Consider the following 70,492-nt stretch of genomic DNA (forward strand, 5'->3'; position numbering starts at 1 on the left):
AATATATATGTTTCATACATTTTGATTCTACAAACACAATTTACATATTTACTTATAATGTATTGTTCACAAATTTTAAAATTTTTTGTAGGGAGAATTTGTAAAGATCATAAAGGACCCGCAAACAAACCATTCCCTGGGTTATGGCTTCATGACCTTTAAATCACGTGATGATGCAGAGAAAATCTTGAACACTTACAACGGGATAAAGGTTATGCCTGGCACCAAAGACCAATTTTTTTGCTTGAAATGGGCATTTGAAAGATCAAAGGGAGAAAAGCCACAATATGAATATAGCAAAATAAGAACCATGAACGTCTTAAACGATCAAAGCCAGAGTCAAGTTGAAAACAACGTTAACCACATGCAAGTACATGAATCTTCCAATTATTTAAGATCATCGAGTAGATTACTCTACATTCCTCTTGATTTGATCTACGATATTTTCTTACGGTTACCTGCAGAGTCGATCATGAGACTTCGAAGCACGTGTAAGGCGTGGGCTTCCATGACGAGCACATCCCACTTTACCTATCAGCACTTGAAGAACCGAATGAGTCATAATGACCCGATTGTTGCATTGAAGGATTCAAACATGTTCATTTTCTCCACAAATTATATAACAAAATCACCTTGCCCTTTTAGTATATTGCACTTTAGGTTCCCTTATGGGTTTGTCACATGTTCTTATCCGACATTATCAAACTCCTGCAATGGTTTGGTGTGTGTCTCTGATAGATATTTTATAAATGTTGTTAACCCAACAATACGAGAAACTGCACAACTATGCAAAAGTTTCGCCATTTGTATGGGTCGACAAGTTAGTGATGCCTTCTCTGTGGGGATTGGATATGATGATTCCTCAGACACATACAAAATAGTGCGAATGTATGGAGGTATGTTTTTTGGTACAAGGTATGAGGTTTTTACTCTCGGCGGTAGTTCAGATGCTTCATGCAATTGGAGGCAGCTTGAAAAAATTCCTAACTACATGGCAAAAATGGGGTCTCCAGTATTCTTGAATGGTGCTATTCATTGGCTTCTCCTTGGAAACTATTATCATGAAAAAAAAAAAAAATCGAAGGTAATTCTCTCCCTCGATGTAAGGACCGACGCTACACGCATGTTACCAATTCCAGATGGACTAGAAAATTGCACATTAATAGAGCTTGGAGGATGCTTATGTATTATAGATAATGATCTGGAATCAATGAAAGCCAATTTGTATATCTTGGAGGACTATGCCAGTTGTAACTGGATAAATAAGCACACTATCGAGAGCTTCCCTAAATGTTGGCGACCTGTTACAACTCGTGACGGAAAACTCTTATTTCCCACACATTATTATGACATGAAGATTAATGGAACCTCTGAAAAGACTGTCCCTCCATCCAACTACTCATCATCTTCACAAATGTTACCTAGCTACGACTCCATTTATGGATGTGCAGAAAGTCTCGTCTCTCCTATTTCGTACCTTCAGAGAAGCAATAATCCTTGCGCAGCTTTTCCAATTTTCGGTCAAAGATGGGCTGCTCAATTATTCCCCAATGATATCGATCCTGATCATTGGTGCGTACGTACTGGAGACACTGTGCTCTATTGATTAAATTGGTAGTGATTACATGATGAGATTGATCGGCAAACTAGCCGTTGTCTAATTAATTTTCTAAATTTACATATTACAAATGTCTCAATTAATTACAACCAATTACATATTCTGACAGAGACATGGTGCTGAATTGTTCCGTAGCATAAAATAATGAAATTGATTGCATCAAAATTCTCAAATTTACAAGCACTCGCATACATGCTGTTGCATAAATACATTATTATCTAGATTTCTGATGAATAAATATAATATAATTTATGTAAACAGATGGTAAAATTAGATATTTTTGAAGTATAAATGTTCAGAAATTAATGTCATGTTACATATTGTAATTGACATTTTGATAGTTTAAATTACTATTTTATAAGATCTCTTAAAATATACTGTTAAGCATAATAAATATAGAGTTTTCGACGTGAATACAATATAATTCATAAATAAAAAATTTAATTAGAGCCGCTGCCGAAAAATAATAAGAGAAATTAATGAGAGAATAATGCATACTTTTATTAATATATATCGGAGCGTGCGGTTTTCAATTTTTCAATATTGTGGTTTCATTGCTACAACCATTTATTTATTTATTTATTTATATGGCGGCATCATAACATGATTGTGAGACCGAATCTCCTGCATCTTGGGGGACAGGAAATTTATGCTCCTAGAGTCACTGCTGGTGGATTCAAAGTGGGCCCAGATCAAATATTTAAATGTTAAAAATGACTCCGACCCCACCCGACAGTGGCCCTAGGGCAGGTGATCTCATTCCGACTTTGTGACCCATTACATGTATTAAATGCTGTGAAGTGCATAGGAGAGAGAAGTTTGATCTTTATACTTTGCAGTTTGCACATAACGTTCCTTTTTGTTGTGTGGCCTTACCTATTAATATTGGATTTTTGACCAACACCGAATTAAGCAGCAACAAGGATTACTATAATATTATTTATCTTTGACCGCGGTTGAAAATATTAATCTACTATGCTAAACGCTTGACTAGAATTTACCAAATGACAATTGTTTAGGTGTCAATAATTAGATAGGAAGCTTAACAAACTAATATTTTATGACAAACACTTCTTATTCTAACAAATGTGAAGACTGGTCAATTGATGCAAACTAAAAAATAACAGGCCCAACTGAAACAAAATCCTATTTAAAAGTTCAGGAGCTAATTGTAAGGCTTTTCTCTTTGAAATGAATTGGGATTTGTCTTAGACAGTGTTTTAAATAGCGCGCTATAGCGCCGCTATAGCGTTTTCCGACCAAAAAAGCTATGGCGCTATGCCCAAATAGCGCCGCTATAGCGCGCTATTCCGTGCTATAGCGCCGCTATTTGAGCATAGCGCGATTTTTTTAACCCGTACGCTATTTCGCGATAAACGCTATTTAAACCATTGGTCTTAGATGAACATGTCAACATTTTAATTTTACATATAACCATTTTCCAATATCTAATTTATCAAGTACAACATATGTACTCCAATACGAAACAGTCTCCAAGAGTTATATATGATCGTTGCTCAACTTTCTTTTACCCACCATTTTCAACTCAGTACAACACTTTTGAGGAGTGGTTTAATGCGCCATTTGCATGTGACCGACGTTACTCTCACTACTGCAGAAGAGCTTATTATAAACCGCCTCCAACAAGTACATATATGTACTTTTTTTTAATTTATATTAAGAAAAAATATTTACAAAGTTACACAATTGCCCAGCCATAAGCCTATATACTTATTGTCATGTCAATCTATGCTTTCCATTTTATTGGATTTTTAACATTGGTACTTAATTGTAGCAGCTTGAAAAGGATCTTTTATTATTGTAAGTTTCCAAAATTAATTTTATCATCATGAATAAAGTTGTTTTCTTTTGTGGAATAAGCCACCAATCTATAGTTCCATTTCAGCTTCTCTTACATAAATTATATATTTTTTAATCCTCTCAGGTCTTGAAACTTTATTGTATTAATTTGCAAGTTTTTTGAACTACTGCATGCATGCTGAGGTCAATTTGACGTGAGCACTATCAACAGCTTAGGAATATAGTAAAGAGGAGGATTCCAAACAAATTGAACAGCTGCATAATTTTGATTTCACCCTAACAGGCCATTCCAAGCATGACTTATTTCAAACACAATTGACAAACAACAAAACAGAAGCTATCGGGAATAACCAAAAAGGAAGAAAAAAAAATATATATAATATGTATGCATGCATGCTAGTTAACTATATTTCGTGATCAACAGACATTACACCAGTTGTACCAGTTTTCTGTACCGCGTGTAACCTTATGATATGGAGGGGTGGGGGGGTGGTCTTACTCACAAATTGGCATCCCATCGCCACCGGGATCATCTTTTCTATGCAGAAAATCATCATCATCAATGTCCGACATCTCCAATTCCTCTTCCCCCACCTCCTCTTCTTCATTATCTTGTTCAGCCTCTTCTTCTTCTACCTGGTTCTCCTTCAATTGACCCTCAAGTTTGCACCTGTTACACTCGCATTTAAACCCGTAATCCTCCGTTAGTCTCCTCTGCCTCTTTCGATATCCTCTAGTAACACCAACATAACTTGTGCATATCTCGATCCCCTCTTTTATCTCATGCAAGGCCCTGAATATAAAATCAGTGTTATTTTCTCGGTGCAGGTCGTCAACGTAGTCAAACCGACATACATTAGGCAAACAATCGTGGTTGAGCATAGAAGACCAGAGGTACAGGCCATATGCACGGGCCCCAGCAACCCCGCAAACTTCAAATTTTGGATCCATGGGGATTACAAGTGCAAAAGAATTGTTCTTTTCCTTGGATATAAGAGAGGATGTGGTTTCAGTAGAGAAATGCAAGGGAACAACGTTAGAAGGCAAAAGAGAAGATAGTTCAGAATGAAGAATTTCTATAGATTCATAAGAAAAGCGTGAATTGGAATGAAGGGAGAGCAACTGGAGGAGCGAACTGGAGGGGAGGGAATAGGCGGAGAGGAGGAACAGGAGATCGTCAGGCCAAGTGACGTTGCCAGAGATAAGGGAAGGCAGAGCGTGGCAGAGGAGGGCGGGATGGGAGAGGGAGAGGCATCGGGCGGAGCAGAAGCGCGCCACGTGGCAGGATGGGCAACGGAACGGCTGGGATGGAAGGATGCGAAAGCAACGCGAGCAGAAGACGGGAAGGGAGGCGAGTGAGGAGGGGTAGACCACAAGAGGGGAGTCGACCAAGACGATCTGGCCCGGTTTGATCGGACCGGTGGTGATCAAGGCACGGCCTCGGTCCGGTTTCTCAACCAGACGAAGCAGTGGGGGTGCTGGTCCGATTGGGTTCGGGTTTGGTTGGTTCGACGACATTTGGTTTGGGCTGGCGGTCGTCGGAGGAGGAAGGAGTGCACAGGTAAGAAGCCAAGAATAAAGAAGTGGTGGATCAGACGGCGCAGGATCTGCGCTGGAGAGAGACACGGACCTGATCTCTTGATTGATTCTATTATTGGATGATGGGATGGCGGGATTCGGCACTTCTTCGCCATTGTACGAAATATTATTGGATGGCTCCACGCAAGCGGCAAGGCGGATCCGTCCATCAATTCGATTTCGATCAGACGGTTCAAAGGCTAGTAATCAGCATAACTTATTCCTAAGCTAAAATGTGAAACCACCTAAACTCATTCCAATTTCTATATTTAAGCTACTTAAATTGAGTTTCAGAAATATAACCTTCCAGTAAAAAGTTTTTAATAGGAACGCTACAAATTTCCAATATCATTCAAATCTGAACGCTAGTAATCCAGTGCGTCCTCATTTTTAAACGCGCATAGCGTCCGTTGCCTTTCTGCGTAGAATTAGAGGGCGGTCCGATATGAGATTAAAACTGTTTAATTTGTATCAAGATTACAATTTTAAAATAATTTATGTATATCAAGTAAGTGTGAATCTTAATGTGAATCAGATAGTTCCAATCAAATGTTAAACCGAATTTTGTATCAAAGCGATCATTACATGCCATTCCGTGGCTAGATGCCCTAAGAAAAAGATATTCGTCCGAGTTCCTTATTTCATTTGTTTATTGTGACAATGTTTGATTTTATAAGGATAGGTTTTAGAATTCGATCTAATATAATTTATAAGATTTTTTTTATTAGCTTAACAAATAAGGTACAGGTGAAAAAAAAAATCATTAACTTATCGGATAAGAATATGAATAAGAATTATTTTGTATCTTATTATCCTATTAAAAAATTGATAAATATAAAATTATATATTATAACTTTTTGTCACTACAATTAACTACATTAATATAATGCCATTGTATATAAATCAATTTCATCATCACAAAAATAATATTCTTTTAATTAGCAAATTATGAAGAGATTGATGTGTGTGTGTGTACTACATAAAGTATTTCAAATATATTTTTAAAGTAACATATTTATTTATTTGCTATATTAATTTTAGATCACATAACTATCAGTTTATTGAATAATTATTCTTATTTATACATTACCCGTTAAATTTAGCGAGCAGAATTATATTATAAATAAACTAATACTTAACAAATAAAAATGTAATATATATATAATTAAATTTAAAAGGATAAGAATACAAAAATAGAATTAAATCAATCTTAATTGTTCCATTTAGACCTAAATATGCAATGGAAACTTGATTGTTCCCTCCTCACATAGTGGTGGTTCGGCAACAAAAGTAGAATTAAATCAATCTTAATCCACACTAAGAAATTCATGTTTGATTACCTTAATCTATATATAGACGCTACGAAGACTTAATCCAAGAGTAAAGATTCCCAAAATTTTATCTAGATGCTAGCATACTGCTTCAATTTCAAAAATTCAATCTATTTCGCTTAAATGTAAAAATTAAGAACTTCTGACTTCTGAGCTTAGATTAAAAAAATTCAAAATTCGGGATCACAAATGTCACCAACCACCGTCTTCATGCGTCTTGTGATTCAATACATTCTTGTTGACTTGATTATGACTTTAACTGATGTTAAGATTTTGACTATCAGCTTTCTAAGAAATGAAAATAGAATTGTAATCACATAATTGTGCTTTACACTACTTGATTAACATTTCAATTTGATTTAATTAATGATCATATAGGAACAATAAACAGCTAGTGACAAAACAAATGTAATCTGAACTAACAAAATGAATGAAAGAGAAACAAAAATAAACAAATGGGGAAGTTCTTTGCCGCAATGCAAATGATGCCTCCTGAAATGTATGTGAGCAGTGCTTGAACTCCTAAGAAATCTGATATGAAAATCCAATCACCTCATTCTTATTGCCTGAAAAGAACAAATAAAACAATAAAATAAATAACAATCCAAGAGTTAAAAAAAAGGGCTATGCTACAATGGAGGGGCACAATATGCGCAATGAGACACTCAATTTTCTTTAGAGAATCCCATAGGAATACAATGTGGTATACAAAATATGAAATTGGGTACCGTACAATAATAGGTACTGGTACAAGCACCGATAATCCTTATCGGACAACACAAGCAAAGTATCAGCAAGTACAGCAACTCAAAACATCAGATTTTGATACCAGAAGTCAAGTAGTATGCTGGTACATTACTGGTACACCTAGTACCACTGCCAACTATCTAAGATATCAGTAATATACAAACATGGAAATACGCATGTGTGAGAGAGATTCTTACTCACAATTAAACACATCCAGTATTGCCAAACTCATCTTTTCTTACTGTACCACACAGATTGCACTCCACCATATCAGATGACACACCTCCATGCAAAGGCGGCAAAGGTGCAAGGGTCCCACCACACTCACAAACATACCTCAAAAAGAAGTACTGGTGAGGGAAATCCTCATCATCCTCTTCTCCATTCCCCTCCTCCATCATCTCCATTTCCCCTTCCCCATCCTCTTCTCCTTCTATCTCCTCCATTTCCTCCCCTCCATTCTCGTCTCCAGCAACTTCTTCATCTCCCTGGTTTTCCTTCCATCGACTCTCAATATGGCACCTATCACACTCACATTTAAACCCGTAATCCTCCATTAGCATTTTTTGCCTCTCTCTGTACCCCCTGGTAACACTAACGTAGCTTATGCATACCTCGCTACCCTCTGCTATATCATGCAAAGCCCTGAATGTAAAATCGGTGTTGTTTTCCCGATTTGGGTCATCAATATAGTCAAATCGGCATGCATTGGGCAAGCAATCATGGTTGAAAAGTGAAGCTGAGAGATAGATCCCATATGCACGGACCCCAGTGACCTCACCATCTCCATTTTTGGAGCTAATAGGGTTCATCAGACAAAAAGAATTAACCTTTTCCTTCGATACAAGAGCAGCTGTGGTTTCAGGGGAGAAATTCACGGGAATGAGGTTTGGAGGGATGAGAGAACAGAGCTGGGAATGGAGGATTTGGGTTGATTCGTTGGGGAAAGGTGAATTGGAATGGAGAGAGAGCAACTGGAGGATAGAACTGGAGGGGAGAGAATAGGCAGAGAGGAGGAACAGGAGATCAGGTGAGGAGGAAGGCACGGAGAATAGAGGAGGCAAAGCGTGGCACAAGAGGGGAGGGTGGGAAAGAGAGAGGCATCGGGCAGAGCAGAAGAGCGCCACGTGACAGGAAGAGCAAGGGAGCGGCTGAGATGGAAGCACGCGAAAGCAGCGGGAGCAGAAGGAAGGGAGGGAGGAGAGAGAGGAGGGGTAGAGGAGGAGAGGCGAGTCGCATAAGACGATCTGGCCCGGTTTGATCGGACCGGAAGCTACTAAAGACCGGCCCCGGCCTGGTATCTCAACGGGACGGACAAGTGGAGGTAGAGGTCCGGTTGGGTTTGGTTGAGACGAAGACATTTGTGATTCGGCTTGTGTCTGGCGGTAGGCCGTCGGTGGTCGGAAAGAAGGAAGGAGGAAAGGGTTTTCGGGATTGTGGGTTTTGCGAGGATGGTGGGGAGGGGACTAGGGTTTTAGGAGTTATACGCCGTAGTCCCTGAAAGTTCTCTAATTACCATATTTTAGATCGTGTTACTAAACCAAGGTAATTAACGGCATATTTTGTAAAATTCATCACAATTTTTTAGAAAATTTGAAGAAAAAGCCAATAGAATTTTAACTCCAAAAAGTTAATAATTTTATAAAGAGTGAGATCATGTACTTTGCAAAGCGCCGATTAAGTTGTGCTATTAAACTGTGTTTTTATTTTCTAAGTTTATATATTTGATTTAAACTGCTTAATATGATTTTGTGTAAAATTATTTATAGAAACAAAAATTTATATTTTTTAGAAAATGTATTACTATTTCTATTAAAAAGCTAAAGATAGATATAAAATCACAATTTTTAAATAGCTCAAAATCTTTAACTTGAGTGATTTTTTATCTATCTAAAAAAATCTATAACATCTAAAAAAGAATCTCCGTGTACATCTTTATATGGATATTATTTTGAATAGTTTAATTGGTTATTTAATATTTTTCAAACAAATATATTAATTTATAGCATAGACCGTTCCGTACTATTAGGGCTGTAAATGAGCTGGCTCGGGCCGAGCTGGGTCTTGGCTCAGCTTGTTAATTCGGGCTCGAGTCTGGACCGAGCGAGCTGGACCTAGGGGTCCCGAGCCAAAAGTCTTGGTTCAGCTTGTGACAAGCCAGCCTGAGCTAGCTCGCTGGGCTTTATTGGACTGCTATTATACAAATTCAAAAATAAAAAAAAATAAGAAAACCCATTCAAAAAATTTAAGAAATCGTTCAACAGGCACATCTTCAAGCAACTAAAGCCCATATCCTTTCTTCTCAAACCGAAAATACATCAATTTTGCATAATTGCGCCATTGAAAATAGGACTGGACTTAAAATTATACGGGACTAAACCCTAAATCCACTGTAGCTTAACGAGCCGAGCTGGCCCGGTCCGAGCTAACCCCTGGCTCAACTTGTTTATTTTGGCCCGAGCCTGAGCCGAGCTGGCTCGTTAACAGCTCGGTCCACTATCGAACGAGCTGTTAGCAAGCGAGCTAGAGACGAGCCACGAGCGAGCCATGAGCCGCGAGCTTTTTTGACAGCCCTACGTACTATACAAAGTATCATAGTCTCACTCATTTTATAAAGAATAAATATCAAAATGAACCATAAAATTATCATTATTAATATTAAATTATTTTTAACAAGATTATTATTCGATATTAAACAGCTTAGCTTACCTCCAATATAGTTTCACCTGCTACAAATTAGGGGTGTAAACGAATTGGATATTATCCGATTTCGTCCGAATTCGAATCCGAAAAATTATCTAAATTATTCGATTCGTATCCGTATTCGAGATTATCTGTATATGTATTCATATATGAAAAATTTTAATGGATAAAGATACGGTAAAACTTTTAACTATCCGTATCTGACTGTTTATGCTCTTAAACCACAACAAATTTACTATATGTTAATAAATTACATATTATACCAATGATTTAGTAAATTGCATATAGATATATATTTTGATTAATAATATAACACTATGACATAATTAGTGACTAATATTTTAATAATATAATAGATGTTTTGTAACCAACAAACTAATTATGAAAAATATATGTATCCGTCCAATATCTGATCCGGATCCGTAACGTTTAATATCCGATCCGTATTGGTATCCAAAAATTATAACGGATAAAAATACGGTAAGACCACTATCCGATCTGTATTCGACCGTTTACAGTTTACACCCCTACTACAAATACATAATTTCCCTATTTAAGAGGTGTAATCCTGCAAAACCCACAAAATAGAGAGAACGGAGATACACCGCGTCCACCTACCGATTTCTTCTTGCTAGGGTTTTCCGACAAAGCGTACCTTCATCGACTATAAATCATCAGCAACCCAGGCTCTAAACTTTTATATGCGCCGCCGCTTACCCTGCCAAAGAAAATAAGAGAATCAAAGCCTCCGTAATATTGGCAATTACAACTATCTTATTCGTTGATTATTTGTTTGTTCTTTCTTTGGATTTCCGGATCTTTGATTGATATGAGCTTTGTTGTAATTTATTGCTAATGGGTATGTTCTATGATGATTCAAAATTTATAACTTTCGTTCTTCCGAGGGTGTTGAATTTAATTCCACCTATGCGGATTATAAATGGAGACCTGAACTGAGTTTCATCCCCTTCAATTTTTTTTTTGTCTGTAATACTTGTCCGATTCATAATATAATAGAATTTTTTTTTAATTTGTTGCCGGTCTTTGAATGGAGGTACCACGTTTTCAATTTAAATTTTATATCGTTTGTCAGTGATGATCAAAAATGAAAACTTTCGTTCTACTGAAGCGTTATTGCGGTGTGGAATTTTCTTGGAGACCTGAACTGAGACGAACATATAAATTCCTCATTTTTTTTAATATTTTTTTAATTTTTGTTGCTGTTCCCTGGGAAGATTGATATTAAAGTAGTGGCCTGATATCTAATTTTGATGAAATAAATTTCAATGCTGAGGGATGCTATTCAGAGCTTCATTTGGCTAATTTTATTTTTTTTGCCAGTATTCTGATTCGTTTCAGTTTCTCTTTTGATAAAATGCTAATCCCTGTGATTGATTCAACATTTTTGTTTCAGCCTTGTCTTAGAATATTGGTGCTGAAATCATGTATTATTTTCTGAGGGATTTGACATTAACTGATTGCTATTTTTCATTGTTTTTCTGATTTAAATTTTTGTCATGGAATAGATGCAATTTTGTTTTCGATCGACAATAGTTCAAATTTATCTGGATTTTGCGGCAGCCCAATGTAGTTTTGGATAATAATAACAACAAAACAAAACAAAAGCTACAAGTTATTTACAACTAAAATAGGAAAAAGGTATTTCCTCATTGTCTGAAATAACAAGTAAAAATGAGAAATGAAATTTAATATCTCCATGTTCTTTCACATAAGAAACGTCAAGCAGCTGCTGCACGCACAAATTTAAATGAACTGGCAGCATCAGTGATTCAATGACCCTTCATCAGTTTAGACCAGTATGCATTGATACAATCCAGTATATTAATTCAAATGTTGAGAAAAGACAATATTGTACTGCAGTATTGATTAAATTGGATCTCATGTTTTTACAATCTGATTAAATGAACTGGCAGCATTAGTGATTTTATGCAGTACCAGTTTGTACCAAGACCGGTATGTACTGGTACAATACAATATATTATGCGGAAGCCACTTTTAAAGGAGAAAATACGTCATCACTTCGGTCTCACACCACGTGTTATGATTAAGTTAATTTTTTATGTACCGTGCTGTGACTAAAATGTTAATAGTCGGCGTGCCTAAACGTGTTGTGACTAAATGTGACTCACATTATTATTTTATCATCATTTATGTTAGTTTATTCAAGATTCACTATTTGATGAAAATCTAACGATTCTAATTACACGTGACTCGCATGACCACGTGTCGTTACCAAACGTGGCTTGCATGACTCATATGATAATAATTTATGTTAATTTATTCAAGATTCATCATTTGATGAATATCTAATGACCATAATTAAACATTACTCATATGACCACGTGTTGTGCTGTGATTATATCTTTTGTGTGCTGTGACATACCGTGTCAAATTTTTAAAAAATAATCACGGCATATAACCATTACACGTACCGTTCCTTTCTATGACGGAGCCGGCAAAGCCATATTATTTTTCCCACTCTAACCACTTCTTTGTTCTTTTATATAGGAATATATCTGCTCTTAATTTAAAGTAATAACAGTTTCATGTTATTCCAATTCCAATGTTAAAAAAAATTCATGCGCGGATTTCAATGAAGAATTTTTTTTTTCATACATAAATTTTAATAAACATCAACAGTTGAAATCAGAATAACAAATTAGATTACGGCAGATTTATTTCTCTTTTATATAGCCTCTTATGCTCTCTAGCTTTTTTTTATCATAATTCTTAGTTTCACATCCGTGACTTTTACATTTAATGCTCCGTTATCATTCTCCACTTATCCCTTTATTTCATATTTCATATATATTTATACCAACAAAACTTGTACATATTTCGCTCTCCTATTCTGTTTCATACAAGGGGAATAAATCTGCTACGATCCGAATTAGAAAAACAGTACTATGAAATCTCTGCTTTTTCAAATCTGACCGTTCAACTTTTTTTGTGCATGCATCTCGAAATAACTAGTTTGTCTGTACACGTATCTCAAAACAAATCAACAGTTAGATTTGAAAAAGCAGAGATTTCATGATAATATTTATCTAGGGCTAGGCTACTATGACATTGGTGTTATTTGAAATTAAATAACACCAACTTTTAAACTCTTAGATCTGCCTTGAGATTCGTACAAAATAAAGTGCTTGAACAGTAAAAGCAGATATTACGAATCTCAAGGCAGATCTAAGGATTTAAAAGTTGGTGTTATTTAATTTCAAATAACACCAATGTCATAGTAGCCTAACTCATTTATCTATTTCGGATCGCAGCAGATTTATTCCCTTCATACAAGGCTCAACATATTAGTTTATATTTCGCTCTGCTATTCTGTTTCATACAAGGCCCAACATATTAGTTTAAGACTTATTTTCTCGGCTCGGATCGCCAATGTATGTACACGCATTACGCAAGCAATTCTAGTTTAACAAAGAAGCCTGCAATTATATATAGGCTATATGAGCGGGCTAGCAACTCCACCGAAAAAAACAGTTACAATGTACTTGTGAATTTAATTGAAAACTAATCCTTATGAAAGAATATATCATCCTATTTTTTTTCTCAGGATGTTAACAATTCGTAATTCGTATGTGTAACCCTTTATAATCACGTAAAATGTATGTTTTTTCATGTTAATAGTGTGATTAATTAAAATGTTTGCATGAGTGCTCCATATAAATACTGAAAGCAACAATAGTTCGAGTAATCAGCACAACCACCAGGACTAGAAGAAATTGTGGAACTGTATATGGAAGGAGGGTGAAATCCCACCGAGAATACGCCTTTTTCTGTTGGAAACTGGCTCAAGGGGCACTGCCACAAGGAAGCACGTACCATGCACAGGAGGCTGGGAAGGGGAGACCCGATCGATGCGTTCGGCTGCCCTTTCTCTAGATCTTGCTGAATTGCAGGTTAATTGGCACTAAGATCAGATGGTTTCAACGCTCCAATAAAGGAATGCCTGTTAAATCTCACAAAAATGATTCCAACGGAGCTATGGGACAAGCTCATGATCTCTCTATGGTCCCTATGGCGATGTAAGAATGATCTGGATTTATCTTTATAAGAGGGGGCTCAATGCATATGTACAGAGTGGCAAGGATACAGGTGTGTAGTGCAGCCCAATGAGAAGCTACTGCATTACTCTCTGCAATGAAGTATGCTGAACAGGAGGGACTCACATCCTGCCACTTCTTTACCGATCGATTGCAAATCTTTGGCTGAGGCTGTCTCTGGTTTTGCTCCCCCTATGGAAGTGGACATGGACTGCACACAAGGAGATGTTCCAAATCTGGCAGAAAATTAAAGTTAATAGAGGATACCTTCATTGCAAGGCAACATATATAACACCGTACGTAGCAGATGAACTGGCTTTACTTTTCCATGTTTTGAAAAATCTCTGTAACTATAGATGGGTAGAGGGCTCATTTAGTTTTCAGTTATGATGTATCAGGGATAGGAATGGAAATGTAGCCTACGGGCATGACTCAAGCAAAAAAAAAAAAAAAAAAAAAAGCAACAATAGTTGACAGCACCAAATCATCTAGTAAAATAAAATTCTTATATTTCTCAAACATTTTTCTCAGTCACGTATTAATTAAGATATATGAGAAAATCAATAAAACTTAACAGAACATGAATCATCTTTAATAAACGGCACAGTTAGTATATCCAACAGATAATATCATTAGCATTTCTAGTATCGAAATGATGATCTTATGATCATTTTTTATTACATAATTAGTATTACAATTCATGAAATTAAATTCAAGTTATCCGATAAAAAAGGCGCCAAATGTCCATTATAATCACACTTGTACCTATTCAAGAAGTAATCATATAATATACGGATAATAATCTATCTCTCTTTTTTTTATTAAAGATAATAATATCTTTTGAAATAATGAAGTTAGCATTCGCCATGTATGTATCTATTCAAGAAGTCGACATAAATCACAATTATACATGTATTTGTCACAATTGAACAATATATATTTATTTTCTTACTCGTTTATTTTTTAACATGTTTTTTTGTTATTTTGTCTCATCCAGCATCCAAGGTTTTTAACGCTTGTTTAAATTTCATTTTTCTTTAATTTAAAACTATGACATCGAGTCATTATACTATTTTAAAATGGAGAAGGGATCCACTTACATTCTTTTTTGGTGACACCGGATTATATCTTATATTTTCAAAGTCTAAATAGTCGATTCAAAACGTTCAACATGGTAGATATGTTAAAATGTGCTTGCAGATCAAATTTTACATTTCTTTTGAATTTTTTTACTATTTATTAAGATGAGTACAATAATTCAATGGTCTGAATATAGCGATTTTGTTAAATACTTAATAAATAGCAAGGTTCTAAATAATAGCGTTTATCGCGTCATAGCGGGAAGCCGGAAAAAAAACTATAGCGAATAGCGTCGCTATAGCGAAAGCTATGCCACATAGCGTTTTTTTATTTTTATAAAAATTATATCATATATTTGTACTAAATATCAACATTATCTAAGTCTCATATAACAATAAATAACATCAAATTGATTAAAAAATTATAATATTCATATTGAACCAATACAAAGTCCAAATTGCAACTCAAAATATCCATAGTAATACTAATATCATAAACTATCGATCTTTTTCTATTCAAAATATATTCAGCATTATGACATAATCTATCTTTTTTTTCAATTTAAATTTCAAAATAACCTAGTCATCATGACATAATTAATTATCTTAATCTATTCAAAATATTCAAACTACCATATCGTAAGTATCATTTTGTTATTTCAAGAAATATCTTAATATATTCAATCTGAGCCTTTATTTAAAGCTCATATAAATTGAAAAAAAAAAAACAGCTCATGCTGCATAGCACGTTGTAGCTTCCTTATTTGATTTCGTTTGATGGATCTCTCATTTAATAATTAATAGTTTACTATAAAACTTAGTACGTCAATTGCAAAAAAAAAAATCACGGTTAAAATCCAATATGAGCCTTTATTTAAAACCCATATAAATTGAAAAGAAAGAAAAAAAAAATAGCTCATGTTGCATAGCGCGCGCTATTTGCGCTACACGCTATGCGCTATAGCGGACCGCTATTACCGCTATAGCGCCCGTAGCTCAAATAGCGCATTTTGATACCATAACGTAGCGTTTAGGGTCCAAAAACGCTATAGCGCACTATTTAGAACACTGATAAATAGTAAAAAAAAATGTAAAATTTAATTAATCTGCAAGTACATTTTAATATATTCATTATGTTGAATGGTTTGGATCGAATATTTGAACTTTGAAAACTTAAAAAATAAAGAGTGTAATTCGGTGTCACCAAAAGAGGTGTAATTAGATCTCATAATTGTAATTTTTCATTTTTAATATGATCATTTTCGATTGTACTAATATCGACATACATTTGGTATATATATAATATTTAGTTCCATTTTTTTTTATTCCATCCCTTCTTGATATAACAACAATGGATCTCTTGCAACGAACTGTTACATATATATATAAGTCGAATTGATTGCTTACCATGCACCTATGCCATTTTGTACATTGTATATAGCAATCCTATATTGTTGAGAAATGTTTACAATCGTCACACGCTGAAAACATATATAGTTCTTCTATTATTTCTTCTATTATTTTTACATATTTAAAAGTTAAATTGATAATAATACTTTTTATTTTAAATAAAAATTTTCTCATTTTTTTCATCAAGAAAACAAAGCTTAACCGTAAGTATTTAACAAATTGAAAACAAATTCAATTAATTACTGAAAGCCGAGTAAAATAGAGGAAAGAATTTTGTATTAGTGCTCCATATAAATTCCTAGAACCAAGAACTTTCAACAGTGCCAAATCATTCTGTTAAGGACAGGAAATCTTATATTTCAAATTATTATATGTTTAAACATTTTACTCATTAACGCATTAAGATATCGGAGAAAATCAATAAAACTCAACACAATATATAACAGTCTATGCGGTATTCATTATAATTTGTGTATTTTCAATTATTTTTGTGCTTCAAAAGATTATATTTTTTAACATTTTACTCATTGATGTATTTTTTTTTCTCGATTCAGGTCATGTGTATTGTTGAATAAACACACATTGAATATGTCATGTTGATTTAACTAGGCACGGACTCCATCAACACTAAAGTTCTCAAAATGTTTTATCCTTGTGATTTAAGAGTGGAAAATAATTGGTTGCTATAAAAACTCAATGGTGATTTTATGAGAAAAATAGTTGAGAATGCGATTAAGAGATGGAAGATAAAAGATCTGGTTTTCAAGATTTGCGAGGTTACAAGGGAAGATTGAATAAGTTAGCAAAGAAGCATGTTGATTTGATTATAACTTTGACTATTGTTTCATTATTTGGTTATGACGTTGTTTATTCATCTTTCTAACTAAGAAATGAATGTAGAAGCGCATTTTTGCATAATGATGTCTTAAACTACTTAATTGACAATTAAAACTTGATTTAATTCAATCACCATGTTTCAACTCAAACGACCAATAACAAACCGATATAATCTTAACTCAAAATAAACAAAAGATAAAATAGAAAGTAAAATAATTTTAAAGCAAGGGACCCATATAGATATTTCCCACAACACAGAGAATGTCTTAAAGTCTGTGAATAGTAATTGAACTCCTAACTATAAATATGATATGCAAATGACAATTAAAATAAATTCTAAATAACTGTCAAACACATTTTAGAAATTAAAGATTCTTAATTTCTAAACCTTCACATCTTTAAAATTAATTTTAGAGTTTTTAAATACCACGTGAGTGATAAATTAAAAATGGATTCAATTGGACGAATCGTTCCGCCAGTATGACAATTAGAAATGATTTCTTAATAAGATATTTTGCTGAATAATTTATAAATAAAAATTTGGCGTACACTTTAAAATTAAAATAGAAATAAAAATCACCACGATTAAAAATCTCAATAATATATGAAATGGAGATGCTATTAGCCAAATTATATCTCTTTAGTTTGTAACGAATAGTTCTTAATGAAATATTAAATAATGCTTGAGTTACATATACTTTCATACTGACCCAAATTATATCCCTTTAGATGCACATTCACATACATGTGTTTTTTTAAGCCTACGGGCGTTTACACTGGCAAAAAAAAATAAAAAAAATAAAAATGTTTTACCAGCATCATGCGAAATTCGAATTTTCTAATATAACTAAAATTTTGAGTTTGAATACGGACCGTTCTTTTAAAATATGTACGAATATTATACGTTTTCAACAATTTTAACTTGGTTGAATTGACATGCACGGGCTGAATTCATACTCAAAAGTCAAAACTTTTGAAGTTGAAATCCGAATTGTTTCCCATGGGAGAAAAGAGATGGCGTCGTAGCAGTTTGACTGCGACTGTCCACGTGACAGGTCAGCAGTGACTCTTTGGTACCAGCTATTTCGTAGTCACGTTTATAACCATATAAGTTTCGGGAAGTTTATATCTCACGTGAATCATCACTTCTCGCGTGAGTCATATTAAATAGTTCCTTGGGGAAGTATATAACCTCTGCTTCACGGAATTGTTTCTGTTTATCCAAAGTTTATGAAAAGAAACCAACCATATCATTTTTAAAAGAAATAATATAAGTTTGAAATTTAATGCCCTCGTTTTATGCCAAAGAAAAAAAAAATCTTAAAATATACGTTCTTAGTAGATGCGATCAAAATGAAAAAAAATGACATAGTGGAGTTGGTTTCGTCACGAAATGACATAGTTACGGTACGGAATGACACATCACGTGTGTTGGTTACATGTTATGATTCACGTTTTCCGTGATGTGTCTTTTTCATATGCCGTAATCATGTTTTGATAACTTGACACGATACAATACATTACGTAGAAGATTTATTCACAGTATGACACAACACGTAATTATGCGAGTTACTTGACCATTAAATTTTGATATATAGTAAATTTTAAATAAATTAACATAAATTATAATTAAATAGTCACGTTTAGTTGTCACGTAATAATTCGCGTACTGTAATCATCTCTTGATATTTTTTATCACAATACTTCACGATATCTTCTTTTCACTCTATTTGCAGCCCTAGATCAAATCATATTTTTCTATATAGTTTTCAGAAATTAAAGTACCATTGCCATTTTTTTTAAGAATCTGAGTTTCATTAAGAAAAAATTCTACTCCCACTCGTAATAATAAATCCTATAAACCCCTTCTGGCTTCTAGAAGTAGTGACGACTGACGACGGGATATATATTGGCTCAAAGTTACACCCCAGAAATATCACTAGTCTAAAATCTAAATTACATAATTTTTCGTGTTTCTCTTTTGAGTCTTGATTGACAGTCGGCGCACTTGCTCTTGTACTCTCCAATGGAAGCAGAAGCAAAGCAAGCACCAATGGTACCAGCGGGGCTGCTATTCTCATGTCCGCCTTTCTCTCTCTTCCGCCTGAGGAGACCAATACTGAGGTCAATCGCTCAGGTACAAGCCAAGTACGAAGAGGTCGAGAAGGGCACCAAATCGTGGCTGGCGGAGCAGCCCTTCGCCGTCGAGGCCACCGTATGTGGCGCCAGCGCCGCTTTTCAGAGCGCCGTCGCGGCTCTTTCCGTGTCGTACCTCGCCGGCGACCAACTTCGTCTCCCTGATTTCTCCTCTCTCCCCCTTCTCAAACCTCTCAACATTCAATCACAGGTCAACTGCTCTCTCTCTCTCTCTCCCACTCTGTGCTTGTATTCTTGTGCGTGGAGTCCCATACGCACCTTGTGGTGGGAGGTTGACATGTGGGACCCCGCACGCAAATTCGCAAGCAGGGGTCTTCTTTACGTCACTCCATAACCAAGTTCAAGCTCGTTTTCGTCAGTAGCCTCATCTTCTGATTAAATTAGGGATTTACATGTTGCTGCCTATGATACCATAGATTTTGGTACTGGTAGAGTGGTTATGAGACATAGGATTTCATATAATTTCTTATTTTCTGTTGTTAGTGAATCCACCTCGTGGATTTGACTAAAGACAACGGATAGTAACTAAATTAATGAACTGATCAAAACTTGTGAGTTTTGCAATTGGTGCAGTATTATATATACCAGTATATTAAGGACCTGACCATGCTGGTATGGTGCTGAAATGTAAAGATTAAGGAAAGCTTTCAACCACTTAATTTGACTTCACTGAAAATTGCCTTTGGTTCTAAGAAGAAATAATATATTCTTCGAAGTTAAATTTTTTTGTTTCTTATTCTACTGGAGCTCCTACGTTTAAGTTCAACTGCACCTTATAATTATTTGTTTCACAGTTTGCAAAAAGCATGTCTGATGTGATGTTTACTGGTATAGGTATCGTCAAGTTCCCCCTTTGTAGATGCTCGTAATTTTGCAGTAATGGAGGGTGCAAATGAAATTATATGTTGTTCCATGAGGAGGATCAGAGGCAAAGAGGATCTTCAAGGACGGTAATCCCTGCTCTTTTTCTAAATTATGGACTTGAGTGGAGCCGTTACACTCATTTTTCAAATATTGCAATTTTGACCCAATTTTAAGAACTGGTACGGACAATAGGGTCCATGTTTCAACAATTGTTCAGGGAAATTCTAAATTAAACTGATTAAGCAATATACTGTTTATAATTGATCCTGCACAATTAAGACAGATATCCTCTATTACCTCTTCCTATGCAGTTACGCCTCAAAGTAATTATTACCTTACCTGCAATTTTGCAACATGAATTGAACAATAAATTAAATAAGGTAAGACATACTGAAAGAAGTACTTGATTTTTCTTTGTGTTGCCCTTTTGCCTTTTCTTTTTTAGCAAAGTTTATTCAATATTTATGTATATAACTTTGTTCCTTACTGTAGTATGGTAGCGGGTTTTGGTTCTGGTGCAGTATTTTCCATTGTAAGTGGCATGGGTGGTGGATCTATTTCCCGCCAAGCTGCCTTTGCTGTCTCTTCTGGTGTTTTCTTTGCAGCTCTTCGAGGTGGCCTTTTTCAGGTACTATTAAAATTTTAATTTCTCGAATTGCCTACCAACCTCTGTTAAAGTGTAGGTTGACAGGAAATATGGTTTGGATACTTGAGGACAATATTTTTTTTTTTGTTAGTGTTAAAGTTTATTATCTTGTCCTTACATTTTGTCACTTGAAACTTTTTTTAGCCTTGAAAGGAAATTTTTAAGATACGCACTACCTTTTTATGGTTGGCTTCTAGAGACAATGGGGTAAAAATCCTAAACTAGAAAGACAATAAAGAAATAAATTAATCCTTTGGCTCTCTTAACTAACTGCAACTGTGGTGGAGCTACCAACCTATGTATGATATTATATAAAATCTTCATATTTAATGATATTAAATTGTTACAAGTATTATTGTTACATTTTTTTTATTTTTTATTTTGTCAGATTGGTCAAGCAATCTCAGTTTGGTCTTCTAAGAGACCTGGTATTGAAGCTAAAGTTGTAACTGACAGTGTACCGTCTCGCCAATCTCAAGGTGTAGTTGATATTGCACCTAGTTGCCAGAATATAAGTGCACTTGATAAATTCACAGCCTTTCAAAGAGACCTCCTTTCAGATGGTACCTTGGCCATGGAAAATTCTTTACGGCCGTTAAGAGAGGCCTCTCTACAGATGGCACTTTGCATGCCTCTTCTCACTGACACGTAAGTAATCATCGTGATTATTTATGATAATTATCATGGTCATCATCATCACAATAAGCATGATTAGGATGATTTTGCAACTGTACCGTATCCAGTCTTTCTGCATTAAGTGTTATTTGATATGGCTAAGTTTTGCTGGCTGTATAAATAAAATCTGTTTTATTTATATTTCTTGATACTTCTCAATATAGGAAGTTGTTCAATCTGTATATATTGATTAATTAAAATATTAAAGACCAAATAGGATCTTTCCATGTGTTTTGGCATTCTTTGCAACCACTGCATACAGTGTCGTCAAGTTTTCTTTGTCATTACTAATAGTACCATAGATATCGTTGTCAGGTCTCCCCTATCTTTGCTAATAGTTGTAGTAGTACAACTATTACACCAAACCACTATTACAACTATTACACAATAGGAACTTCTAGTTGTTACGTACTGCTTGATGGGACAACATCATTCTTTTTTTTTTTTTTTTGAGTAAAAAATGCTACTAGGCCCGTTTCCATTTCTAGAAACATAGTCAAATTACAAATTAACTGTTTCTATCTCTTTCATTCTGTTTTCTTATGTTAGTCTTGAACATTTTTGTTTTGTTGATCAATTCTTACTTTTGGTTTGCTTTTTTGAGTGATGAAGAAGTCTGTCAAGCCAAGTCCCACATCAAAATTGTTACTCGGGCTCTAAATATCTTGCCACTTTTCAGTCCTAGTTGGGTTCTAGTTTATGTTTGCTTGATTTGCTTAGGTTGGGTTTATGATATTGTTGTTATCCTATTATTGGTATTGGTTGTATTTTCATTTTCTTGTCGGCCTTCTTATAATTTCTATTGTTCTAGCATGATAAATATTTTCTGGTATTTGAAAATCTAAGTTTTGGTGTCTGTGTGCAGAAGCTCGGAACTGAAGAAGCTGCACTCGGATTTATTGAGTGAAAATCTCTAACATTTGTTTGGTATCATTTGAGAGATTTTGACCATATTTTATTAATGTTTTAGATTTGTTATTAACTTCTTTCTATCTGTAATATCAATCCTATTGATATATTTTTTTTTTATGTGAATATCTCATAAAGCATTTTTGTGTACAGCCGTGCTAATTTTTTAGAGTAGATTTATTTTGTAGTTATTGTTTGTTAGTAATGTATGCAATAAGTTCTTGATGTGGAAGCTTGAGCATTGTCAGGACAATCAGTGTCTTGTTCATTTGTTTTTGTTTTTTTTGTTTTTTGTTTTTTGTTTTTGTTTTTAATGATTTACACTTAAAAGGGAACAGGCCACTAGATAATTATATTTGTTTTTTGTTATTACTGGCGATTTGTCTCTTAAAGACATGATAATTGTTAGCGAAATAATTGTAAGTTCGCTATACTTCTCAAAGTGCAGTGTTGCTAATCTTATGTCCATACACAAACCTACTGCTGCAATGGAATGACAAGTTTTGGGTTATTTATAGGGGTGCAAACGGATCGGATAATGATTAAATCATATTTGTATCTGAATTTTTTTTTTTCGGATACGGATATGGATCAGATATTTGACGGATACAAATATAGATTGGATATTTGTAGATATGTACATATTTTTTTTTCATAATATATATTAAATTATGTGGTATATATCTACTATTTGAATATGAATAATTAAAAATTAAAACTGTATCCGTATTTTTACGGATGTTCGGATATTAGATATCTATATCTAATTTTCGAATACAAATACGGATATGATCGGATAATATCTGATACTTTTGCACCCTTATATATTGTGTACTCTTATCTTCTATTAGAAGTGGTTAACGAATCTGATGTAACATTTCAATTGACTGAAATTTGGGGTGCGTAATTTGCTTAGAATTTTGCTCCGTGCTTCGTTGGAAAACCAATACTCTCTCGCTGGGAGGACAATTATATAATATAAAAGGGAAAATTTCCAATGTACCCATGAAATTTTTTAAAATAGCCAATTTTCTCATAAAAACATCTTAATATCCAATATACCCAAAAAAAATTTGATGTTCTTTCTTTTATCTCCTTCTCTTTATTAATTTTTTTTTAGACAAATATACCCTCTCGTTTTCAAATGAAGATATCCCTTTTAATTAGCAAGATTGAATTAGAGTTGGTTTTGAATGGAAACCTCCGGTTTTCTCTGGTTTGCAAAATAAAATAATGACAATTTGAGTTTTGGAGGTACGATGCATATGATAATCTGAGTATATTTGAACTAAGGTAATAATGAAAATATAGAAGAGGTACGATGGATATGATAATGAAACCATTTGAGTTACGGAGAGAAAAACAATGGTCTAATCGAATGGAAACCCCAATTACTACAGTTTCTATGTTTTGGAATGAGAATTAGAGTTTTGGAGAGAGAAATTGTGACCGAGAGGTCTACAATTCGAGAGGTGAATATATCAGAAATTCAAGAGGTATACAACTCTTTACATGTAGATTGGTACCGCTCTCTTCTGCTCGTAAAGCTCTTGTCTTCCTCTGTCATGGGTATGGGATGGAATGTAGCGACTTATGACAGTGTGCGGGTTAAAACTCTCGAATGCATGGTATAGTGTGTAACTGTGTATGGCATAGATTATGAGGGTCATGGTCGATCCATGGGAGCGCGGTGCTACATCAGGAAGTTCGATCATATCGTGTCTGATTGTGACCGATTTTTCAATTCAGGAGAATAGAAGAAAGAGTTGGTTTTTGTACAGAGAGTCGATGCGATAGGGGAGAGTAGGGTTGCAAATAAATCGAACTTGTCATAGTTTGAGTTTGGTTTGAATTGAATTTGAATTGAATTTTTTACGAACTCAATTTCGAATCTTTTATGAACTTTTTTACAATAAGAAAAAAGTGATCGTAGTCGCCGAAAGCGAGAGATGAAAGTCTTTTAAGGTTTTAGAATTGAGAGCAAAGGTTACGACTTACGAGTTATGACTTATAGCTGGGCGGTTTTATGTTTTAACTTTTAAGTCGCAAGCAAATATAAGTTATTAGCGGAAATCAACGGTTCACGTTACTTTAAGATTCGAACTAGAATAGTTTGCGAACCTATTTCGAACGAACCAGGTTCTTGTTTGAATTTGATTTGAATTAATTTCAAACTATTTCAAATCAATTTTTTTACGAACCTTTTCGAGTCAAACTCGAATCGAATCACGAGCTACGAATTTTCTGTGCAGCCCTAGGGGAGAGCGATGGCACTGCTGATCCACAGAAAGGACCCCACTTTCTGGGATGGTGCTGTTCTTGTGGCTGTGTAAAATATAAGAGAAAGTGAAGCCACATCCGGTACTGGTTTCATTGTTGACACAAGTAGAAGAAATTATTCCAGTGGAAGATTGTTCCCACTTCCCACAAAGGATGTGGTTGAATCAGCCTTTAAAGTTTTAAAGGCCAAATTAAGCGCCAAAAAAAATAAGAGCCAACAAATTGATATACCAAGACAAGCCAAGAATAAAGACAGCTCTTGAATTGCGGTTTCTTTGCGGGTTAAAGGATCGGACACAACATCACTTGGCCATGTGGGTGGGTCCGATGTGTCATGTACTATAGCAATGGCATGGACATTTTTTCAAACACCTTCCATGAAGAATAATAATAGGTGTATAGAAATACAAGCATAATGTAATGAGCCCAGATTAGAAGAGGTTCATTAATCGTGATAAATTCTCAACTGTTAGTGGTAATTTGCAGAGAACATTTTTTTTTTTTAAGAAATTTGGTACATGATGGCAACTAAATCGAATTTACTGGATATCAGAACAGACGCTTTGAGTTAGTAGTAGATTGAATTCAATCAATTTGCTAATTTAAAATGACAATTCCATTTGAAGAAAAAGATATTTTTGTCTAAAAAACATTAAATTTCTATGAGGATATTAGATATTAAGATGTTTTGATGGAAAAATTAGCTATTTTAAAAATTTTCATGGGTACACTAGAAATTTTTCCAATATAAAATGCGAAGCATATCTGTAGTATGATCAAAATTTACTTATTTTGATAAAAACAGTGGATGTTTGGATAGGTACGTATATGTAACATGTTGCATGTAGATCTTTCCTATACTCATTTTGTATGTTTGGATGTACTGAGAATAGTGAGAATAATGATAATAGCGTTGTTCCAATCCATTCAAATATACTCAATTGCTATTCGAAACAGGGAAAATAGTGCTGTTCCGCTATTCCTACAAAAAAGTCAGAATAACAATTAGTGCTCTCTCAAATGTTCAATCCCTCCATCGCTATTCTAAATGTTCAATCCAAACAACATTTTCGCTATTCCGAATAGCACCACATCAACACTATTCTCATCTACTATTCTCAAATAGTAGCTATTCTAGTTATTCTAGAGTGCATCCAAACGTATCGATATATATATATATAGAGAGGTTGGCTAAGATCAAAGTGGTAGTTCCTGAGCTTTGGTGCTACCAATTCGTTTTTTTAATTTTTAAAGTTCAAAACGTCGATCCGAACCGTTCAAGTTGTTCTCCATATTAAATTGTGCTTGGAGACCAAATTTTATATTTTTCTGAATTGTTTTACTATTTATTAAGCCACTTTGAAAACAGCTGATCCAACGGTGGCTTCTGATATTACTGTTTTGTTAAGCCACCGTTGGATCAGCGATTTTCAAAGTGGCTTAATAAATAGTGAAAAAATTTAGAAAAATGTACAATTTGGTCTCCAAGCACAATTTAATATGGAGAACAACTTGAACGGTTCGGATCGACGTTTTGAACTTTGAAAATTGAAAAACAAATTGGTAGCACTAAAGCTCAGGAACTACCATTTTGATCTTAGCCAACCCCCCCCCTCTCTCTCTCTCTCTCTATATATATATATATATTTAATTTGATCGACATCTTAATGTTTCTATCAAGCGTGTTCATGTGTGTTGATGCTTATCCATTGTTAGATAGTTGATAACCACATTACAAATGCTGACAATTTGGTAAAATAAAAATAATGAAGAGTAAAAAGAAAAATTAAAGACATTCTCCTCCTAGAGAGGTAAGTTATGTTGGATTTAGAGACGTCTAATTACAATAATTAAGTTGGACATACGTGCATTATGATTATGATATCAAATACTGTCACAAGATTACATTTATGTAATTATTAAAATATGCCAAACAATGTGATTAATTAAGTCATGACATTATATGTATTTAAATAAGGTTTTGGATACGAATACATATAGAATAATGTTAATCAATTATAATTGTTAATGGACCGATTATAGTTGATTAAAATAATAGCAGTGATAAATTTAGACAAACTTGTCTCACAAGTTTTAGCTAGGCAAACTTGTCTCACAAGTTTTAGCTAGGCAAACTTGTCTCACAAGTTTTGCACTGCTATAAAAGGGCTGGGTCTCCATAACCTTGAACTCATCATGATCATTCTCCATTGTCTTGCTCCATAAAAGACTAGATATTATGCCTTCAATTCGTGAGACAGAAACAAGTAAGAGAGAGTTCAAGAGTTGTGGAAGGACTCGCTAGCCAAGTAATTTTGTAGGTTGAGCGTGCGAGCAAGTCAATCAAGCCATCTACATCGATTCCTTTGATATTGCTTGAGAGGCAATAGACGGAAGGCCATAAAGATGGAAAGTAAGTAATTTCCGCTGTGCTTATTTAATTCTTACATAGATCTAGGTTAAGGTTTCAAGTAAATTAGAAAAACCTGACCTTGGGCCAACAAGTTATGTTAAGAAAAGACTGTTTTTGTTTAAATAGGATTAGTGCATCATTTGTTGTTGGAATTCCACCAAGGAACTTATATAAACATTTTGGAGAAGAAAAAAAGAAGCAAATTATCTCAAAATTCTAGAGGGAGAGCGACTGGTAGTCGTTTTCTGAAGTTTCCTGTAAACATCAAGTGATTTAACCATCAATTTGTGCTTTTATTTAGCAAAATCAAATGATTTCGGATCCGTTATGCGCATTTATGTTCCTTTTTTTTTTTTCTTTTTTTTCGTGCAATTGGTAGTGATTTGTAAAATCCAATGGTCTTTATGACAGTTTGTAAAATCTGTTCATGTAGGGTTTTTTTTTTTTTTAAAGAAATTAAGATGGAAGTTTAGCTTTCTAAATTCAATTATTCCTAAATAATATTCTTTATCAGGAGATGTTACTGTTACCCTTGATACTAGATTCTCATGTAATGTTATAACAACATTTTTTTATTCGAGAAGAAAAATGAGAATCAAGTTCTTAAATTTCATTAAAAATATTGGCATGATCACAGTGATGTGATCGTTACAACAATGTAAAAGCGTTTTAAAGAAAAGGAGAAATACGAGATCAAAATAAAGAAAGAAAGGCAGTAAAAATCACGTGTGTCAAACTATCAATGTCTAGACCGGTGATGCTACAAAAATATAAAATTTTAATAGCAATAAATAAGTAACAGTGGCACAAATTTTAATATAAGTCATAACAGAGACACAGCGAAGAAAGAGAGATTTTTTTGGATGACCTGACTAATATAAAAATCGAATAACAAATGGTTAAAAAAAATCATAAAATTGTTTATGAAAATTTAAGTATTTAAACTCCAAGTATTTTTCCTCTTATGAATGTTTAATTGATTTTCTTATAGTTACCAATATACTATCTTACTGTATTAGTCAAATAAATTTTCATAATTTTTTTTTAATAACCAGGGAAATAATCATCATATATGTAGCTTTTTGAGACGATCCTTTTTAACTCAACTTTTTGAAGCAAAATCTGAATTTTGAAATTTTGATAGCTATGCTAAAATGCATTCAAAATGGTCATGCATTGCATGCTGTCTATAGTCTTAGATTGCAGTGCAAATTTCATGACCTACCGTAATATACAAGGTTCATGAAAAACTTGCTGGAGTGTTTCATTTTCATAAAAAATGATAGAAAGATTCTGTGATATTCTAATTTAAAGGAAACCCACTAATTAGAGTAGTTTTAAAGGGGCGTACTGTCAAATTACCAGATGTATTTTCCAATCACAAAAAGGTCAATAGAACAATAAATAAAAGTGGTGCATAGTAGGTGTATTAACCAAAATGAGTATACACCAAATATAACAAATCAATATTCGGAAAAAGTCCGGACTCTCGAACTACTTCAAGAAAAGGCATGTATGAAGCAGTGTTGTAAATAACGGTATGCGGTCGTCGGACGGATAGGGTACCGTCAAGTGATTAATTGTGAATAATTAGAAATAATTGATTAATTAGTCAAAAAATTTCATAATGGTTTGATCACTGCTAATAACTAATTGGCTAATTAATCAGCCTAAACGGATGAAGCAATTTAAATATAATTTATATATTTATGTACAATACATAATAAGGTTCCCAATACCCCCACCCGGATCCAAATTTATTCTCAGCTAAATCAAATTCAATCCGGTGCTTATTTAAACGGTAAGGTCTCCAATAATCATGCATGTCAGATTAAAAGAACATCTGAATCATCTCATTCTAAATAATAGTGCCTCTGTAGTAATATCTACACAGAGGATACAAATTTCCCAACCTCCGAGAAAAATAATAAATTCCAATTTTGTTCTTTTGTTCGGGACAGAAAGCACTGTTTTTTTATCTTATAAATCTTAAAACTGATACGCAAAGATATGCTAATATGTTGACTTCTTTTGAATACGGAGTGGACTGTTAGTAGTTGCGTGTTGGCTTACAGATGTGGAAAACACGATCTGATCTCTTTTCATCAAGAAAAGAAAACATGATATCTTTTGCTGAAGGTCGACCCCAGTATTTGACGAATCCATATCCTCGACTGAGGTAACAAAATATTTCTGTTTGGATCACGGCCGTCCGATCATAATCGAATATGCATCCTCGGAATATGAGATATCTTTAAAGGATACGCACTCATCGGAATCTGGATCAACCCAACACAAAGTGGAACGCAAGAGATCACTTTAATAGTCGTGCGAATTCTGATTGCACGGTCCAGATTCAAACAGAAATATTCTGTTACCTTAATACGAATTCAGTATTTGACTAAATGTACTAGTCTAACACCATCTGTGGGTCCCATTTGTCATATCCCATCATACTTTTTAGTGCTCAGTAGTCGCTATCCGCCACAAAGGATCTAAATATAAAACCAGGCGGCGAATGAATTGCTGATGACGTTACTATTTTTCATGTTTGACTATTTGTCAAAGTTTCCGACCCGATCCGTTGGACTTCTAAGCGTAGATTGGTTGTGCTACGATCTTTTCAGTAAATTTGTAGCGGGAAACTAAACGCCCTCATGAGATGACCCGTTGTATTATATATAATACACGAGTGAACAGGAATCGAGACTCTCCGACCATGGGGTTGTTCGAACGAGAAAATGAAAGAAAGAAAAAGAGGGAGGCGTACATTAACGAAAGAAAATTTAAAGTATGAAATGTGAAGAAATGAAATAAACAGTAACTAGGTCCTTTCTGCAGTCTTTAATAATGGATATATCCATTACCTTCCTTATACTGTGGCCTCATTATGCTATTTATGAAATTGAGTATCAAATTAATTTATAAGTGAAATTGTTAGTATAATTGATACCTTTCATACAATCAATTATCTGTTTGTGCAATTAGAATTTAGAAATGCTGCACAAACTGCTTTTAACAATCACTGGATATGTCCGTGTTAAAGAAAATGGAGAGGAATGTAGCAAAGAAACATACGAGGAACAGACCATAGAATCGAAATCTCTCCATCAAAACAAGAAATAAAAGCGCTTTCTTTCCTCTGCGCTCCTTCTCTCTCTCTCTCTCTATAATTGTCCATCCACTCGCCGCTTCTTCATATATGCAGCTTGTATAATCTCCCATTAGCGGCTCAGTTGTCCATCGCCGATTCCTCTGCGAATTCGGTTCCACCAGGTAGCGTGTGCGACGAACTCAAGCAATTCGAATCAGATCGAATTGAATTGGTGGGAGGATTGAGGTGTGAATTTGGTGATGATGGATCTGCACGCTAATGGAGATTCTTTGGCTCAGACAAGTTGTTCGATCTGTCTCGAGCTGGTGGGAGATCAACGCACCAGATCCGTCGCCAGGCTCCACTGTGGCCACGACTTTCACCTCGGTAGTTTCTGTTTCTCCCTCTTGTTTCTTTCTCTCTTTTTTTCTTTCTTGTGCCAAAATTGGTTGTTGGATAGGTTAAATTGGGCTTAAATTTTGGTCTATGGATGCTTTTGGATTTATACGAACCAGATATTCTTTGTTAGTGGATGTTGATCCATCAGTTTGTTAGGTTCTGGAATAACTGAAAATCATTATCTCTACTTGGTTTATTATAAAACTTTAAAGTATTTTGTTTGTAACGGTTTGCCTGTATCTCATATGGTCGAAGCAATTACTCCAAAAGTAAGTATTTAATTATTGGATATTTTTTAGGCATGAAACAAGCAAACAACAATTTCTAGTGAAAATCTCACCAGCCATAAAGAACCAAGTTGGTACAGTCGGACCCCTAAATAGTGAAAACTGGTGAGAAATGTGGGGACTAAGACGAGAAAGTGCAGCAACAAAAATGATTCCTTTGTTGTGTCCAATTAAATTGGTGTTATGTTTTAATTACCCTACAGAAAAAAATAAACTACAAACCTATAGACAATTTGCTAGCATATATGCCCTTGCTTAATGAGAAATAGTCCATAAACACCCTTCTGTTACAAAAGTATATCTTACATTCCGTTAAACTACCTACTTATTAAAGCTAGTCAAGCTCCTTTCATACTCTCAACTAGAAATCTGGGAAGCTCTAAGCAGTCATATGGCAAGGTTAAGTGCGTGATTTTGGGAATTTGATCGTGGTGAATTTGCGAAGCATGGCTGTACCATGACATACTTCCTAGTGACACATATTATTCCATATTTGGTTCATGGCATGGGAATGAACTATACTTTTGAGTATAAATCAGTAAAAAAAGGATCTTGTAGGGTTTGAACTATACTTTTGAGTCCAGAAAAAGAGGGAATATGTACATTTGGACTACCTCAAACATTAAATTGCTCTATTTAAGTCCAGAAATGCAATGTGATCCTCGAGAATTTGTTCCACTTAGTGAACCTCCTTTTAATTTATTGCTGACATGCATTTATTGCATTATTAGATTGCATCGGATCGGCATTTAATGCAAAAGGGATGATGCAGTGCCCCAACTGCCGAAAGGTGGAGAGAGGCCAATGGCTTTACGCAAGTGGACCTAATCACAACCATTCATCATCAGATGATTTCGATTGGATGGGAGATGACATTTATGATGTCACATTTGCTGAACTGGTACTAAATTACAGCAATTTCTTTGCTTTCTTATGTGTTATATTGTTTCTACATTAGTTTTCTGAGTACATGCTACTGTGTATTACCCATGGTCGCATACTTAAACACTGCAAAACAGCAGCATCACAGTTGAAAATTATAAAAATTTAAGTCTTACCTCAATCCAATATCACTTTGTTATTCGTAATTTTCTTTTCTTCAAAGTTTTTTTATTTGTTTTCTCACTGTTCAAAGTAATAAAAATTGGGCTTACAATTGAAGTTCCTGCCAACAGAGAACAATAAAGAAAATAATAATGCCAGCTATAGAATTTAATTTTTAATAATTGCTTTTCAGCCAATTGGATTTCATTGGTGCCCCATTCGTGGATTCACTCAGATAACTTCAGTGATCGAGTAAGCTTCACTTTCACTTCGTTTGATAACGAAATTACAGCACCTTCACAGGGCATTTTCATTACCCCTATCCTGTGGTACCTTGAAATATCTATATGCCCCTGGAAGACAGGAACATGATGTATATAAAGTAGAAATTATTATGAATACCCCTTCATAGCATAACAGGACATAATCTGTGTAACTCTTCCTTTCTTAAGTTACTTAGGACGCTGTCCGTGCTAACCACCTATAACCTCAAATATACATATTTGTCTCTACAGAACCACAAATCTAATACCGAAACCACAAACTTGCACATATATCTGACAGAATTCTGGAACTATCAAATATAATCAATTTGTAGTAGTTTCTAGAATCATCAAGCTAATAATTAAAGCTCTATAAATTCTAAATTATAATGCTTTGTTAAATAAATGTTGTAATATAGCCATTCGCTCTTTCTCTTAACCATGATTTTACTGAATAGCAAACCTAGCCAAACAACTTCGCTTAATTTCCTTCGCGACTCTCATATTTTCTCTCCTGCGCTTGTGCTCCTTCCTATTTCTCCTGTGCTAGTGATTCCTTCTTCCTCACATATCTCTCTAGTGCTCTCTTGTTGTGTCTCTCCTTGAGAAAGGGACTGGTATGATAAAGAGAGGTACTTTGGAGAGTTTGGGTTACCAATCTTTTAAATATGGTGATATTAGCACCCTATTTTTTTGTTCTAAAGCAAGAAATATGCAAGTCACCTTTTTATGGTTGTTTTACTGATATTGGGGAATACAACAGTGTTTTCTTTAGTTGGAATCTGTTGATATAGCATCGTAGAGGCCCAAGCCCAATTAGATAATTAAATCAAGATTGATCTAGAAACTACTTCAAGTTTTCACTACCGACTTATATTATCGGTCAACAGGATTGAGCTAGAAATTTCGATGTTATTTAATATTTTATCTTGTAGCATGTACAATATTCTAGAAAACTCATTAACCAACATAATAGGAGTATAAATAGATGAGTGAGGTCCGTGGATAAGGTGAGAGTGAAAGTGTGAGGAATAGATCAAAGTCTTGTAAGCCTTTGTACTCTCCATTAAGTAAAAGAAATTAGTTTATTTACTCCTCTCTTCTACTATCCAATTCTACTATCCAATTTGTAGATTCAACAATTGGTATCAGGGCGGGTTTGGTCCTGTTGGCTAGAAGGTTCGGATAACCCATGACTCTGTCGTTGTGTCGAAGGTCTTGCTGATTAGGAGGTTTGTGTAACCCCTCAGTCGTGGTGTCGAAATGTCAGACTTGAGTGGCATGAGTGGTCTGATTGAGAAGTTAAATAATTATAATTATAGAGACTTGTAGGAGACTGTGGGTGGTGATGAGATCGAACTGCCACCAAATTTGATCCAAGCTTACAACAAGTGGAACGTGAAGGCGGGTCGAGCGTTATTCGTGTTGAAGGCTACGGTGGACAAGAGCCTACTATCTCACATGAAGATGTGGAGACACCAAAACAGGCATGGGATGTCTTCGCCGCGTTGTTTTCAAGGAAGAATACAAGTTGGCTGCAACTGTTCGAGAGGGAGCTGATGAATATCTCCCAAGGTGACAAGACTGTAAGTGAGTATTTTCTGAAAGTAAAGAATTTGTGTAGGGAGATTGAGCAGTTAGACGCCAATGCGAAAATTGGCGAGGATAGAACGTGGCGGATAATCCTGAATGGCATGAGGTCGGAGTACAGTGCCTTCATCACGGCAATTTAAGAATGGGTGACGCAACCAACCCTGTTGGAACTGGAGAATTTGTTGGCCAGTTAGGAAGTTCTTGCCAATCAGCTGTCAAGTTTGACGGTGAAGCACGAAGAGGAGAAGGTCTTGTATAGTGGTCGACGTGGAGAGTCGAGTAGGGACCAGTATCGAGGACAACCTGAGACGAAGAACACTTGTCAAGAACAATGCAAGAGGTGCTCGTGTTCAGGGGGAGCTCCTAAAGGCCAAGAGGGCAAATGAGCCGTAGGTGGTGAATACCGGAGTAGAAGAGTGGAATGCTACAATTGTGGACGACGAGGACATTATGCGAGAGAATGTCGCTTCAGAAAGAATGAAGGAAGCTTTGTGGTGACCACGAAGGAGAAGGCACCAAAGGAGGTCCCAAGTGAAGAAGAGTGGGACGCAGTGGCGACTGTTGCGATGCAGTCGGTGGTCGATGTAGAGTACGTCGAAAGAGGCTGATGAGCCTGAGGATGAGGAGATCGACTTCGAGTTATGGTTCTTTGAAGAACCAGTCAAGGAGACCGGAGTTGTGAGGTGCGTGGTGGCTGACGAGGAGAAGCCACCAGAGAGCATAGAGTTGGAGGCCATCACCATGAAGGGTGATGATGACGAGACGACATAGAGGAGTGTCCCTGTTGTGAAAAAGACTGCAGGACGAGAGTTCGTGCAAGAAGATGCAGCTCGTCAGGTGATCTATCGAGAGAAGAAAACTCGATGACGACTTTTGCCAAGACAACATGAGAAGAAGATTTCAGAACCTTCTCTTGTGGAGATGACTATTCTGGAAGATCAAACGCATATGTATGAGCAACTTCAATTTCAGAAAATTAAAAGAAGAAGCAAGAACTATGATGATCCAAATAAACCCGGAGCACCAAAGACAAAAACAACACCAAAATGGTGCTGAGGGGGAGTGTTGAAATAGCAGCACCGTAGAATCCCAAGCCCAATTAGATAATTAAATCAAGATTGATCTAGAAACTACTTCAAGTTTTCACTACCGACTTATATTGTCTGTCAACAGGATTGAGCTAGAAATTTCTATGTTATTTTTAATATTTTATCTTCTAGCATGTACAATATTCTAGAGAACTCATTAACCGACATAATAGGAGTATAAATAGATGAGTGAGGTCCGTGGATAAGGTGAGAGTGAAAGTGTGAGGAATAGATCAAAGTCTTGTAAACCTTTGTACTCTCCATAAGTAAAAGAAATTAGTTTATTTACTCGTCTCTTCTACTATCCAATTCTACTATCCAATTTGTAGATTCAACATAATCTATCATGCTTATTATTGAAGTCCAAGGAAAATATTAGATTATTGTTGGCCCTTATGAGTTAGTAAAGTTCTTTTCCATGTTAGAAGGGTTAAAAAAAGGAATAACAAACCTTGAAGGGTCTTTTTATTTCCCTACACCATTGATATATGACAAACGTCAATAGTATCAATTGATATGTTATGTTATTTACCATTGTTGATATCGTACTCATAAATGATAGTTCTTTTAAAAATAAGGAAAAACTATGTTATATGAGATGTTGGAATTATGGTTTATTGACTGCTTTATCGCCGCTAAAACTGCTAAACACTAAATGACTCCCTTGTGACTAAGAACTTGTGAATACTATTTCAAATCCTATATACAAATTAAGGAGAAAAAAGAGAGGTTAGGAGGCATGAGCAATATCTTTCTTAATTTATCATAAGGATAGAAAAGGACATTTTGGTTCCAATGTAAATGATTATCAATTGGTAAAATGAGAGCTTTTGTGGTTTAGAAGGGTAAATACGATATATTACATTTGGAACTTTGGAGGGGGACAGGTGTAAAAGGTTTTCAAAGGGTATGAATGAAATTGTGTGTTTTCTTTTTTATTGCATTTGATTGAAGATTCAACCACTGATGTTTTTTTTTTCCTTATCACTTCTTCAGGCAAGAGGAGCATCAACCATATGCATGTAAGCATGTTTTACATTTTATCTCCTTTGAAGTAGGTACTCTGTTTGGGTCATTTTACTGGTAGAAAGCAAGATGAGAATTATAGCATCCTGGGGTTACTATTGTTGTTGGCACCTTTTGTTTAAGTAAAATATTGATTGACGAAGAACAGTGTCCATAATGTATTAATTTCCAATAATCTTAGAGCAAGTTACTATAGAATAAATGTAATTCTAAGCAAAGCTCAGAGTAATTTCATGGTTAATCTCATTACAAGGTCAGCCAAAATTATTTTATATTTGTACTAGAGTTCAAGTTATGCCTAAAGGAACAAATTAACTATGATCATCTAAAAATCTTGAAAAAGAAGAATCTAAGTTATCTTCTTTTTTGCTAACAAGAATCAGCCAATGTTATTTCCACAATATTAGATGACATGATGTGGAAAATTAGGGCACAGAAAAACTGTATAAAGTTACCATAGAAATTGCAAATGAATTCATTTTCTGATTTATACTAGTTTGTTTTCTTTCCTTGTGTTCTTCAAAGATTATGATATGATGGGTAACAACTCTTCAATTGGTGGGGACCACACAGCTGGCTCAAGCAGCACCAACTCACAAAATGGCTGCCCATACATGGCTCAGCATTCAATGCATGCACCATCCTCCAGCTCTGCTTCTATGGACACTCGACCTATCCATGAGTCCACTACTCAGCTATTCCACTACAGGTTTTTATATTTATGATTGCGGCAGTAGCGTTGACCTGAACTGATTTGGTAACATGAGTCTACTTGTCTTTTTTTCGTAATGAATGGAAGTAGAGAAAACTACAAATAAAAAAAAGAAGAGAACAGAAACCAAACATTTCAAGTTTTCTTAATCTACTTTAATGCAGGGGGGTTCCAGCTTTCAGCGGGGCCCATCCAGGTATTGACCTCATGAACCCGCATGGCTTCCCTGCTGAGGTTGTCTCAACAGTTCCTTTAGCTGAGCATCAGCTCCATCAGTTTGGAATTAGAATGCCAAATAATAGGACTGATGCCGTGGGCCAGCACAGAGTCCCGCTCATGCCAGTATTACCTGCCTATCCAGCCGGGTTAGTAATAATTATTTAAATATAAAAAATATCCATATTTCTTTTCAGGGTGGTCCATAGGAGTACCCGGTCTTTTGCTTTTCGTGATGTTGTTGTCCAAAATTGGATTTCCATTCTGATCCATTGTTACTGTTAGGTCCAGTACAGCATGTGATGCCTATCTTACCGCTGATTGAGTGATCTAGGTTGCACTTCATGTTTTGGTTTTGCCTGGCTATATAGCGACTATTATTGAATGGATGGCGGACTTTATTGGGGCTTTATGTCTCACAACCCCTAATTTACTAGGGTCCGGATTCCCTGAAGTAATCCAAATTTTGAGTTTGCATACGATCAGAATCCGGGCCCCCGAGGTAGAATGCATGGGGTCCTTTAATATTCGTGCCAAAACAGGTTGGACTGTCCAGATCCAAACTCAAAATTTGGGTTACTTTAGGGGATTCAAATTCAATTAACATGCATCCAACCCCCACAACCACCACCAAAAAAAAAAAAGAATATAATATGCACACAAAAACCCAACCACAACCACCACCAGAAACAAAGGAAGTTGAAAAATGAAGTTCTGTTATCTACCTGCAATTCAATTCAGTATAAAACATCCAAGAAAAAGTAAAGAAAAAAGCAGTGCTGCTTTGTTCTCTGATCGGTCCATATATTTGATCGTTGCGTGTAATGGATGCATGGTTACGGGTATAGTACTATCCGGTGACTAAAAACCTAGGAGCTATTTCCTTAAAACATTATACAATTTTTAATATATATTATTTTTTTCCCCTTGCATTAGTTTTCTCTTCTGTTATGAAAGTCATTTTCTGACAATTAGTGTTACAGACCAGTGCCAGTTCCACGCAGTGGAAATGTTGCTGTAGGCTCAGCAGTGGCAATGGTCCAACCGCCAGTAGCTGAGGTACGGACCAACCATTCTCGAGGGAGCAATGGCAGTACTGGTACAGCTACAGGGCACATGTACCAGCCAGCAATGCATGCCAACAACCCATCTTTAGTCTCAATGCGAAGAGTCAGGCCAAGGGGTGTTACTTTCTTTTCATCGGTATCTACCACTGCCTCTACTACTACTACCAACAATGCTGATATGGGTGGATTATACAGCTTCAGCGTTGCGGGGTCAGGAGACCGACCTGGTCCACCTGACAATCAGAACTTAGGAAGGCACATGGACCGGTTGTATGCACCCTCAGGCAGGGAGGGGCCGATGCAGCTGCCTTGGATCCCACTGGAGGGTGAGTCTCAGTGGTGGAGCCCTTTTAATCCAACTCAAAATGTACAGAATTTAGCCAGTTTTGGTCAGAGGCAAAGCGGAGAACGGATCCCACAGGGACGGTCAGACAATGGGTACCCACCACATATGGGCCCATCTCGGATGCAACCGCCTTACATGTGACATGCTATGTTGATGAAGTTGGGATTTGAAACTTGATGTGCAGGCCAGTTCTGCCACCGCGTGGTTCATTTTGTACATTGTTGTGTGAAACTGCATGGAAAAAGAAAAAAAAGGCAAAACTGCTTAACTTTAATTACTATTGCCGCGGCAGAGGGCTGTCTGATTTGTGGAGTTGATGGAAAAACATAAAAACATCCTCATTTTTGAATGGTTTGGAAAAAATGCAACGATAAATTTTCAGAAAGTAGCCCAAACTGTTATTGTTGGTAGTCTCTTTAATATTTAAAAGCGAGTCAGAAACTGGGGTACTCAAAATTTTGGAATTTGGGGCCAAAACGCTGAGGTTCATTGAGTTTATGTTAAATTCTTTTCAAGGAAGGTTCAAGTACCTCCACCTTCTGTGCCTCCAATTTTCTAAAAAAATGATGTCAGAAAGATTTGAAGTTCAAATTGCAGAATGAAATACTAGATGTAATTTTTGACATTTTCTCCATGTGCATGTAGTATTGCAATGATTTACATGCAAATCTAATAATAATTTTGCTCGTTCGAAAAAAATTGCCTAGATTTTGCCCTGTAAAGATTTCAATATTTTCACTCGAAAAATAATAAACATTTAAAAATGAATTTTGTACGACTTTAAATGTAAAAAAGATGAAGTTTGATTTGGACGAAAGATGGGCGAAATTTCCCAGGCTTGCTTACCACCTCTCTATGTTTTGTCATTTTGAAACAAATGATGATTTAATGGAGATGTTCGAACCCTTCATGCTCTCGAATGCTCGCATGAAGATCTTCAACAATTATCATTCGTATCTAGTGGTGTCATCAAGTATGGGTTGGATGAAAATATTTTTGTATTTGTATCTGTCTAAACTTAATCTTATTTGCATTTTGTCTATTAAAATTAACGAGTAAACGAATCAACAATGAATAATTGTTAAATAAATTGGTAGATTATATAATTCAACTGAAAAAATACAACAAAATTAAATAATATATTAAACACATCATGCATGTAATATCTCCAGAAAATATAAACTACTAATTGATAAAACAATATAACAAGTGTTCATAAGTTGTTAAATAAAAATATAAGAAATATTCTATAAATTAATCTCATAATAATTATCCTAGCTACTTTTATTTATTAGAGTAATGATTTCATCCCCCATTCTAGTCCCCTAACAGTCCCCCTGGCCATTAACTACTTATGGTAACTATCTCTCCCATTCTAGTTAGTCTTTCTAACTGTTTTGACCCCTCTTTCTCTCCCGATCAACAAAAAAAAAATCACGCTCTTCATGGCCTTCACAGCCTCTGCCTCTTCTCTTTCTTGGCGTGGTGCACCGTTGAGATCCGGTGATGTGATTATTACAATACAAGTAATAAATCCTAATTTACGCTCAATTCAGTTGCAAGTGTATAACCTTGTCGAGTAGTACTTAGGGATCGTCTCCACAGGGACAAGTTGGAATATTAACTCTAACCTAACAATTTAATTTAGTAAAAGTGAAATAAAAAGGTTTTGTGTTTGTTCAAGTGGTTTGTTTGATAGTGATCGAACTAAATTAAACTAAAGTCTTAAGGCAAAATTCGGTTTTTAACAAGAATGAGAAATTAGGGTTTCTTAGGGTTCCTATCCACTAGTGTTACGACTAATTGGTTTGTAAATTTTGTTCTTATATTTATGAAGGCACAATTGGATGTTGTAGGTACAAAGTGATCTCTATATTAATACCATATTTAAATTAGAATAAACGCCACCTCTCGGTACTTGGCTACTCTAATATAAAGTCATTAAGTTCTTACTGTCCCAATTGATCTAGAAAACTATCTTTCACCTCTCGGTACTTGGCACAATTTTCTAAACTATTAGGTAAAGCCCGTATAAGACAAGCGTCACCTCTCGTTACTTAGCCTATCAAATACTCTATTCCTTATGGTCTGGACCTAATATTCAATTTCTCAATTGCAAATACCAAATCCTAGGGTTTCATGTGATTTCGATTAAGTCTTCACAATCAATTAAAATAAAGAATAGATCATAACAAAGAACAAGAATATATAAAATAAAACCAACTAAATCATAACAAAAGTTTCAAGTACAACCCTAATCAACCCTAAAAAGCCTTTTAGCCAGTCATGGCTAAAACACAAATGAAATCAAAAGAATAAAAGAGTTCCAAAGGAAAGAAATTAATAAAACCGGTTGATCAATGATGTTCTCTCCTTCTTCTCTCTTCCTTGCTTTTCCTTGCTTTTCCTTGTTCAAAACTAGAAATTCTGCCTAAAAACCCGTCCTCAATCTGTTCTACAGGTCCCCTTTTATAACTCCTTGTAAAACCTAGAAATAACTAACTAAAAATAGAAAATTCGGGCTCTGAACCGACCTAATTGCGGGCCGCAATGAATGGAGGCAGTTAACAGACTGCGCAGAAAAATCTGGAGAGGTCACTGAGGGCCGCAATAAAAGTCCTTGCGGGTCGCAATAAAGGTCCTTGCGGGCCGCAATAAAAGTTCGGAAAATACTGTCTGGAAGCTGGCTCTGTCTGATAATGTTGCGGCCCGCAATAACTTCATTTCGGTCCGTAATAAATGTGAAAGATGCTCCAAATTTCGTGTTGACTTGCTACAGATCACCCGTTTTGCTCCGTTAAGCTCCAAACACTTGATTACCTGCAAAATAAACATAACTAGGGAAGTAACTTGAACTTTTGGACATTTCTAACCTAATCAAACCTAATTTAATCAAAACTTGGCTTAATTTACATAACAAACCCTAGGTTTCAATAGATACAATTTCGGCTTATCAAATTCCCCCAAGCTTAGTCCTTGCTTGTCCCAAGCAAGTCTAAACTTCGACTACAATTCGATCTCTATTTTAACCTCATATCAAATATACATTCTTCAATCGAAAAATTTGTATTATCTTGCCAAAAAATTTTAAAAATCTCAACATAAATTTTGTACAAATTTAAAGTGCAACCCTTGGCTAATCATGCTTCACCCCACAATTCAATTACTCTAACTTTTATTTCCTTAAAGGTTTAGAATTTGTAAACTTTGGATATCTAAATTTGTAAACTTTGGATATCTAAATTTGTTACAAAAAATGCATCTTTATTTGCTAAATTTTTTTTTAAAAATCCCCCAAACTTGAATCAAACTTAGGTTAGAAAGTCGCGGACTTCGTGTGTTGATATATGCAAAATTTTATTTTTCTTTTGTTGGTTTTATTTTATGACACTATAAATCTTTATCCTTAGAACAAAACCGGCTAGTTATAGGTAGCTAATCCATACCCAACCATTTTAATTCAAAAGTGCATTCGCATGCTCTTGGTTCAACCCTTCCATGACACGAACTCACATGTTTAGTGCAAATTCGGTCACTTTATCGGGCAAACTAGCGGAGCAAAGTGTCTATGACTCATTGCTATAAGTACATCATGTCGCCATAACATAAGCAAACAGAGTCTTTCTTGAAAATTTTCAACTTGACTATTTTTCAATATCTTTGCAAAAATATCATGAATACACATATCCTTAGGCATTAATTCACACATATGGATATCCCGATCTTTCTAAATTTGTTTTTCACAAACAAGTTGCATTTTCAAAAAAAAAAAAATTTAAATCCCTAAATTTCTAATTTCATAAACCTTTATTTCCACAAAGTTTTTCGCCAAATTATGTGGTTATTTCAAATTATTCCAAAGGTATTCCTAAAAACTCGTTAAAATTTGTATCAAAATTTCTAATATTTTTGACAATCACTCAAATTTATCAAGGGTTTTATTTTTTTGCCACCTTTTAACACAAAAAGAAAAATTAAACATGATTTTATACTTTATGCATTTTCAAACAATTAAGTCCAATTATGCAAGACTTTATTTTTCATAACCTCGTAAAACATCTTGACAAATTCGCAATTTCAAGCAATTAAGTTTAAAATCACAAATCCTATTCATGGTCAAGTAAAAAACAAGGTTATAAATCCTAAGAAATTTTTTGAAAACATGCATGCAAAGATACAATTTCTTCCCATCCCCCAAGCCTAAATTAAGCATTGTCCCCAATGCGTAAAAATAAACAAAAGTAAATAAGAAGAAACATGGACTACTCTATTGGCGGAAGGTGGTGGTGGTGCACCTTAATGCTTGTGTGGAGGATCGGGAGGACGACCTCCCCATTGCTCCGTTGTGTGTCGATTTTCTCGAGATTTGTCGGTTTTAGATTTTTCCACCGACTTCTTTTGAACAAATTCTCTATTAACCTGTGAAATTTCTATCATGCAAACTGAATTTTTGTTAGGAGGTATCAATGGCTTATGAAAATAAAATGTTTCTTTCTTCTTCCCAATGGAGAAAGAAAGCTCCCCCTCTTTGACTTTGATGTTTGCACCTGTAGTTGCTAAGAAAGCTCGACCTAAGAGAACGGCCGAATGATCATCCATTTCAATGACAACAAAATCGACAGGAATTTTAATCTTACCAATTTTGACAACCACATTTCTCAAGATACCAAGTGGAGATCGTGTCGTCCCGTCAGCAAGAGTTAGTGTCATATTGGTTGGTTCTAAATTACCCGACTCAAGTTTGTCATAAACCGATTTAGGCATGAGACTGACACTTGCCCCTAAATCACACATTGCATTTTCAATCCTAGTTGTGTCTATAGAGCAAGATATCGAGAAACTACCCGGATCTTTCATTTTAGGAGGTAAATCGGTAGAAAAGATTGCACTATATTTTTCATCTAATATCACATGTTTACTTTCCTCCATTGTGCGCTTTTTGGTCAAAATTTCTTGTTGGTCCAGTTTATTCTTCACCAACATTTGAGGAAAGGGTACAAACCTGAGTGGAGGAATATACTTAGGCGTTTCAATAGATTTTACCTTGGCCGGGTTGGAGTTACCCGGTTCTTGAGATAGATCCGATGTCGGTGTGTTTGCATTGAGGCGAGCCGAAGGCGGTTGTGTCTCTAGCATCTTTGGTCCTTGATATTCTGTGCCGCTCCTCAGGGTTATTGCATTCGCGTACTCCCTAAGGTTGATGTCCGGCTTGCTCAGTAGTGTGCCTTGTTGTTGGAAGGATGAAGATGCTTGTTGTGCAACTTGATTTTCAAGCATTTTATTTTGGGTTGCCAACATATCTACCTTTTTGGTTTTGACTTGTCATGAAAGCTTCCATCATCAATTCAAGATTAGATTTTGGTTGTGCATTAGAACCATACCCTTGGTTACCATAACCTTGATTTGGTCTATTAAAGTTTGAGTTACCTTGGTTATTTTGGTTACCTTGGGTATTTTGGTCATTTTGTCTCCACGAAAAGTTTGGGTGATTTCTCCAACCGGGGTTATAAGTATTAGAGTAAGGATTGTTATTTGGTGTAAAATTACCTTGGTTAATTGCATTAACTTCCTCAAAACTACCCTCATTACTTACACCACAATTAATTGTTAGATGGTCGGTACCACCACAAATTGAACAAGGAAGAGGAAAAGAATTGTTTACTGAATTTAGGCTCAGTTGATCAATTTTGCGATTCAAAACGGCAATTTCTGCAGCCAAGGTTTGGTTTGAATTCACCTCCTTCATTCTCCGCTGCAGGATGATCGGTGTCTCCCTAGGGTTGTGCCATTGGCTTTGGTTGAGAGCCATGTCATGTACCAATTTGTATCCGTCCACAGCCCCTTTATTCATGAGACTACCTCCAGCAGCTGCATCTAACATACCTTTGTCTTGTGGCATGAGGCTGTTGTAGAAGATCTGCAATAAATTCGACCCCTCGATACCATGATGTGGACAGCACCTCTGCAGTTCTTTGATAGGCCTAAATTATATACATATTCGATCTGATTTTTATCACGAAATAACACCAAATATCTTGTATTTTGAATATAAAGTGAATATAATACACCTTCGATCAAGTTACTGCGTTTGTTTGGTTTTAAAATGCAGAAAATGAAGAAAAACCGAAGAAAAATGCCCAGTGCGGATGCACGCTTTACGATACGGCCGCACTAAGTACTTAGCTGGATTTCTGGACGCACGCCAATTTTAAAAATGTATAATAAGCTATTTGTCAAAATCCGTGCGGACGCACGGATATCGATGCGGATGAAATCTGAACGCACAGGAAAAGTCCGAGTCTAGTGCGGATCTCGATGCAGCCGCAGTGTGGGTGGTGCAGACGCAGTGCGGATGGTACTGTAGCAGTGCGGACGCATTGTAGCAGAACGCATAACTGGAACCTGATCTTAAAATAGCCATAACTTTTGACTCGTAACTCCGATTTAGGATTGCAACCACTTTTTGGAAAGCTAGGAAGAAGATCTACAACATGAGAAACTAAAAAAAGAAATTTGGAGTCAGTTGGACGCACTAAACTCGCAGACAGCTAAAATTACACGTTTTCAACACGGTTTCTATTTTTGGCGCATCATGAACTCGTTTTTACAGCCAAATATGGACAATGCAATCCTGAAAAACAATCCAAATATAGCACCCACTAACTCCACTTCCTAGCCTCTTAATCGGGCATGGTCCTTGACTATAAAAGAGGAGGTTCATTTCCATTTAAATCAATCATCCATCCATCCATAATCATCTCTTCCCATCCATTAACTCATTCTCTCTCTCCACACATAGCGATAAATTCTGAAGTAAGGAAAGCTTTCAAGCAAGGAGAATAAGGGTTTCTTGAGCAAGAAGTCGGCAAGATTGAAGGCTTTGATCAAATAAAGGGTGTAATCATTTTTTTATTTCATTTTTTCTTACTTTGCCAACTTTTTGTAATGGATCTCTCCATGAGGGAGTAGTTCTCTCTCTAGGGGTTTAGGTCAATGCATGAACTTGTTTAATTATATATTATTCGGTTATTTGTTTTTGTTATGATTGTTTTATGGAATTTGATGTTAATTTCTGTGATTTATCATTTGTGTTAATTACATAGTTAGTACTTGGAATCGCAGTAGTCCCGTGTTGGATTCGAAAGAACCAATATTGCTAGGATGAGAGGAGAGTACCAAATTATGAATGCAAATACCCTAGGTTTGGATTAGGATCTAACCAATTTGTAATCTAAGCCGGAACTACAGAAATTAAGGTTAGGAATTTGGTGAAGAACCTAACCGTGAAGGCAAACCCTAATTAGGACATCTCAAATCGAATCGGATATTGGTATGAAGGACTTAATCGTGAAGTATCAATATTTGAGGATAGGAGAGACTAACAAGAGCTCAATGGGTCTAGGTAACTAGGGTGGGGGACTTCATCGAGAAGTTAGAGTTATCTAGGCATGTTATTAATTCACGAAAGTGACCCTTAATGATATATTAGGTTAGAAACCTCATCAAATCATACATGAACTTAAACAAATACCGAATAGATAGAGTTAGCAAGGGAATGTAGACCAAAGACCCCTAGATCTCTAAATCTTGAAAACAAATCAATTCCTTTCTTTTGCTTTTATTTACAATATTTGTTTCAAACTCATTTTGGGTATTGAACCCAACCTTAGGATTTGTTAGAACAAACCCCCCCCCCCCCAATTTACTTTTATTGCACTTTACTTTCCTTTTATTTTCTGAAATTTATTACTAAAGTTTAAACTAAGTTTTTATCATACTCCCTGTGGTTCGACACCTCAAATATTACTTTGATAGAATTGTGCACTTGCAATATAACTCAAACGCGTGTTAAAGGTTTAAAAGATACATCTTATTGTACTGAAACTTTGCGCATACGCTTTTGAGCGCATCATTCTTGAAATCTCTCCCACGCCTCGCTCATGGTTTCATCTCCTTTCTGTCGGAAATTGTGGATTTGATGGCGCAAGGAGTTTGTTTTGGATGGTGGAAATAACTTGTTGAGGAAAGCATTTGCCACCTTAGGCCAAGTATTCATGTTCTCGGGCCGTTGTCCCCTTATCCAACCTTTAGCCTTATCTGCAAGAGAAAAAGTGAAAGCCATAACTTTCAGATCTTCAAGAGAAACAGTTTGTACCTTAATTGTACTGCAGATTTCTTCAAAATTGGCTAAGTGTTGTGTGGCATCTTCGTGAGGCAGTCCGTGGAACAAGTTACGCTGCACCATGCTAACCCATGCAGGCGGAATTTGGTATTCTTCAGCATTGATAGTAGGTGCCGTATAGCCAAGGTGGATTTTCTCAGCCCTAGGTGCTGTAAAGTCTCTCAAAGGGCGGTTGGCATCGGCTGCTTCATTATTTTCTCTTTCAACAGCGGCTGTCCGCAAACGTTGAAGTTCATTAGTCATCCAATCCCGTTCTCTCTGAAGGTTTTCAAATCAAATATCTTCATTTCCGGTCGACATGTCTAACTGGCGTGGATTTAAGTGCAAGAAAGGTCCCCTTGTTGGGTATTTGTTCCTTCTCTGGTAGAAGAGATGGGTTGACCCTCGCCTAGAAAACCACTCAACCAAATCTGTGACGTTCGGGGTTGGAGGTTCCTCTGCCAGATTTCAACCTAAAAATGAGAGAGAGAGAAAACAAAAAAAAAATAAAAACAATTACTAACTAAATTACTTAGGTCTGAAATAATATTCATCGTTGTCCCCGGCAACGACGCCAAAAACTTGATGTGATTATTACAATACAAGTAATAAATCCTAATTTACCCTCAATTCGGTTGCAAGTGTACAACCTTGTCGAGTAGTACTTAGGGATCGTCTCCACAGGGACAAGTTGGAATATTAACTCTAACCTAACAATTTAATTTAGTAAAAGTGAAATAAAAAGGTTTTGTGTTTGTTCAAGTGGTTTGTTTGACAGTGATCGAACTAAATTAAACTAAAGTCTTAAGGCAAAATTCAGTTTTTAACAAGAATGAGAAATTAGGGTTTCTTAGGGTTCCTATCCACTAGTGTTACGACTAATTGGTTTGTAAATTTTGTTCTTATATTTATGAAGGCACAGTTGGATGTTGTAGGTACAAAGTGATATCTCTATATTAATATCATCTTTAAATTAGAATAAATGTCACCTCTCGGTACTTGGCTACTCTAATCTAAAGTCATTAAGTTCTTACTGTCCCAATTGATCTAGAAAACTATCTTTCACCTCTCGGTACTTGGCACAATTTTCTAAACTATTAGGTAAAGCCCGTATAAGACAAGCGTCACCTCTTGGTACTTAGCCTATCAAATACTCTATTCCTTATGGTCTGGACCTAATATTCAATTTCTCAAATGCAAATACCAAATCATAGGGTTTCATGTGATTTCGATTAAGTCTTCACAATCAATTAAAATAAAGAATAGATCATAACAAAGAACAAGAATATATAAAATAAAACCAACTAAATCATAACAAAAGTTTCAAGTACAACCATAATCAACCCTAAAAAAGCCTTTAGCCAGTCATGGCTAAAGCACAAATGAAATCAAAAGAATAAAATAGTTCCAAAGGAAAGAAATTAATAAAACCGGTTGATCAATGATGTTCTCTCCTTCCTTCTTCTCTCTTCCTTCCTTTTCCTTGTTCAAAACTAGAAATTCTGCCTAAAAAACCGTCCTCAATCTGTTCTACAGGTCCCCTTTTATAACCCCTTGTAAAACCTAGAAATAACTAACTAAAAATAGCAAATTCGGGCTCTGAACCGATCTAATTGCGGGCCGCAATACATTCATTGCGGGCCGCAATGAATGAAGGCAGTTAACAGACTGCGCAGAAAAATCTGGAGAGGTCATTGCGGGCCGCAATAAAGGTCCTTGCGGGCCGCAATAAAAGTTCGGAAAATGATGTCTGGAAGCTGGCTCTGTCTGATAATGTTGTGGCCCGCAATAACTTCATTTCGGTCCGCAATAAATGTGAAAGATGCTCCAAATTTCGTGTTGACTTGCTACAGATCACCCATTTTGCTGCGTTAAGCTCCAAGCACTTGATTACCTGCAAAATAAACATAATTAGGGAAGTAACTTGAACTTTTGGACATTTCTAACCTAATCAAACCTAATTTAATCAAAACTTGGCTTAATTTACATAACAAACCCTAGGTTTCAATATATACAATTTCGGCTTATCATCCGGCGAGAAGAGCGTGGTGCATCGTCGAGATTTGGTGGGAAGAGCGTGGTGCACCATTAGAGGGGGTCCATGCTAGCCCAGCGAAGGTTGTCAGAGTGCAAGATATGAATACTTCATTAGTTAGATATGAATACTTCATTAGTTGGATATGCATACTTCATGTTGTTAGATATAAATACTTCATATCTACATTAATTAGTTATAAATACTTCATTATTTGTTAGATATGAATACTTTATACCTTCAATGTGAATAGTGTTAATGTCATGTGTGAATACTTACTATAAAAAAAGATTTTAAGTGAATTGAAGAGGTATTGGAAGAGATGTCCCAAAAGAGGTGTCTAATTTTGAATTGTATAAATTATTTCTTATATGTATGAATATTTCATTAATTAGATATGAATACTTCATGTTGTCAACATATGAGTACTGCATTTGTTAGATATGAATACTTCATGTTGTCAACATATGAGTACTGCATTTGTTAGATATGAATACTTCATTATTTAGATATGAATATTTCATTAGTTTGATATGAATACTTCATTGTATAGATTCGCTGTAGTGGTTCCCAATTTTGGCAAATGTCACTTTCAGACAGTTGCGGTCCTCAATCCAGGCTGTCAGACGTCGTCAATGGTCCCTCTGGTCGTTACTGGTCCCCAAAATTAATGGTTCCCCCAACAGTTTGTGTTTACATTTGACCAATATTATGGATAATAAGTAAGACTACTTAAGTCCATAGGTATGAATATTATGCCTGTCAACGATGAAAAATCGCGTTAGCCCTGCAGGTTGCCGGCAGTTATCTGATGTCCAAGTCAGTTAGTGGTCCCTTGTCGCACGTTTTTTGTCTTTTTGCACGGGAGACGTTTAGGGAACTAATATGGGGGTAATGTTAGTCGATCCCTATTTATTAAGTATTCCATAGGTATTGGATACAAAAAAGCTTATCCGATAAATTAACAAAAATAATTTCTTACCCGATAACTTTTACCGTACATACCTTACCAAATCAACACATGCAGATAAACGAATAAAAGGGTTTAGTTAATACCTTTATTCTTCCCCAACAATTTCAAAGCATGCCCTTTTTATGCCCTTGGCAAAAAAAAGAATTCTTAAAAATCTTGATATGATTGAGAGCAAAATTATAGAATTTACCTACCCTTATTTCTTAGTAATTTCAGATGTGCCTCTTTCTTCATTAATTTGTACTTCAAAGGAACGGTGAAAAAGATTTATATTGCTCGAATGTCGAAGCCAGAGGGAAGGGAAGATGCATAGTAAATTTTCTGCTCAATGGACGTGGTATATCATTTATTTATTCATTAAGAATATGCATGGTATTTTGTGTACCATGGCCGATGGGTATGTATGGTATTTTTAAGCAGCATATGTTACTCGTAGGTCTAGTAACCATCACCATGTTAACAGTTAATAGGACATATTTTTCTTTTATTTGGTTTATGTATTCATATCATATTAATTAGAACTCAAAACAGCTCCAAAATAATCACGCTACTTATTATTGGTTGAAATATTGTCCTCCTTTATAATGAGAGTGAATTTTAGAAACGAGTGAAAAACTTCATAAACCACTTGATAGATGATCATATAGACTGAATTATATATCGAGCATGTCCTTACAATAACAACAACACTATAAACAACTTTACATGGAAGAACAGCAACAGAGTTGTTAGTCTCGCTACGAAATGTAAAAGTCAATAGATCAGAAACCCAAATTTAACATTTAATGAAACTGCTCTCAAAAGAGCATCTTATATCAGCACTTGAAATGAGTCAAATAACCCAAAACCAAGAAACAAGTGATCCAAACACGAGCCCAATCACCAAAAACAACACTATAGCAATACCGGCTGTCTCAGCATGCTGAATAGGTACAGCTTTTGGTGCCAGGATCATAACGATACCTGTCAGGTAACCATTGGTCAGCCCGAGGAGACATGTGAGAATAGTGACTGGTACCTCAGTACGAAAGAACTGGGGGCCATGCAAACATGCCAAGAAAAGGGGGTAAAAGAGAAGCCGTGCCACACAGCCCGCAATTGCAATATTTGCATTTTCAAGTAGGTAATATGCAGGAAGGACTTTGCCGGCCAAATCAAATATGTTGTAACAGGCAATGAGAATGATCGGATACCTGTTGAGTAATATTTCAGATTTTAGTCCCACATTGTTGGATTTGAAGTGTATAATAATAAAGGTTAAGCCTGGCATTGTTCAAGAAAATCACGTGATCCTGTGTTGGTACAAAAGCAAACTGGAGCAGTCTATTACAAAAAGGCATTATTTAGCTGCTTTATACCAGTGACAATTAGGTATAGACTTGTCAACTCATGGCTGGTTTTGGTTATTATTGGCAGTGATAGCAATTGTTAATCTATTGGCTATTGTACATAGATGTATCTCTACTGGTGGTTTCTTCACTTTCTACTTACCAGTCTTTAAGGGCCTCAGAATGCACATCCTCAGTAATATACCCTGGGAAAATCGACAATGTGACCATATAAATCAGAAAAATCCCAAAACCAAACCACTTGATTCTGCCGATGATGCTCCAAAGAGTAGACCTCCAGGCAGTACCAGTCATTGTATTTCTATCACCTTCTTCTTTCTGGGCTTGTAATTTGATGTTCTTATAGTGTTGTACCACTGGAAGTCTGTCGGCAACATTGTAACATATTACACATATGATCATGATAACTATGCTAACAACGAAGTATAGAATAGCACTCTTTCTCAAGCCAGCTGAGTCCTGTGGGTAAACAGCTTTTGTTATTACTCGTAGAACTGATACGAGTACTCCTGAAATTAATATTCAGTTGGTTAATAAAAGGAAAAATATTTATGTATGGCCCTAAATTAAAAGTTAAAACCTAGCTTGTCAAAAAGTAAACATACAACTGTTTTTTCTTCTTATCCAGATTTAAGACCTTTAGAAAATAGGGCTCCCAGAGATATTTCTGATGTTTATAAGGCCATAGCAGAGGTCCTCTTAATTTGATCATTTTGCAGTAAACATGTGACTTTTTGGAGCTTTCCGACAGTAAACATGTGACTGGTTACAGTAATAGTAAAACAGACTCCACTAATTTTTTAATAGCAAACGTCTTTTCTTTTTGGTGTTTCTTTTGTTTCCAATCTTAAATTATCAGTCTCTACTATATTACCAGATTTGATTTTGTCTGATATATGACTGAAAACAACATTATTTTAATTCTCATGCATGTAATCCTAATAAATAAACCAATTTTAGGTCGGCAAAACCCGTACTGGCACAATCCAGATTCGAGATCTCACTGCCTCCATCCTGATTGTTAAGCTTCTTTTATGTTCAGTTGCACAATTGAGGCAGAATTGAGACATAAATGACACTTAATTAATGAAAGCTGACCTCAATTATTAGATGAACCAAATTGGGGGAAAAAAATTGATTGATACAGTTGAACAATCAGTGAGTCACATTTGGCAACTACCTAAACCTGAGGGCTTCCACCTATCTAAATTTCTCACCCGATGCGGCGGTCCCGGCCACAGTTGCCTGCATGTACCGCTCTGGCAACTCCCCAGCTGATCCAATTACCCCTCCCTGCACCAATGCATCAGCAACACCACAGAGCACCGTAGCAGCAACCGTCACATCATATCCCGGGTACATCCTCTGCCTCCCCTTGACATATACCGCATCCATGACAGGCACGATTATTAAAGCGAGTGTGAATAGAGAAAGCCCGGAGTTGATCCGGAGCGAGGCGCTGGATTTATGGGCATATGCCACGATAAAGAGAAGAGGTATGAAGCAAGAGAACATGTACGAGACCGAGAAGACGCGGTCGACAGGGACTGCAGGATAAAGGTAGGTGAAGTAATCGACGGCCGTGATGAAGGCGTTCCAAGGGATGAGGAACCCCGCGCCGAGTGTGAAGTAGATGAGGTAGCCGATGGAGAAGTAGTCTTGCGGGGGTTCTGATTCCAGTCGGATCTCGGATTCGGATTCATGATCCACAGGGGATGGGGTGAGGAGGCGCTTGCGCTCATCCGAAATGGAAATGGAGGTTGTGTCTTCTTCTCCCATTGTGATTTGTTGTTAAACGGGAGAGGGAGACGGGAAATGGAAAGCGTGATTGGTATGATTTATCTCGGAGGAAAGCAATAATGAGAGGAGTAACAACTATTCAAGAGAAGAGAGAAAGGGAAGGAGATGGTATTCTCCATTTCATTACAACAAAACAGTTAATCCATGCCACTTGACTTGAGAGGTGTAAGGAAAAAAATGTTTAATTAATACAGATCTAACTAAGTGAATCAATTATACTATTATTATACTACAATTTAAGATTTGTAAGGATATGAATGGCCGAGAGGTAACCGTAACAGGATAATTGCGTGACATTAACGTGCAAGCAACTGGAGAAGATGGAATCAGAAAATAAAAAACTCACTCGCACGTTTCTACGACTGCGTACCAATTATTGATGCAGTGATCCGGTGAGGCGGTAATTGTGAAAATTCGGGTCAAAAAAGGGAGGCGTACAAGTTAAGTAGTGAACACAAGCTCTTGAAATTTATTAGTGAGTACGGAAAATATCTTCCACTTCAGAAACTTAATTATCAGCTGCGTTGTTGTCTCCTTCTGTTGGTTAATCAAGAAAATGAGAAGCTCTTTATGACAATTAGTCTATTTTTATTAGCAAACCTATATCTTTTAAATTTTATTTTATATTGTACGAGTAGAGTGAAAAGACTTAAAACACTTTATTATAGTTCAAACAATCTATTCTAGCGCTCAACATGATATTCGTATTAAAATATATTTAGAGACGAAATTTTATATTTTTAAATCGTTTTTACTGTTTTTTATATAAGTATAAAATTACTATTTTAAAAAAAAAATTCTGGACTATCCGAAAGCAGAAAATAAATTGAACATTTGAATCGAAAAAGTCAAAAGGCAAATAAAAAATTATTGTCAAGAGAAGTGTAAAATTGACCTTTTAATTGTGCAATTAAATACATGACTAAAATTTTAATTAATATCGCTAATATAGAAGACATGTGCATTTAAGAAAGGTCCTTACCCAACAGTACTATTGGCAAAAAAAAAATAGAGAGCGACATGTCAAATTTTGTCTATATACATTTGTTCATGTCTCAGATGTTGACTCTTTAATTGCGTGATATTTCAGTGCGATAAATATCTTGTACATATTGCTGGGGGCTAAAATTTGAAACACCCAATTCGAAACGCTGAATAATCAGCGGTTTGCTTCATGTAGAAAATAATTTATCATTATTGTACGAAATGAGATATAGAAAATTTATTGTTATAAATTTTATTTATTTTTCTAAATGTTATAAATGAGAAAAATTAGGGACAATTAGTTCATTGGAATTTTTTTTTCCCGAATACTTCAATTTAGGGGTGGCAAAAAAACTCATAGTTTGTGGATCAATCGTGACTTGCTCGCTAACAGTTTGTTCGTTAGTGGACCGAGTTATTAACGAGCTAGTTCGTCACTATCGGTCTCAAATTAACAAGTTTGAGCTGGGCTTAGCTCGCTTGTGAGCCCGCTTAGTCCAGATATGAATTTGTAAATTTATACGAATTTGCTTGAATTTAGTATGCATGAATTTATTTGAGTGAGACTATGGTACATTGCAATGCGCAAATCGGTCTGTGCATTGATTCATATCTCCGTTTTTATGTAAATATCTTAATATTTTATATCTTCATAAAAATTTAACATTTTTTATTTTATTCTTTTTTATTCATTAAATTTGTTATTTAAATAAATATATCTCTTCATTTCAATATGAGTTGTTAATTACTTGAAATTAACAAGAGGACTGAATTGAATAACATAGAAAAAAAGAGATGCTTCATCTTCTTCAACTTTTCAAATGGAGTTGTTCCTTTTGTTATATTGTTGGAGTTTATAATCTCATCTAGTGTGGGAAAAATGACACAGTAGAGCCGGCTTCGTCATGGAATGACACAGTTACGGCATGGAACGACACGTGTGTCATTTACGTACCGTGACTTGTGTGTTCCGTGCCATGACCATCTCTTGAAACTTTGGCACGGTACGGCATGTAGTCACGCGAGTCACGTGTAATTAGAACCATTAGATATTGATTAAATGATAAATCTTGAATAAACTAGTTTAAATTATGATTAAATAGTCACGCGAGTTACGTGAGGCACGTTTGGGCACGGCATGACTCACATAGCGTGATCATTCGCGTGCCGTGACCACCCCTTGATATTTTAGTCACAGCATGTGAAAAATTAACATGATCACGGCACGACACAAGATCAAAGTCACAGCATGTTAGTCATGATACAACACGACATGACACGCTTTTTCCACTCTAAATTTCTCATCTTATTCCTCTTTTAGTTCGGTGAAGTTTACAATCACATCTCTAATTGTTTTCCTTTCTTAAATTGATGATGTTTAGCTACAACACTCTGTGGTAGTTTGGTGAATAAAATAACCTAGGTTATATTTTGTAAGCCTAGTTTATTTGAAGGCACAAAACATTTAAATTTCGTTACAGTAGTTAACTATATTCGATCGTCTTCTGGATGTGTGTATCTCTAGGTTTGTTTTCTCATTGAGGATAGATTTTATTAATTTTGGAGCAATTACATGTAATCTTTAGAGCTATTAAAATTTTCTTTTTCATGCTCCAATTTTATAACTCATGACCCCTAGATTCAGGTACCGTATCTGGCGCGGTACACATCTTTTCTGAAAATCTTGAATCCAAATGCAGAATAATTTATTATTAATTATTTTTTAATCTATCTTTTATGTACAGACATATAGTTCTAATATATTATATATGCAGAAAAAATAGAAGTTCTTAGAGCATATGAATTTTGAATAATTGCAGTTTTTAGTTTTTAACTAATTTAATAATTTAACATATATTTAGCATTAAGAATAGTTCAAGCTATGTTAAAAAATTCAATCAAAGTAATACCCGGAGAAGTTCAAAGCTTACAAAATAGAAACCTGACATTATCCACAGAATTATACCAGGAGACGTGCAAAGCTTACAAAATAGAAACCTGACATTATTCACAGAATTATACCAGTAAAAGTGCAAAGCTTACAAAATAGAAACCTAACATTATCCACAAGTTCCAACACATAGTCTCAATTGTTAAGTGAATAATTTGCCGGAAAATAAGAAAACTATGAAGTTGATTATATTGCAAATTAATTTTATCCTCTTCTTTAATTTGGAGAAGGATAGATAATAAAATGCTGTACAATACCAAGGAACAAAGGAAACCTAAATTGATAGCCCAAATTCTAAGTTCATGAATTAATGTAGAACAAATGAGAAAATAATTAAGCCCTTTAATTTACTACCTATCAGAACTTGTAACAAGACCTTATGAAAATAAGAAATTGTTAAGACAACAAGCGTTACAAAGTATTCATTACTAGTGACTTTAAAGAGGTAATTTCTGAAGTTCCCGTGCTTGACATCAGAAATTACTGAATCTTTGCAAAGCTTATTAGTTGTTTTGGATGATTATTAAGGTCAATGGTTGTGTCTTCAAGTAGCAAAGGCCTGTCAGTGCAAATATGAAATGTATATTATTAGAAAGAGAGAGGGAAAGAGAGAGAAGGGAGATGCCAAAGAAAGAAAAGGAGCGTCCCCTTCGTTAGTCTTGAGTGGCTAGGTCTTAAATTAGCGACAGGATCATGACAAAGAAAGCAAATAATTTTTTTTTGTTTTTGTCTCTTGTTCAATTCAATCTTTTTGCTAATTTAAAAGGACAACTCCATTCATAATGAAGGAGTATATTTGTCTAAATGACAAATTCAAAGTGAATAAAAGGAGATAAAAGAAAGAATGTTAAATTTCTATAGTAATATTGGATATTAAGATGATTTTACGGAAACTTTGACTATTTTAAAAGTTTACATGGGTACACTATAAATTTTCCCAAAAACAAAACACCGAGAAGACTACATGCTAGGCAGTAGGCGCCGACTGATCTATTGTCCAGGATCCTAAACTTCTCTTCCAAGAAAACTGGCAGAGAACCCGCAGCTGATGGAAAACGTGATCCCAGTGGCCTTCGGCGGAGAGATCTTCGTCCTTGCCAGAGATGGCGTAGAATTCGAAATCGACAAGATCCCTGGGTTCTCTTTTCTTCTTCTCTCTAGTTTTTTTTTTTTTGGTGGCTTTACTGAGTTTTCATGATCCATATCAAGGAGGTGAAGTAATCTCTGCGAGCTTGGATTTCAGAAATTATTGTGAGGGATTGTTATACCAATGTTTATATTTCTCCTTGAATTAATTGGCAGGGTTCCAAGTGGACATGTGAAAGCACGGGGAATTATATACTTGTCTAATATAAGGATGGTTTTTGTTGCTAGTCAACCTGTTGGCAATTTTTCTGCTTTTGACATGCCTCTGGTGAGTGAATAAAGTCTCTCTCTGGCATTTTCATTAAACGCCAATTTGTTGTTTTCATTTTTCATAAGAAAATTACTTCTAGAAGTACAATAGTTGATAAGTACTACTAGGAATATTTCACTACCCAATTTTTCGACTTCAGTTTTGTTTCAGCATCAGGTCAATTTCATTTTCAAAATTTTGAAACTTTGATACGATTTTACTATATAGTTAATTTAGACTAAATACTATGAATACTATAAAATTGACCCCTATATTTTTTGTGAAAATTTTATATAATCGATCCTCATACAAAACTTCTGAGGCTTAACCCCATAACTTGGAAGTTTGCCTCTGCCCTCGCTGATAATATTTCTTCTGTGCTTATGCAGCTGTCTGTGCATGGAGAAAAGTTCAACCAACCACTATTTTTCTGCAACAACATCTCTGGTTTTGTGGAGTCTGTAAGCGTTTTGCCATTGAATCTATCAAATTATAATAGAAACATGATTTACATAGATTCCTAGAAAATGTTTGTTTATCAAACTATCGGCCAACATATATATCTTAGCACTTGCTTGTACCAAACTCAAGGAGCAAGTCACTAATTAGGTTTGATGGATCCATTTTTTAAATGAGATCTGCACCGTTACTACCAGTCTACCACTACTTGTGCTGACATGGCAAAGCCATGAAGCAAATTATGCTCTTTTTTTACCAGTATTTTTTTTTGTTCTTGTTAGTCTATTTGACATGAAGCAAATTATGCTGTTTTTATACCAGTAATTTTTTTTTGATTCTGGCTAGTCTATTATATTTGCGATTGTTGAATAGCGTGTTTAATATTCTTGTTTTGTTTACTTAAATTAGGCAGTTTAGCTAATCCATGTATTTTCCATCCACACCTGGATATTTAAAAATAATAACCAGGTTGTACCAGATAACCAGCATAGAGCACTCTATTCGACCCATTCCTTCAAAATATTGTTCAAGGAAGGAGGTTGCGGTACCTTTGTCACTCTCTTTTTCAATTTGATCGCATCAGTGCGACAGTACAACCAGGGACATTCAGCTGCTCAGCATGATGCAGCTCCACGTGTCGATCCGCTACAGGCTTCTCAAACTCCTTTTGATGACATGATGCACCATGTGTGAGTGTTCATTTCCTTGCTTCCTAATTTTTGAAACTCAAGTAATATTTCACTTCTCACTCGGTTACTTGAGAGGTTATGATCACAAGTCAAAAATTGACAAGTCTTAATATATTCCCATCAATTCAGCGTTTACTTCCCGTAAAAAATGCCAACTAATTTATCGTTATTGTATTAAATGAGATTTATAAAATTTATTGGTATAAAATATTTTGTTCTAAATATTATAAATGAAGAAAATAGGGACATTGCTCCTTGGAAGCAAAATCCTCCAATTACATCCATGTGACGTCAGGAGCAAAATCAAACTTTCAAATTATAGAAATAAAATGTGAATGAATGTCAATCATATAAAAGTTTCATGTAACACGTGAGGTTCAATTTTATAATACATATAGCATTTTACTCTAAACTATATAAAAATAATGTATAAATACAAAAAGTTAAAGATTAATGGGAGTCATATGACCCTGCCTGGCTAGGGGTGTAAACGGATCAAATATTATCCAATTTTTATCGGATCCGAATATGAAAAATTACTTGAGCTATCCAATCAGTATCTTATCTGAGACTATTCGCATTTGTATCTGTATCTGAAAAATATAACTATAATGTTATGTTTTGACCCAAATTGTTATTCGGGCCCATTGGACTATGTATGTTTATCTTATTGCATATGTATAGATTTTTTGTAAGAGAGAGAATTAAGTCTAATACAAATCACTTTGAGTTGTCTCTTTGTATGTTGCTCTCTTTCTCTTCTCAAACCCTAGAAACCCTAAGATATAAGAATACGGTTTGATCACTGACTATTCGTATCCGATCCGTTTATACTCTAAGCCACAACAAAAGTACCATTTGCTCTTAAACTGATTTATTAAGTTGCATATATACCAATGAATTATTACTTATATTTTGTTTTTTTTATCATACCAATAATTTATTAATTGTATTTTTAGTCGCATAGCATTGTTATATGATATTGCTAAGGAAGTAGAAACATAAAATGCAGCTGATTCAGAAGAAGATGATCATGAAGAAGATGAAGTCGCACTATCGTTGATGCAATTGGTTCAAGTCTCTCTTTTTTCTTAATCCTAGCTATATGCTTAAAAAAAATAAGGTTAACTTATTATGAAAATATTAGATCTAACATATGATTGAAAAAAATATATTAAGATGTTTTTTTTTTAAATGTACATCAGTAATTTATTTTTAATTAATTATCTGAATGATATATCCATATTTATATATGTATATGTATTTATATTTGTAACAGAAAAATTATAACGGATCAGAATACAGTTTGTTTCTGATTTGTCCATGTGTATCTGCCTGTGTGAAACAATTCCGTTTATCGGATGAACTTAAATATTTACTGCAGAATATGAGTCATAAAATCATAGACAAAACTATACAAGTTATAGAATCATAGACACAACTAGCCGGAGGCTGCGTTTTGCTCCGTCAATTGCTTTTGAAGGCATATGGTATATATGTTTGGTTGGATTGAGAACAAATTATTTTTGGAATTAGGCTATTCGGAATAGCCTATTCTTTGATTGGATTAAAATAGCTAGAATAGTTAATCTAAATTTTTTGTCTTATTAGAATACGTTATTCCTAAGAGTTTTAAGATTTAGCTATTATAATAAGACAAACAATAGCTATTTTTGATTTAGCTATCTAACTATTCTTATTTTGTGACCAAAGCGTATTTATAGAGAATTGTACGTTGAAAGTTTATAATATAAGTTATGTACAACTGAAATTAGAGAGTTCTATATACATGTTACAAAAACTACGTATATATCTGATGTAGTTATACTTGAACATAACAAAAACGGTACAGTCGAGAGCATTTTATGCATAGAAGCATGCTGTTTTTTTTTTGTAACAAATTCTTCAAACATAGATTTTGGTGTATACAAAATTAATGGGCGCAAGTGTTTTGTCGATAGGTTTGCCAACACAAAATAATATTTACAACTAACAAAATATGTGATTTTGCCTTTTCTTTAATTTCTTCCTTCTCTTTTCTTTTGCTGGTCTCTCCACCGCGCAAAAATAGTGTGCTTATTTCCAACGAGTCCGGATCAATGTACTGTTTGAGTTTCAAATCGGACTATCCGATCACAATTTGGACCTATCAGATCCAAACCTATGATGCACGGCCCCTTTTAAGGTTTCTATTAGTATATAACGAACGGATTAGATCCAAATTCAAGAATTAAGATATAATTCTCTTTCCAGCTTCTTCAATTACATCCTTCCTGAAACGATTCCGTTTATTGGATAAATGGATAATTCGGACATAAAATAATTGGGGTCCACTAACTATCCTCCAGTCAATTTTTCTCATTCATCTCCCAGTTAATAACTACTTGTGGAGACCGTTAACTAACTGTACTTCATTAATTACTTGGGGACCACCTAATATTTGATAGATTTTATAACTAGCGCGTAAGTGTTAATATATAATATATAAAGTATTCATACCTAAGATACCAAGTATTTCGAAAAAAAACTGGACACATTGACACATCTTTTACGCGTTTTTAGAGTTGATTTTTTTTCTCCGTTCAATCTCATCAATATTTCTGATGGTCTGTGAGGAAATTTGCAAATATAAAACTATAGACGTCTTCTACGTAATTTTCTCTTTCAAATGAGAACTATGATAATGTACTTTCGGGTTGTCCGTCGTGCAAGTATTCATACCTTGTCATGCAAGTATTCATACATCGTCGTGAATACCTTGTTGTGTAAGTATTCATATCTTGTTAAACAAGTATTCATATCTCGTGATGCATGTGTATATAATTCATTTCTGAAGTATTTGTACCTAACATATTTTATTATTTTTTTTTTCATATGACACAAGATGACGTCTGAAAATATTTAATATTAAGTAGTGCAAGTATTTATACATCGTCATGCAAGTGTAAATAGTTCATATGTCAAGTGTTAGTAACTAACATAATTTATGAATTTTTTATTTTTATTTCCATATGGCACGGGATGATGTATGAAAGTATTAATTTCAAATATTGCAAGTATTCATACATTGTCATGCAAATGTCAATAGTTTATGTATTAAGAGTTTTATCTAAAATATTTTATCAACAGCTTTTCTTTTGGTATCAGATGACGTTTGAAAGTACTAATGTAAAGTATGCAAGTATTCATACCTCCTCATGCAAGTATTCATACCTCCTCATGTAAGTGTAAATAGTTCATGTATCAAGTATATGTATCTAACAAATTCTATTTTTTTTTCATATGATATTAGATGATACCTGAAAGTATTAATATCAAGTATTGTAAGTATTTATATTTATAGCTAAAGTATGAATTATTACGTTGAAAAGTATCTTAATTTAATTTTTTTACCTAATATATTTCTAAAATATTTCTAAAAAAAATTGCATACAAATATAAATACCCATGCGCGCAAGTATTAATATATAATGTATCAAGTATTCATATCTAAGATATCAAGTATTTATGTTAAAAATATTAATATCTAAAATTTTAAATATTCATATTTCATGTGTAAGTATAAATTTTTATGTTGTAAAGTAACTTAAATTAATTAATATGTTTGGTACTTCTACGTATTGATAGGTAATGAGAAAAATATTCATACTTATATCTGAAATATGAACTATTGTGTTGTAAAGTATGTTAGTTTAATATTTTTTTACAAATAATTATGCATAAAACAAAAAAACAAACCATAAAATCAAAAACAAATAAACTCATGCATCATCAACAGTATTTATTCCCAAGAACTTTATTTATAGCAAGACTTTTATTTAGAGCATACAAAAACTTAAAAAAAAATTGATAAATAATTGTTCGCGTGAAAGCGCAACGCAAGTTTCGGTACGCTTGGGAGCGTACCTTTTAAAACCGCGGTTACACCTTCCGATTAGGGTTGCAAGTGCACAACCCTATCGAGGAGTATAATCGGGTATCGATCCACAGGGACGGTTTCTTTATCTAGAATCTACTTATCTCGACTAAAGACTAGAAGTGAGAAAGATGGAGTTTTGGTACTTAATCTTCCTAAAGAATCAACTCAAACAATCAAACAATGCAATAGAATAGTAACTGTGCAAGTAAAGGTATAAACTGTGTTTTGATTTAGGATAAAAGATGTTTCAAGGGTTTCAGACTTCATCTCTGATTTGCCTCTAGTGGTACGGGTCTTACCAAGTTGGTACGGCTAGGCCGCACCAACCTGGTCCGACCAAGCCGAGTGGGGCTTGGTACGGGTAGGCCGCACCACTCTTGTAAGACCCGTACTGATTTACCAGAACAGAGCTTACAAGTTCGAGTTGATGCATTTCTTGCTGGTACCTTGTATTAAACTCTTGAGAAAGGTTCAATTGACCATACCTAAGGTTCCTAAACCTCAACTCTCGTTTGTTGGTTCAAGATCTAGGTTTTGGAGTCAATTCTTCACCTTCTAGGGTTTCTAAACCTCAACTCTCGTGTTTTGGTCCAGATCCTCTAGTTGATTGATTGGAGATCTAAGGTATCATCTAATCTGTCAATTAGGGGAGAATTCAACCTTTCGGCTTCAATTCGAACAAGTCTACCTAAAGGGATTGGTTTGGTTGAGAGAAGGCAATGGTCACATAACCTTGTTAGGGTTGATCTACCACTATAGGCACACCATATGCAATCACAGAAAGACAAATCAATCAAGACAAGCAAATACACAATCAACACAATCAAAAGAGTTCATACAAGATCCAAATCAAGAAAAGCAACACAAATCAAGAAAATCCATCTACAAACCCTAGAAACAATGATTTACTACTCACAAGTCATGGATCTGTCCAGAAATACAAGTAAAGAGATAAAGAGAGGCATGATAGAACTAGATCGAAGATCGGATGTGGAGAAGAGGTTGATCCGTCGATTTTCGCCTCTTCTTCTTCCTTCTTCTTCTCTCCTTGCTCCTTTGCTCTCTTTCTCTCTTTCTCTGAGCTCTCAATCTGGAATGGAATGTGGATCCCGAAAATGGAGAGATCCCTCGCTTTAAATAGCCTCTGCCAAGATTTGAATTCTGTCAGGCGGCATCTATGTACGGCCCGTACCAAAGTGGTACGGCTAGGCCGTACAAGATGGGAGGGAGGCTGGATCGGCTGTCTGGTAAGGGCCGTACCAAACCTGGTAAGGGCCGTACCAAGCCTGGTAAGGCTAGGCCGAACAAGATGGGAGAAAGGCTGGATCGGCTAAGTCTGGTATGGCCTGTACCAAACTTGGTAAGGGTCGTACCAGGGAGTCCAAAAACGTCGTTTCTTCGTGTATTTTGCTCCAATCCTGCAGAAAACAAACAAACTCTCAGCAGTACCAAATTCTAAGGATATATCAATGAAATGCACATGATTTTGACAATTTAGAACGTGAATTTGGTACGAAATCAAGTCAAATATAGGCTAAATATGCGAGGTATCAATAATCTCTCATTTATTTATGGTAAACTAAAAGAATGACCAAATATTTTCACATAAGTTATCAAATAGGACAATACAATCACTACAAAATGCATATTTGTTCGTTAAGTTAAAAAATTAACAATAATACAATATAAATATCAGATCTACAAATCTATCAAATCTAAAGCTAAAATCAATCAATTCAACTAAATAATCTTTTTGATTCAGTTAACGAACATTGTCATCCAGTCAGCTAGATACTTCATCACATAAATGATGCAAAAACTCAATTAGATTGAACATTTTTTGAAAGAGAAAAATAAATCATACAGAAACCCATGAAAGTGTGGTTCTTTTTGGTTCAGAGAGATGTGGGCGGCTGGATCGATCTGAGCAGACTGCACAGAGAATAGTCTCCGGTGGCGGTCGTTGCCTCTGAAGAACGGCCTCTAGAGGGTGTGATAAGCATCTCCTACTAAGTCGTCGCCGTCGCTGCTGAAGAACGGCCTCCGGTGGTGGCCGCCGCTGAGTCGAAAAAGGCATCGAAATCATTCTCGTAGTGAAGGATTGAAGTGAGAAAAGGAATGGAGAAGAGATCTCTCATCTCCTCTTGAGCTGCGGCCACTGAAGAACGGCCTCCGGTGGTAGTCGCCGTTGAGTCGAAATAGACATTGAAATAGAAAATAGAGATCATGGCTTTCAATCAAAGGGCCTGACGCTCCCTCCTTTGGGAAGTACCTCAATTGTGTTTTTATTTCATCCCATATCATTTTAAATTTGACTCAGACAGAGAATCGTGAAGAACAAGAAAGAGGAAGAGAGGGGCTAGAGGAAAAAGAAAGAGAGAGGCGTAAGAATGAAAAAGGAAAGAGAGATCCATACAAACAGTTAGATCGCATTGACTAGGTTGACGGGGGAAATTGGGGGAAATGAGACGGGGGATAAAAATCTTTATTCAAAATAATATACTGTGTATGAGTAACATTAACATCAGATACAATTACAGACTCCTAATGGATTCAAAGGTAATCCATAATTTTGAAAATCAATAGCTTTCCCCCTATAAAAAAAAGAGAAATTTGTATATATTCCCATCAAAACTTCTCTTTTTAGATATATCCCCATCACAACTCTAAATTTAGTTATATCCCCATTAAAACTTAATTGTTTTATTTATATTCCCATTTTTTCATTTGACCTCTTAAAATGTAAATTAAATATTAATAAAATATTTAAAAAACTATTTTACCCTTCATCAAAATTACAGCACTAATTCCTTTTCTTTTTCTCTGCCTTTCTTTCCCTCCCGCTAAAACTTCCTTTTGTTTTCTATTTTCCTTGAGCATTTTCCAAATCTCAAAGACTTCTTTGTAGGCTCTCCAATAGGGGAGGCAAGATTTGCACATAAATTTTCCAATGTCTGACAATCTGTGTAAAAGATGCAGCTCTCGATTCCCATCGCTCTTGCTTGTGTCACAGCCGCTTTCAATGCTTGAGCTTCTACCTGCAGTGGGCAGCAAGCCTGAGATGTCGATGATTCATATACCAGCAGTTCATTCTTCCTCTTTATGACATAGCATATCTCACCGTGCCACATGTCACTCCATGATCCATCCGAATATGCCACATGCTCTTCTTCAAGATCCAATTGGGGATCTGGATCCTGTCTTCTATTGAACAATTTGGTGTTTGCTAGCATAGTTTCTGATGAGATCTTGTTGAGGTAGAAATTAAAATCTCAAAAGATGGCTGCTTTGCTCCGTATGCCATGCCAATTCTGCACCTCCACAAAGACCATATCACATTGGCCATTAAGATTTAAATATCACATGCTTAAATCTAATTTATAAGATTTTAATATCATCTAAAGAATAGTATGTTATCTAGCTTAGCATTTAATCAAGTGGTAAAAAACATTCAACTTATCTATATTGGTACAATTTATAGATAACATATTGGTACAATTGAATCATGTTAAGAAGATAAACATGAGGTCACCAAATAATATTTATCCATTGTGGTTGGCTTATTAAAGCCATTTTTTGTTTCTTTTCCATTTTTTATTTCCATACTTTATAGTTCTTGATAGACATACTGATAAATCGAGGGTAAATTGGTTTTAATTAAGGAATAACTGAGGCACAGTTAAGCTATGCCAGTCATATCCATGTACTGTATCAATATGTCTATATCATAAAAACTAATTTCATATAAGTGAGATTTTCAATTAGCTTAATGACAATTCTTTTTTTTTAATCCAGCCTAGAATACTAATTGCAACGGTTAATACAACACCCATGATTGCAATTGATCAAAGAATGTAAGAATTGAACAAAGAACAAACAAAATCAATTTGATTAAATCTAAAAAAAATGATACAAATGGCACAAATGCCAAGTCTTAGGTGGAAATCATACAATCCCTTCATAATTCGCTAATTGACTCCACAATTACATTCCTTATTTACATATGATCCAAACACAACAAAAATCACTAAATTTGGTTTGATATATCTCTCTGACCGACCAGCTTCGCGTCTTCATCTTCTTCAATGCGATCTTTAACTGGGTCTTCTTTTTGCGAGCTTACTAGTTGCTACGATCTCTGACTGGTTGAAATCGATAGTAGTGCTATATCTCAAGTAACAATACTATATGAAAAGTCTCCACATGGGATTTAAGAATGGTGTAAAGGGAGAGGTTAGTTGGAAAAAAAGAAAACAAAAGGAAGTTTTAACGGGAAGATAAGGAATGACAGAGAAGGACAAAACAGTCTTTTAGATATTTTATTAATATTTATCTTAAATTTTAAGAGGTCAAATGAAGAAATGGGGATATAAATAAAATAATTAAGTTTTGATGGGGATATAACTAAATTTAGAGTTGTGATGGGGATATATCTAAAAAGAGAAGTTTTGATGGGGATATATACAAATTTCTCTAAAAAAAAGGTTGGTTTTGAATAAAACTTTTATAAGAATACTATATTGAGCTGTTTAGACATATCGATTATTTAACATTTTAACTAGCACTGTTCCGCTGATGCTAAATATATATATATTTTTTAGAATAACCCGTAGACACGTACACACACAAGACTCCACAATCCTGCTCCTCTGCAAGATTGGATCTCTGCTGTCGGTGGTTTGGCATGGATAAAACAGAAAAATTGTGAGACCAGATTAGGGCTGTGTCACGACCTGGGTCACGATCAAAGAAAGAGCGGGTCAATTTTGACCCTGTCAGACTACGTAAGGGAGAAGATGAAGGTGGGGGCAGCTGGGGCACGCACTCAGGCAGCCTTCGTATAAACCTCTGAAGAGCTAAGGGTGGGGTCAGCATTTAAATGACTGACCGAGACTGTAGAACGAGTTTGGCTGAATAGAGGGACCCACACTACCAGACTCTTCTCTTGATTCTTTTCCTTGAAATTGTTGTTGTTATCTCGCCTATAAATAGGCTTCCATTGTAACCAAAACAATCAAGCAGTTATATGAGAAATTGAGTATTTTTACCATTTCGTTTTTCCTCACTGTTCTTCAATTCTATATTTAATTTTCCTAAATTCCATCAATTGGGTTGTTTTCTTGTGAAATCCTTCTTCTCTGAACTTCATGAGGTCAAGCTCGCTGCAATTGGTATCAGAGCCAGGTTTCGAATAAACTCTGGGAAGGCACAAGAGCAAGAGTTCGAGAATGACAACAATGGCAAAAACGTGCAGTTCCACCAACATAGAAGAGATACCACTCGATCTAGAAACACTGAGCGAGCGATTCAACAAGTCAGAGATGTCAATTAACCAAAGAATGGAGTTCTGGCAATAGAATTTGGCAAGTACCAATCAACAAGTGGCGAGCTTGCATATGAAGTTTGACGAGATGAATCAGAAGATGGATCATAAGATGAATCAGAAGATGGACGAAATGTTTCGAAACTTCAATCAGCTAATGGGAGGGGCTGGGGGAAGTCACACTACTTTCAGAAATTCTGACAGAGATGGAGCATCTGTTCCACATCCTCAAATCCCAATCCTTAATCGGGATAATGAGCAAGAAGGTTCAAGAAGGCATCGAGATTAATGGCAGAACCCCAACTCAATACCAGACCCAAGATTCAATCTTGACAATCCAAGAACTGTTCCAGAGCAAAGAGCACAAGTGAACCTTGATGATTATAGAGAAGAGCCAAGAAGAAGGCAAGAACAGTGGCACTTCGACAACCAATTTCAGAATCCAAAATTCAACATTCCTCGTTTCGACTTTCCAACCTTTAATAGAGATGATCCATTAGATTGGGTAGAAGAGAGTAACTTTTATTTTGATGTTAATCAAACTTTCAAGATGTACAAAGTAAGAATGGCCACAATGTATTTCAAAGGTGATGCGAATGAGTGGTACAAGAGTTACAAAATTGCCAAGCCTGAGCCACCATGGCCGATTCTCATTGAAGAAGTAATGAAGTACTTCTCCAAGGTTAATTCAAACCCAGCGGCTGATTTTAGGAAGATCCAACAGCAAGGGGGCGTTGAGGAATACATCAAGCACTTCTCACGAGCCAAAGCAAGGTTTATGAGCCAATTAGAGATTGTTAATGAAGTTTTTTATAAAGAAAGCTTTATTAGTGGTTTGAGGGATGATATTCAAAACCAAATTAGATTGTTTCACCCTCCATCTCTTGAAGATGCCTTTCAAATTGCAAGGGAGATAGAGGTCTTTTTGGATACTATTTCAAGAAGAATTAATTCAAACCTCAATTACACTCAAAACCCCATTTATGCAAATAACCAAGAACTCAACAAGAATGGCAGGGATGCCACTAATTCAAACAACAAGCATTATACTCAAAATCAAAATGCATTGATGGAAGAAAGGAGATTAAAGGGGTTGTGTTACAAGTGTGGAGAGAAATTATATCCCGGCCATAAATGTACAAGGCACGCCATTCATACAATCCTAGCTGAGGGAGATGGAGAAGAGTATCAAATGGGTTGTGCAGCAATTGAATTCAACTCTGAACATGAAAAGGAGGCAACCATTGCTCTATGTGAACCTGAAGATTACCTTGATAGCACAACCATGAAGATTGACGGAAAAATTGGACAATTTTCCATTTTAGTACTCTTGGACACTGGGAGTTCTCACTCGTTCATCCATCTTGAAATTGTCAACCATTTGAAGCTACCCATCACAAAAACCAAACCTCTCAAAGTCAGACTAGCAGCTGGTAGAAGGATGACCACAGATTCGGTGTGCAACACTCAGAAATTCCAACTCCAAGGGCATGAATTGATAGTCAATCTCAGGTTGTTAGACATCCAAGGGTATGATATGGTGCTGGGAGTTAGTTGGATGAAGCAAGTAAGGCCAGTGACTTTTGATTTTGAAGAAGGAACATGCGAGCTAAAGCACGAGGGTAAACCAATCAAGTTAATCTCTGGAGGGCAGTTTGCTGATGCTAACATGTGTGAAGAAATATATGAAGAACTAATGAAGAACGATCCTAGAGCTCCAATTTTAGATGTATTTAGCATAGAAGAGGTCAGGTGGCAACCAGTCAAGGGCGAGAGGTCAAAGTGGGAATTAGAGGCAATCTCGAGCCAAATTAAGCACACCATTGGATCGGGCATCCTTGAAATAGGGAGAAACAATGATCAATTTAAGCTCGACAACGAGCTTTTGGTTAAGCAGGGGGGATTGTCACGACCCAGGTCGCGATTAGAGACAGAGCAGGTCAATTTTGACCCTGTCAGACTACGTAAGGGAGAAGATGAAGGTGGGGGCAGTTGGGGCACGCACTCGGGCAGCCTTCGTTTTAAACCTTTGAAGAGCTAAGGGTGGGGTCAGCATTTAAATGACTGATCGAGACTGTAGAGCGGGTTTGGCTGAATAGAGGGACCCACGCTACCAGACTCTTCTCTTGATTCTTTTCCTTGAAATTGCTATTGTTATCTCGCCTATAAATAGGTTTCCATTGTAACCAAAACAATCAAGCAGTTATATGCGAAATTGAATATTTTTACCATTTCGTTTTTCCTCACTGTTATTCAATTCTGTATTTAATTTTCCTAAATTCCATCAATTAGGTTGTTTTCTTGTGAAATCCTTCTTCTTTGAACTTCGTGAGGTCAAGCTCGCTGCAAGCTGCAAACGAACCGAACCAAATCGAACCTGCCCTAGTTCGAATTCGAAATAATTTTGAACCAAACCCAATTCGAAATTAAAATAGATTTCAAGCCTAAAAGGTCAGTTCGAATTTGGTTCAATATAATTCGAACTAGTTTGATTTGATTCGAAATTAGTTCGAAATTGACGTAGTAATCACCAAAATTTGATTTCAAAAGAAATAACCAAAGTTTGATATTTTAAATCGATTTCTATACAATAGAAATAAACAAAAAATTATTTAAGCAACAAAATAGAGACGAGACAAAGAGGCGTGTTTAGTCTCTTCGCGAGAGAAGGAGAGACAGAGCGGTTTAGTCGGCTAGATTTAGTCTCTTCGCTCACGAAGAGGAGACAGAGCGAGAGAGCGAGAGAGATAATGTCAAACAGCTGGCCGCTATTGACCTAGGGCTGACATTTGAATTGGTTCCTCTCCAATCTTATAGATCATGAGAGATTTTCGTCAGGATCTGAACTGTTAATTTCAAATCTGATGGTTAATACGAAGCTTGATCCTCTCACAGAATGATTAGGAGGCTTTATCTCAACCATTCAATATAAATTAGCATCTGTGACTTTATCTTCCTTTTTTTACATTGTGTCAGTGGTCTCACATATTGGATTAATTTAATGGCTTTATTTCAATTCAATTTCGAAGGTAAAGGCGCTTTTAGTCTCTTCGCGAGAGAGGGAGAGACTTGCGAATGGGAGACAGTTCATCAATTAATTTAATTGGACGGTAGATGTTTCTCGGAGATTCGAATCAAATAAATTCGCGAACCTATTCGAATCGAATCTGATCA

At 35.5% G+C, this 70,492-nt stretch overlaps 8 protein-coding genes, 1 long non-coding RNA gene, 2 other non-coding genes and 1 pseudogene across 12 annotated transcripts; 8 read left to right on the forward strand and 4 right to left on the reverse strand.

The window, feature by feature from the left end:
• Positions 1 to 3,934: 3,934 nt before the first annotated feature.
• On the reverse strand, positions 3,935 to 4,957 carry LOC144561921 (histone-lysine N-methyltransferase ASHR2-like). The gene has a single exon (XM_078311028.1). It carries the CDS (start codon positions 4,955 to 4,957, stop codon positions 3,935 to 3,937), a length of 1,023 nt encoding a protein of 340 aa, XP_078167154.1.
• Positions 4,958 to 6,689: 1,732 nt separating this feature from the next.
• On the reverse strand, positions 6,690 to 8,539 carry LOC144562441 (histone-lysine N-methyltransferase ASHR2-like). Of its 2 annotated transcripts, none has more exons than XM_078311665.1 (2): positions 7,297 to 8,539; positions 6,690 to 6,914 (listed from the first exon to the last, which is right to left on the reverse strand). In XM_078311665.1, exon 1 carries the CDS (start codon positions 8,454 to 8,456, stop codon positions 7,299 to 7,301), a length of 1,158 nt encoding a protein of 385 aa, XP_078167791.1. In that variant the 5' UTR covers positions 8,457 to 8,539; the 3' UTR covers positions 6,690 to 6,914; positions 7,297 to 7,298. The 2 variants fall into 2 exon arrangements, with proteins under 2 accessions (XP_078167791.1, XP_078167793.1); XM_078311667.1 differs by having other exon boundaries at positions 7,293 to 8,529.
• Positions 8,540 to 10,661: 2,122 nt separating this feature from the next.
• On the forward strand, positions 10,662 to 10,759 carry LOC144562496 (small nucleolar RNA Z159/U59). The gene has a single exon (XR_013514113.1). It is a non-coding gene; the product is annotated as a small nucleolar RNA Z159/U59 (small nucleolar RNA).
• Positions 10,760 to 10,883: 124 nt separating this feature from the next.
• LOC144562495 (small nucleolar RNA Z159/U59) lies at positions 10,884 to 10,973 on the forward strand. The gene has a single exon (XR_013514112.1). It is a non-coding gene; the product is annotated as a small nucleolar RNA Z159/U59 (small nucleolar RNA).
• Positions 10,974 to 19,161: 8,188 nt separating this feature from the next.
• Positions 19,162 to 22,603, forward strand: LOC144561615 (uncharacterized). Its single transcript, XM_078310629.1, has 5 exons — positions 19,162 to 19,547; positions 20,192 to 20,307; positions 20,714 to 20,849; positions 21,256 to 21,515; positions 22,408 to 22,603. The coding sequence occupies exons 1-5, from the start codon at positions 19,227 to 19,229 to the stop codon at positions 22,457 to 22,459; spliced, it is 885 nt and encodes a 294-aa protein (XP_078166755.1). The 5' UTR covers positions 19,162 to 19,226; the 3' UTR covers positions 22,460 to 22,603.
• Positions 22,604 to 23,931: 1,328 nt separating this feature from the next.
• LOC144561922 (uncharacterized) lies at positions 23,932 to 25,076 on the forward strand (annotated as a pseudogene).
• Positions 25,077 to 30,142: 5,066 nt separating this feature from the next.
• On the forward strand, positions 30,143 to 38,735 carry LOC144561593 (uncharacterized). Its single transcript, XM_078310602.1, has 7 exons — positions 30,143 to 30,625; positions 31,656 to 31,825; positions 32,162 to 32,220; positions 35,909 to 35,934; positions 36,464 to 36,647; positions 36,815 to 37,015; positions 37,850 to 38,735. The coding sequence occupies exons 1-7, from the start codon at positions 30,499 to 30,501 to the stop codon at positions 38,418 to 38,420; spliced, it is 1,338 nt and encodes a 445-aa protein (XP_078166728.1). The 5' UTR covers positions 30,143 to 30,498; the 3' UTR covers positions 38,421 to 38,735.
• On the forward strand, positions 32,227 to 35,486 carry LOC144561594 (uncharacterized). The gene is made up of 2 exons (XR_013513891.1): positions 32,227 to 34,511; positions 34,542 to 35,486. It is a non-coding gene; the product is annotated as an uncharacterized LOC144561594 (long non-coding RNA).
• Positions 38,736 to 42,575: 3,840 nt separating the features above from the next.
• On the reverse strand, positions 42,576 to 46,704 carry LOC144561923 (uncharacterized). Its single transcript, XM_078311029.1, has 3 exons — positions 46,435 to 46,704; positions 43,827 to 44,196; positions 42,576 to 43,597 (listed from the first exon to the last, which is right to left on the reverse strand). The coding sequence occupies exons 1-3, from the start codon at positions 46,702 to 46,704 to the stop codon at positions 42,576 to 42,578; spliced, it is 1,662 nt and encodes a 553-aa protein (XP_078167155.1).
• A 3,360-nt stretch (positions 46,705 to 50,064) lies between these two features.
• On the reverse strand, positions 50,065 to 52,661 carry ENT1 (equilibrative nucleotide transporter 1). Its single transcript, XM_078310630.1, has 3 exons — positions 52,015 to 52,661; positions 50,940 to 51,306; positions 50,065 to 50,641 (listed from the first exon to the last, which is right to left on the reverse strand). Exons 1-3 carry the CDS (start codon positions 52,574 to 52,576, stop codon positions 50,281 to 50,283), a joined length of 1,290 nt encoding a protein of 429 aa, XP_078166756.1. The 5' UTR covers positions 52,577 to 52,661; the 3' UTR covers positions 50,065 to 50,280.
• Positions 52,662 to 56,474: 3,813 nt separating this feature from the next.
• LOC144561756 (UPF0664 stress-induced protein C29B12.11c-like) lies at positions 56,475 to 59,107 on the forward strand. The gene is made up of 5 exons (XM_078310848.1): positions 56,475 to 56,669; positions 56,835 to 56,946; positions 57,318 to 57,389; positions 57,856 to 58,076; positions 59,089 to 59,107. The coding sequence occupies exons 1-5, from the start codon at positions 56,581 to 56,583 to the stop codon at positions 59,090 to 59,092; spliced, it is 498 nt and encodes a 165-aa protein (XP_078166974.1). The 5' UTR covers positions 56,475 to 56,580; the 3' UTR covers positions 59,093 to 59,107.
• Positions 59,108 to 67,324: 8,217 nt separating this feature from the next.
• Positions 67,325 to 69,359, forward strand: LOC144561924 (uncharacterized). The gene has a single exon (XM_078311030.1). The coding sequence runs from the start codon at positions 67,869 to 67,871 to the stop codon at positions 69,357 to 69,359; it is 1,491 nt and encodes a 496-aa protein (XP_078167156.1). The 5' UTR covers positions 67,325 to 67,868.
• The last annotated feature ends 1,133 nt before the right edge of the window (positions 69,360 to 70,492 follow it).

This window comes from Carex rostrata, chromosome 11 (assembly GCF_964058835.1).
Source record: "Carex rostrata chromosome 11, lpCarRost1.2, whole genome shotgun sequence".
Taxonomy (NCBI): domain Eukaryota; kingdom Viridiplantae; phylum Streptophyta; class Magnoliopsida; order Poales; family Cyperaceae; genus Carex; species Carex rostrata.

Excerpts from the sequence above, each read along its gene's own strand:
- LOC144561921 (XM_078311028.1), bottom strand. The coding sequence starts at position 4,957 with ATGTCGTCGAACCAACCAAACCCGAACCCAATCGGACCAGCACCCCCA.
- LOC144562441 (XM_078311665.1), bottom strand. The coding sequence starts at position 8,456 with ATGTCTTCGTCTCAACCAAACCCAACCGGACCTCTACCTCCACTTGTC.
- LOC144561615 (XM_078310629.1), top strand. The coding sequence starts at position 19,227 with ATGGAAGCAGAAGCAAAGCAAGCACCAATGGTACCAGCGGGGCTGCTA. Across the intron at positions 19,548-20,191 it reads CTCTCAACATTCAATCACAG|GTATCGTCAAGTTCCCCCTT; the intron begins GTCAACTGCTCT and ends TTACTGGTATAG. Across the intron at positions 20,850-21,255 it reads TTCGAGGTGGCCTTTTTCAG|ATTGGTCAAGCAATCTCAGT; the intron begins GTACTATTAAAA and ends TTATTTTGTCAG.
- LOC144561593 (XM_078310602.1), top strand. The coding sequence starts at position 30,499 with ATGATGGATCTGCACGCTAATGGAGATTCTTTGGCTCAGACAAGTTGT. Across the intron at positions 32,221-35,908 it reads CAGATAACTTCAGTGATCGA|GCAAGAGGAGCATCAACCAT; the intron begins GTAAGCTTCACT and ends TCACTTCTTCAG. Across the intron at positions 37,016-37,849 it reads TTACCTGCCTATCCAGCCGG|ACCAGTGCCAGTTCCACGCA; the intron begins GTTAGTAATAAT and ends TTAGTGTTACAG.
- LOC144561923 (XM_078311029.1), bottom strand. The coding sequence starts at position 46,704 with ATGACTAATGAACTTCAACGTTTGCGGACAGCCGCTGTTGAAAGAGAA. Across the intron at positions 44,197-46,434 it reads AAATCTGCAGTACAATTAAG|ATCTTCTACAACAGCCTCAT; the intron begins GTACAAACTGTT and ends AATTTATTGCAG. Across the intron at positions 43,598-43,826 it reads AGTTAATGCAATTAACCAAG|TCAAAACCAAAAAGGTAGAT; the intron begins GTAATTTTACAC and ends TTTCATGACAAG.
- ENT1 (XM_078310630.1), bottom strand. The coding sequence starts at position 52,576 with ATGGGAGAAGAAGACACAACCTCCATTTCCATTTCGGATGAGCGCAAG. Across the intron at positions 51,307-52,014 it reads GGCCGGGACCGCCGCATCGG|GAGTACTCGTATCAGTTCTA; the intron begins GTGAGAAATTTA and ends TATTAATTTCAG. Across the intron at positions 50,642-50,939 it reads TCTGAGGCCCTTAAAGACTG|GTATCCGATCATTCTCATTG; the intron begins GTAAGTAGAAAG and ends ATTACTCAACAG.
- LOC144561756 (XM_078310848.1), top strand. The coding sequence starts at position 56,581 with ATGGAAAACGTGATCCCAGTGGCCTTCGGCGGAGAGATCTTCGTCCTT. Across the intron at positions 56,670-56,834 it reads GAAATCGACAAGATCCCTGG|GGTTCCAAGTGGACATGTGA; the intron begins GTTCTCTTTTCT and ends ATTAATTGGCAG. Across the intron at positions 56,947-57,317 it reads CTGCTTTTGACATGCCTCTG|CTGTCTGTGCATGGAGAAAA; the intron begins GTGAGTGAATAA and ends GTGCTTATGCAG.
- LOC144561924 (XM_078311030.1), top strand. The coding sequence starts at position 67,869 with ATGTACAAAGTAAGAATGGCCACAATGTATTTCAAAGGTGATGCGAAT.